Source organism: Phasianus colchicus, chromosome 9, assembly GCF_987193195.1.
Source record: "Phasianus colchicus chromosome 9, bPhaCol1.hap1.1, whole genome shotgun sequence".
NCBI lineage: Eukaryota > Metazoa > Chordata > Aves > Galliformes > Phasianidae > Phasianus > Phasianus colchicus.
In genome coordinates, this window is record NC_143444.1 from 30,966,424 (window position 1) to 31,020,532 (window position 54,109).

A 54,109-nucleotide genomic window follows, 5' to 3' on the forward strand; every position below is an offset into this window, starting at 1 on the left:
GAAAGACGTAGCGCTCGGATGGACCCAGCTATCAAAATGGTGTCTTACAAGTTTCTAACTGAAGAGGGCAACGGAGAGACAAACATGAAATAGCTGAGCAGAAGCACGCAGTGGAAAAAAATATTTGTACATTTTAAAACAAACTACAAACATACATTACATAAAAAGGGGGACAGTCAACAGATTATGCAATGCTGATGTCAGATGATGAGACAGATGACTTAAACATATAGTCTAAAACGTGCAGCTTTACCATCCATTGTAATTCATTACATCATCATCTGCTGCAGGAAAAACAAGCAAAACTTTGTTAGAAAACCAACCTTATGAAATCCTGTACATACAGCCACGGCTTCTGAAAGGGAAGCAAGAAATGAACAATTTGTTCCCACTCTGAAATGTTTTTACGTTACCATTATTATCCCAGCAGTAAAAGTCTACCGATCTCAGCTGAACAGAATGAAAGTAGAAAGAGGAATCCTACATTTCAGAGGCCAAAGCGACCGGAGAAGAACTGCTGTTGATCAGCTCCAAGATTTCATCCCATGCTCCAGCAGCTGCTGTTATGCTGTGTGAAGGAAGCACGGCAGCACCCCGGCACAAAGACCATCCCACCCCAATTGCACCAACACTCACTGCTGATGCCATTTTCTCCAGAGAGGAGCTCACCCTCATTCCAACAGAAAGCCGGTCCACAGCACGCACCGATCTCCACATTGCCTCAGTCAGGCTGCACGTACACAGGCTGGAAGCAAACAGGTGTGCACAAACACACTGCTAAGCTCCCTGTCATTATCTAAAGGGCCCTCCCTTCTTTCGAAACAACAACCTGACGAGCTCGGAGCTCACAGCCCAGCACACGTCTCCATCCACGGATTTTCTTCCAGTGCTTCACGTCTCTCTACGCTTTCAAAGGCGCTCGTTCCCAGCCCCGTTTCACCTTTCCCTGCTGACAGCCCTGCAGGCCGGCCCCTCTGGCAGCCCTGGGGGTCCCGCGGCACCCCAGCACAGCCCGGTGGGCTCACACCGCCCTCCCCACACGCGGGTCGCTACCTGAGGCCGCTGCGATGCGCTGGGACGGAACCAAAGCGCTCCGCGTCCCGACTTCGCCAAAACCGCGAGGAAACCTGAGGGCAGAGAACGGCAGTTAGAAGGCAGCGACCGCACGGCCCCGACGCTGCGAGGAGCCGCGGCAACTCACAACTTTCCCTCGACGCCGCTCCCCACAGCGCGCTCCCCGAGCCCGGGGCGGGCGGCGGGACGGCAGGAGCCCCTCGGAGCCCCCCGGCCCCTCGCCGGGCCGCGCCCCGCGGCAGGCCCCGCCCGCGTAAACACCGCCGCTCGGAAAATAACAGTGCGCAACGCGGGAGCGCCGCGCCCGGCCCCGCCGCACGGGCGTCCCCCCCTCCCCCGCGCTGCCCCCTCGGGGCCGGGCGGCGGGGCCGGGCCGGACCCACCTGCGGGCGCGCGGCGGGGCCGGGGGCGGCGTGACGCAGCACGGGCGGGCGGGCGGCGTGAGGGCCGCCATCTTGGCGTGTTGATGGCAGCGCCGCGCGGCCATGTGACGGCCGCTTCCGGAGCGGCGCGGGGGCGGGCGGCGGGGCGGGGACACACGGACACACAGACACACGGACGCGCACGTACACAGACGTACGCACGCGTGGGTGCCCCGTGTATGTGCGGGTGGGGGGGCACTGTGCCCGGCGGGCCGTACCACCGGCGCGGGGTCCCGCTCGTTCCGCCCCCCCCCGCGCCGCCCATCGGTGCGGGACCCGTCGGGCGGCCGGACTACGAATCCCAGGGTGCCGCGGCCCGAGGGGGCGGGCGGGCAGGCGGAGAAGCCCCCCCTCCTGCTCCTTTCATCCCTCCCGCCCTCCCCCCGTGCTGATGTGTACCGTGTGCGGGGAGGGGGGAGCGGCACGCTGCGGCCGGCAGCCCCTCCGCGCCCCGCTGTGAGGGGGATGCGGGTGCCGTCGGGGCGCTGCCCCCCGTCGCGGCGGCTTCTCCTCATCCTCCTCCCCCCACAGCTGCGGGCTCTCCCCGCTCCGGGGTTCCGCGCCGCCGCCGCGTAACGCGCCGTGCCGCCCCGCAGGGACCCCCCGCCCGGCTCCGGTAGGCGGCCATGGCCTCCAAAGTGCTGCGGGCGGTGGTGTTGGGCCCCCCCGGCTCGGGGAAGGGGACGGTGTGCGAGAGGATCGCCCGCAGCTTCGGGCTCCAGCACCTCTCCAGCGGCCAATTCCTGCGGGAGAGCCTCCGCGGCGGCGGCGGTGAGTGCCGGGGGTCGGTGCGCACCGACGGGGCGGGAGGGGGTCGGGGGAACCGTCCGGGTTTTGTCCGTCCCGCTGAGCTGCGGTGTCCCCGCGCCCCGCCGCCGAGCCGGGGCCGCCTCTGGATTGCGGGCGGTGGCGTCGCCGGGTTTCGTTTATCGTCTCCCTTCTGCATCTTGAGTTTATGGGGTGGCTGATACGATGGGGTGGCTGTCCCAGCCCTGGGCGCAGCTGCGAAGGCAGCGGTGCAAATAAAATCCTAACGTATCTCGAGTTGAAAGAAGGGACCCGTGAGGATCATCGAGTCCAACCCCTGGAATAACCCACGCAAAAGTATTGAGTTTGTTGGATTTGGCAAGAGCAAAATTTGGTATTGGAACTGTATGATCATAGAATCACAGAATGGCCTGGGTTGCAAAGGAGCACAACGCTCATCCAGTTCCAACCCCCTGCTGTGTGCAGGTCACCAACCAGCAGCCCAGGCTGCCCAGAGCCACATGCAGCCTGGCCTTGAATGCCTGCAGGGATGGGGCATCCACAGCCTCCTTGGGCAACCTGTTCCAGTGCCTCACCACCCTCTGGCTGAAAACACAGCCTGTGTGATCTTTAAGGTGCCTTCCAACCAAGCCATGGTATGGGAGCATTGCAGTATGACTGAAGGCAGATGCTTGAAGTTGTGCAAGGGATGCATGTGTTCATGAGGATCCCACTGGGAAGCGGGGTGCTGCAGCTGTGCCATCCACTGCAGGGGGGCTGGGGAAATGCTGCAGGGTGCCCATGTGTGCTCTTGCTCATTAAGCTACTTCCACAATCAGGGAGTGTGGGGGGACAGCAAGCCTCAGCCCATCCTGTATTTCGCATTCTAAGCCTTTTGGAGAGCTGATGGCATTTGCTGTGCCTGCACTGTCAGATCCCACAAACTTCAGGGGCCAGCAGCCAGTGGGGTGGCTGAGTTGGGCAATACCAGCTCGCAGCAGCTCCTGTGCCCTGCTGCTGTGCGTGGGACCTGCCCAGGAGGAAGCTGACTCAGAAGAGCCATGGAGTGGCATCCATGCAAAACAGGAGGGGGGGAAATAGGCGCACTTTCCCTTTTTAGAGGTGTGACAAGAAGGGAGGGTGAATGAATGCTGGGAGCTGTGTGCGCCGCGGGGCGTTGCTCACCACCCTGCCTCTGGTCACGCAGTTAAAAAGACCCAGATTTCCTTCTATAAATAAAAAGCACAAAAATATTTCCTTTGGAAAGAGACTGAAAATTCTGAAAGTCCGGCTAACTTTTGGCTGGGCTGCAAAACACCTGAGGGCAAAGCAGGCGGATTTGCAAGGTGTGGAAGTATGGCCGTGGGTGGAGAATGCTCCTGTGGGCATCAGGTGTGCAGTGCTGAGCCGTGTGCACCCACAGGCTTCCCTGGGTTTTGCCTGCAGCTCTCTGTGTAGGAGAGCTCTGGGGATGCTGCAGGAGGAGGCAGCTGTGAGCTGAGTTAGACAAAGTCTTCCAAAGTAAACGTGGGTTCCCAAAGGAGACAACACTGAGAAACGTGGATAAAACTGCTCAGAAGTGAACCAGCCTCGACTTGGCAGAGCTGATTGTCCTTTCAGGTGCCACCTCTGACATAGCCTCTGGTCACAGCTCTCAGTAAGGTGCAGCTATTTGCTTTTTTTCCGCTGTTTGCTTTGGACAAGCTGTTACATGAGCATGTTGCCGTGTGCCAGCTCTGGAGGAAGCTAAATGGAAGTAAATTCCCTCCCTGGGTTTATCATCTGTGTCACTGACATTGCACTTCAGGGCAGAGGAGCCGCATTACAGCACCTAAAGGACTGTTGGGGGGGTTCAGAGCAAGGATCATAGGTGGTTTTTGTGCTTGCTGCTGCAGGACATGGTTCATAGGAAGCCAGTTAATCAGTGTCTTGCTTAGCGGCTGCCCTGTTGTACAGAAGTGCTTTTTGTGGATATTGGTGAAGAAACAGAGCTTTTGGTGCTAGGCAAGGCGTGACGGGGGATGGTGACTGTTTTATTCATCTGGTTCAAGCCTCAGTGCTCAGGGCTTTATTTCTGGTCTGTGCAGCATCCTGGAGTCCCAGCAGGACTCAGTTAATTTGCAGTAAAACTCTGTGCTCCAGGCAATGCCTGGGTCCGTCCCCTCGCCTGCTCACTGTGCTGCTCGGGATGCAGCCGTCGTTTCAGGGGCCATCTGCTTGTGGATGTCCTCATATGTGTGGCTGTGCCAGGCTCCAGCTCCCCAAAGCTGGGTCCTGCCTTCAGGGATGGGGTGAGAGCCCTGGGCTGGGGAGAAGCACTGGAGCTCTGAAAATTAGAGGAAATATCTGGCCTTGGCCAGCCAGGGTTGTTATAGCTTGGTGCACAGATAACTGTGATCAGTGCTGCATTAACCACTTGGAGCTTCCCCTTCCGTTAGCTCCAGATTGCTCTGCTGGAGCCTCTGTAAGAAATCATGCAAAAGGTGGCTCCAAGGGACCAAAAGTCCAAGGTTATTTTGTAGTGTCCGGCCAGGGGCTGCTGGCCAGCAAAGCTTTTGTGCTCCATGCCAAATTCCTGTACCCTGTGCTTGAGAACAGCCTCTCCTTGAGCCCCTGCAGCCTCTCCAGCTCCCAGCTGGTGCTGCTGCCTTTGCAGGAGGTGTCACAAGGCCATGTCACTCTGATACAGAGTTGGAAGGCACAGATGAACTAGGGTTACAGCAGGGGCTGAAGTCCTGCGTTAAACCTGCGGTCATTAGCTTAACAGGATTAAGTGATAGTAGTGTGGATTTTGGCCCTTGTTTGGGAAGGATGAACCCCAGATCATCACACAGCGGGATCGGGATCTGCAGGGATATCCATGCGTGGGCATGCCCAAACCCTGCTGCCTCTTGGCTCAGGGCTGGGGCAGTTTCACCACTGAAATGCATAGGATAGATTGAGAAAATTGGAGATAAAAGCAACTCAGCAGGGTTGTGCTGCGGGGGTGATGTGATGCAGCACATCCCAGGTGCTGGGGGCCAAAGACTGAGTAGCTCCATGCATCCTTTGTAGGAACTATCTGCCCATTCTGCAGTATGAGCGATGCCTTGAGAGCTTGGGAGGAGGCTGAGCAGGGATGGAGAGGCTGAGGGGCTCCAGTAGCAGTCTGAAAGCATTGCTACCCTATGCTGATGTGTTGACCCCGTGTCAGTGCATGCACTCCCATGGTGGTGCATTGCCCCCTTGCTGATGTGTCCCCTATGCATGCTGGAGCATTCCCTGTACCAGGATCAGCAGAGAGCTGTCTGCTTGTATTGTAGTCATGGAAAAACTACAGCATTTTGGTGCAGAGCTATGGCCTTGGGTGGACGTGCGAGATGCATTTCCAGACTTCCCAGCTGTGGGTTGGAGTGTTTGTTGTCAGCAGCTGGTCCTGAGGGTCCTTGGGACAGGAGTAGGACATGCAGCTACAGCCTGAGCTCTGCTCCCTCAACCAGCCACAGCTCTTCAAGTCTTCTGGCAATGTGCAGGCCACATGAATAAATATTAAAAAATGTAGGTGGATGCAATAATATTTATGCCCTAGCAGGTCTCTGTGCTGGTTGCGTAAGGCGTAATTTATTCTTTTCATCTTCATGTGCTTTCCCGAGCAGGAGGGTGACATATGGGCAGTGACAAAGAGCTTGTCATTGAACAAGGTATTTTCTGCAGCCCTGGGGATGCACGGAGGCTACGAGCTGCTCAGCAGCATTGGTTGCAGAACGTTTGTGGAGCGGAGGGAGGGGACCACCATCATGCCCCTGCTGACTCATTCCTGCAGCTTGGTGACTCAGCGTTTTGTGGGCAGGTTGCCAAAAGGGCAGCCTCTGCGTGCCCTGCTTCATCCACACACGTTTGTTTCGGGGAGGTTCCCTGCAGCCTCGCACACCCGGAGCTGTGCTGCACAGGCTGCTCCAGGCTCTGTCCTCTAGATGAGATGGGCTCTCTCCGGGAGCTGTGCTTCTTGCATCAAACCTTTCTGCGTGCCAGAAATTCAGCCTGTGCTCTGGTGCGGGTGCTTGACCAGCTTCTACATCTTGCTGTAGTCTGGCAAACCAGAGCCTGGAGAGCCCCTTTTCCTTCAGGCAGCTTGCATCTTTCAGCTGCTTTGTTCCAAAAGCCACCAGTGAGGGATATTGAGACTGTATGTTGTCAGGTTCAGACAGAAGGGGGTGGTGGGTCCTTCCTGGAGGGGGAGATCAGCTAAGGACAGTCCCACTGACGGAAGGATTCTGCAGGGAACTTTGTCCTGCTGCACCTCCATCCACGCTCAGCCACCTGTGCAAAGCCCCAGAAGCCTTCTCTGATGGTGCAGCATGGCTCTTAGTAGTTCAGATAGAGGACTCATGCACTGAGAGGGATAAAATGTGCTGTCCAAGTAGAAAACTTGCAAAAATGGACTGCAAGTCCCATTTTGGTGACAGATGCTGTTAGGTGCTCTGGGAGGAGGATGCACTCAGGTTTTCGTACCTGAATGCATCCTGAGTTGAGGCTCGGAAGTCTTAAAAGCCTGTGGATGGAAAGCTGTGTTCTCCTTTCAGCAGTGATAACAGATGCTCAGAGGCGTGGGTTGTCAGACGAGCTTTCTGATGATGCCTGTTTACTGTCACATTTTACATGTGACACTGGGAATGTGCATCCCTTCAGATAATTTATAAAAGATGGTGCAGTGTCTCACGACGTGCGTGAAAGCAGGAGGAGGCAAACTCGGTTTGTCTCAGTCATGTTACAAGCATTACCCAAAAGCATCATTTGTCCCCATAACTTTATGGAAAGCTCCTCTGAGGCACAGTAGACTGCAGCTGTAACATTGGGCACGTAGCAAGGTGTGTTGTTATACGCAATGTGCAGAGCAGGAGGTGAGCCTGGCAGCTGGCTGCTGAGCAGAGCTGCAGCCATGCAGTGTCTCGGTGACATCTGATGCAGGTGGCCCTGCTCACGTTACCCCTCACCACGCATTCCCCAGCTCCAAAGGAGCTCTGTGTTCCCCAGTGTGCTGCCGAAAGGGTGAGCGATCTCTGAGGGCAAGCAGAATTTGAGGGGGAGCAATATTGTTTCATGCAGAAATGTCATGCAGTTTTAATTTCTTTCTTTCTTTTTTTTTTTTTTAACTTGAACAGAAGTTGGCGTCTTGGCAAAGCAGTACCTTGAGAGAGGCCTTCTGGTGCCTGACCACGTCATCACACGTGTGATGATGACGGAGCTGGAGAAGCGAAGAGCAGAGCATTGGCTGCTTGATGGTGAGTGCATCTGTGTGGGCAAAACCCAGCCACCTTTAAAGCATTGCTTTGCACCTAATGGGTTTGAGAAGACCGAAGGTTCCTGTCCTGGTGCTGCTGGCAGTAGATGGGAGGGCAGATGGCACCAAACTGCTTGCAGAAGCAGTGCTCTCAGGTATTTTTTGTAGTAAATCAAGAGCTTGAGGAGGGACTCCATCAGTTTGAAGCTGCAGAGCTAAAAATAAGAAAAGGTCCTCACTGTGTGTGGGTGCTATCAATTGGGGTCAATGGTCCTCGCTGGTTCTGGCAGCAAAGCAAGGAGAGAAATTGGTTTGTGGCTGTTGCTTCCCTGAGCCCTAAGAAACAGCACATGTGCATGGAGTTGAGATCATTGTGTGGGGAAGGGAAAGGAGAGAGGTGTTTCATAAAGGAGCCCCTGGGGCCAGCGTGCAGAGTGGGGCTGGCCAAGAAAAACTTCTTCCCAGCTCCATCTGCATCTGAACGAGCTGTGATCCCAAGCCATACATCCACCTGGGATAGAGAAATGCTCCAAGCAAAGTGTGTGGGAGGTGTGCAGCAGGCAGCTCTGATGGCAGTGCTGTGAAGAGCTCTGGGGTTTGGGCAGGGGAAAGGATGGTGGGATTTGGTGGGATGCAGCTGCCTGGGTTTTTGGGCAGAGGCCCATGCGACATAGGGAGGGGCAGCCAATCTGGTGAAGCACTTTCAAAAAGCTTGTTATACTAATACTCTCCTTTCCTTACTTTGAAATGTTCCTTCAGTTGTTTCCTAGTTAATAAGTTGCAAAATGAGGAAAGTGGGTGGGCAAAGCACCCCAAACTCAATCTCCACTATTACATTTCATTACTATTATACTAGCACTACTCAGTTCACTGGAAACACAGTGATTAGCAAATATGACAGCAAGTAGCACTGTACAAGCAAGCATTTTGTATTACAAGTCTACTGTTTCTGCATTCACGAGCGTTTGCATCCCAGTATTCACTCAGACCCAGGTTTGCCTCCAGGGCAAAGCATGGCCATGGGTGGTGGGCATGGATGTGGGGAGCCTCCTGTTTTGCATGGTGACCCCTGACAAGAAGCATGCTTATTTCATGCAGTTCATTCAGTGACACAAAGAACAGTCCAACTTGACTTGGTAAAGCAGATTGCATGTATTCTTTCTCATGCTGACTAATTCATTAGCTCTGATGACATCCTGGCAGGTCTACAACTAATAATGCTCAACTGGGGAAAGGCCTGGGATGTCTCCTGGGGGCTCTGCAGGTGTTTGCTGAGCTTAGTGGTGGCCTGGAGAGGTGGGGAAAGTCCTCATGCTGGGCACTGCTTCCCAGGAGAACGCGAGCCTGAAGAGATCTGTGTGTTGTATTTTGGGAGCTGGTGCTGGAGGAGCTATTTTCTGCAGCAGCCATCTGGTGGATGGCTCTTTCGCACCATGTGCACTGCAGCGAGGAGCTGTGCTATCTTTGCAGCACCTTTGCAGCAAGCAGCCGTGCGCTTTTCTTCCACTCACCCTACTGTGCTGTGGTACGTGCCCACAGGTTTCCCACGGACACTGGGACAAGCTGAGGCACTGGACAAGATCTGTGAGCTGGACCTGGTGATCAGCCTGCACATCCCCTTCGAGACGCTGAAGGACCGCCTGAGCGCCCGATGGATCCACCCGGCGAGCGGACGGGTCTACAACATGGAGTTCAACCCTCCTCATGTGCATGTAAGAGCTTGGAGCACCCTTCTGCTGCGTGAGTGGGCTGGCACAAGCTTCAAATACCACTGTGGAAAAATCCTATGTAGTAAGACCACATCAAAAGCAGCATAGCCAGCAGATTGGGGTAGCTGATCCTGTTTCTCTGTGCTGGTGAGACTTCACCCGGAGCACTGTGTCCAGATGTGAAGTCCTCAGTACAGACATTGACCTCTGGAAGGGCCACGAAAATACTTCCAGGGATGGAACACCTTCCTATGAGGACAGGCTGACTGCTGGGGCTGTGCAGCTGGAGAAGAGAAGGCTCTGGGGGAGAGCTGAGAGCAGTCATTCACTATCTAAACAAGGGATGTAAGAAGGCAGGGGACACACTCTTGAGTGGGATCTGTGGTGATAGGACAAGGGGAAACGGTTTCATACTAAAGAGGGGAGGTATAGATTGGATAGAAGGAAATAGGTTGTTTTGTTTTGTTTTTTCTTGTTTTCTTTTATGATAAGAGCAGTAGAGCATTGGCACAGGATGCCTATAGAGACAGTGGTGTCCCATCCCTGCAGACACCCAAGGTCAGAGGACGGGACTCTGAGCACCTGGTGGAGCTGTGGGTGTCACTATTCATTGCAGGGGAGTGGGAACAGATGGCCTTCAAAGGTCTCTTCCAACTCAAACAATTCTACAATGCTATGAAGACCCAGGGATATTGGGGCACCAGATGGCTTTGGCCTTGAAAGCTGTCCTGCAGAGTTCTGCACAGTGCCTTTTGGAAAATGAGGTTTGTGCTAAGTGCTCAATGAAAATGCTTTTGACAGCATTTGCCTTTCTGCAGGGCATTGATGACGTGACGGGCGAGCCGCTGGTCCAGCGTGAGGATGATAAACCTGAGGCCGTCACTGCCCGGCTCAGAAAGTACAAAGATGCTGCAAAGCCAGTAATAGAGTTATACAAGTGAGTTCAACCGTGTGAATAAGGCACAGCCCTGCTGCATTCTGGGGGCAGATTGCTGTGCAGCACACCTGGGACCATGGAGGTGGTGCCCTGCAAAGGGTGGTTCACTTCACTCACCAAACCAGTAGCAGCTTTCTGTGCTGCTTCAAATAGCATCAATGAATGGGTTTGTTAAGTAATCCCCTGTGCTGTGCAGGTCTGGAGTGGTATGTTTGCCTTGCAAAAAAACAGTCCAAGGCCCCTGGGCTTGGCTTTTAAATGAAGTACTGGGCAATTGGCAACAGGGCAGAGGAAAGGGTAGAGGTGGTAGAGAGCACATAGATCATGAGTGTATACACCTGAGGGGAGATGAGAGGTGTCTTCTAGACCCCTGCATACAGACACATGTGGAAAAGCTTTGTTGTAAGCATCTCAGTAGCTGCATATCTCTAAAGCTCAGAGCTGTTGCCCCTTTGAGCTGTGCACTGCTGCACTGATGCCCCAGGGTAAGCTGGGGTGGGTGTGCTATAAGTAGATGATCACACTTCAGGATCTGACCCTGCAGTCCACACTGTTATTTTGGAGCTGAGAAATGTCTTGTCCTCACCTTCTTGGCACTAACTGCTTGACTCTCTTCAGGAGCAGGGGTATCCTGCACTCATTTTCGGGGACAGAGACCAACAAGATCTGGCCATACGTGTATGCTCTGCTGTCCAACAAGATCCCACCCCTGCGCTCAGAAGAGGAGCACTAAGCAGCTTGGGCTGGAGACCAGGAGTTGGTGTGATAACTGCTTGGTTACTCTGCACGGTGCTGGAGCTGTGCTCAAATTAGGCAATCATGCAGTACCATCCCCAGGTGTGCTGGATAACAGCGGTGGAAACACAGCTATAACCAGTATCCTGGTGAAAAGATCTATGCTTATAAGGTCAAGTCTGCTAGAATAAGTGTTATTTCTTCTGAGGCTAGAAAATATTCCTGCCTGTGATCCAACCACACAGATCAGTGATGCAAACCTAGGTCATGATTCTTTCAGGTTTACACAACCTGCCGTGATCTCCCTGCCACTTCCCGTATGAAACACCAGCCTCTAAGCCTATAATGTGCCATTCCATTGCCCTACAGTACTGGTTAGCACAGGTCTCTCTGTTGTTGTCTTTTTAAAAAAAAATTATTTTCTATTAAATTTATTTCTTAGAGAAATAAAGCTCTAAAGTGCAAGATTTCAGCCCGGTGGGAATTGGTGAGGAACACAGAAAATATTCACACTAGAGCTCAGAAATGTCAGGATCACATTTCCAGTAACAGTAGACGTAGAAGAGGGGAAACACAGGAGGTAGAATACATACTTGTGCTTTTCCCATAAGGAGAGATGAAGAAAACAGTAGAAAAAGCTGCTACACGTTTTACTTGTCATGAGCTGGTGTGATGTGGAGCAGGAAGGTGAGCAGGCTCTGGTTTGTGCTTACTTTGTCCGTAGCTTTCCATGCCATGAGATAACAGCCCTGTTTCAATAGCTTCTCCCAAAGATTTTAAATGTGTTTTGGTGAGAAACAGAGTCATTCCTTGTTCTCTGCTGCCTTTGTCCCACTGGAAAGGTGCTGTCCCAAGGATGATCCTCCTGCGAGGGGTTCACCTGCAGTGGTTGCAGGCTCTGGCAGTGCCGTCCTGCTGTCTGTCCCTTATGTCCATGAGGGCTGTCAAAGTGACCACACTCCTTTCAGCAGTGTTGTGTGTGAGCGTGCATCTGTCTGAAACAGCATTAGCATGCTCCTGCTGCCCAGCAATTGGTTTGCAAACAAGATAAGGGCCATGCTGGTGCTGTTCCCACCTCTGCATGCAGGAGCTCTGGGCACAGCCACCAGGTCTATGGGGACGCTCCCCTGGTCTCCTCCAGTTGCCTTATTTTATAGACTCTATATTTAAGAAAAAAAAAAGAAAAAAGAAAGCAAGGTGTGTATTTTTTAAAGTTTAAAAAATAAAGCTGAATTTTAGCATCTGCTTTGGAGAACGCTTTGCTGAGCTGCTTGCTGCAGTCTGCCAGACCACAGGCAGGGTTGCAGGGAAGCTGTCACTGCCCTCCACCTGTGCAATCAATTAGAGCAGCCTGGGCAAGTTGCTGTTGCTGAAATGTCACTGTGTTATTGCTTGGAGAGCAGCTCCGCAGTAGGGCAGGGTGGACCAACTTTTTAGGGAAATATTCTTTTAGGATTTTTTTCTTTCTTTTGCCCTGGGAGCACTTCTCTGAGCCGCCTCAATGCCATCAGCAGCTCTGCTTGTCACTGGCTCAGTTGGGAACAGCTTTGCCCTCGCTTTCTCTTGATAACAGCCAGAATCCATCACAATCCCCTGCAGTAGCATTTCTGGCACGTAAGCGCTTGTTTCGGAGGCTCTGAGCTCTCCCATAGATGCAGAACCTCGTGGCCACGCATCCCTCCAGCCCTCAGGACAGGTTTTTCCATAAGAGTTGTACTTTGCACTTTGGCGGACCAAACCCCGGGTTGTCCCACCAGGCAGTGCAGCCCTCGCTCTCCTCTGCCCCTGTGCTGTGAATCTCACGCTTCCCGCAGCCTCAGCCGCACTGTAGGGACCAAAGGGCAGCGGGTGCCCACATCCCAGTATGTGACACTGAGTTTTGCTCCTTGAGTTTTCTCCTGGGGAATCTCCATTGCTGTTCTGCCGCTTGGAAGATGTAAATAAATTTTTTCTCCTGCTTATCCCCAGCTTGGTGGTGTCTGTTTGTGAGCCTTCCCCCACACCAAGGCAGTAACAGGTCCTGTGTTTGCCCGTGGGTTTGTCTGTGGGAGACTGGCACCAGTGGGCACAAGGAGGGTGGGAGGGAAGGAGAAGATCTACAGTACCCACACTCAGACTGGAGGAAATCTCCCCCGTAAGGCTTTTGGTTTGAATGTGAAGCTGCTGTTTGAGCCAACTCCTTTCAGAACCATTCAGGCTGGAAAAGCAATCTGTGCTCCCCAGCCCACCCCCCCATGCCCACTGCTCACATCCCTCAGTGCCACATCCCCATGGCTCTGAACATCCCCAGGGACCCCTCACCCCTGGGCAGCTGTGCAGTGCTGAGCGCTCTTTGGAGAGGAGATATCCCCTAATATCCAATCTTCATTTGATAAAATCCAAAATGAACAGAGCAAACCCAGGCAGCTCTGAGATGCTGTGGGTGAAGCCGGATGTTCCCCTCCTGTCCTCACTGTGCATGGAGAGGTTCTGGTTTTCCTGTTTAACTTCCCCCAGCAGAAGCAAGGCAGAGCATGAGGCACTGCAACACACACAGCTCGCTCCGGTGCCCCCAGTAATCCATCACGTGGGTTTGGGCAGAGGGAATTAAAAGCTGGAGGTGCCCCCGCTCATCACTGCAGATCTGATGGTTGGTTCTTTTGAATTACCAGCCAGCAGCCCTGGTTTCCCCTGGACTCCAGGGTCCAGTAGGTGACACTGTCCCATAAAGCGACGCTACCCCATGATGTGACACTGCCCCATAATGTATTGCTCTGTTTTCTCAACCGTGGGTCCATGGAGGGAAAAGCAGCCTGGGCATCCCCATAGATCTGCAAGCAGAGAGCTGTTAGGTGTTTCTTTGAGCCTCAGAACACTACAATCATTACAATTCCCACCTTTCTCTACGTTGGCGTGTGTTGGCAGCCCAGGCTGGGGGCAGGCAGCAGCTGTGTGTGCGGCATCACCTGCTGCCCACCTCCCCGGCGGCCCCAATCCCTGCGCATTGCTCCTACAACCTCACTGGGATCGCACCGGTGACCGACGCAGCCGCTCCGCAGGGTTTGGCGTGCGGCTCGGTGCCGAGCCAGGAACATAACAAAGTCAGGGGGAAAAAAACAACCACCAAAAAAAAAAAAAAAAGAGGGAAAAGGAAAACGCACGAAGTTCCCACTCGCTCCCGCCCGCCACTGACTCCGGATCCCGCTCCGTGCCGCATTTTGGGAGCCGAGTTCCGCCCGCCCGCACCCTCTGCCTGCACCCTCCCAGATCGCTGCCGCCGCCCCGTCTGTCCGTCCGTCCGTGCGGGGGCCCCACCGGGCGGGGGGATGATGGAGCCGGCCGGGGGCCCAGGTGAGCAGAACGTGGGGGGCGGGGGCGGCGCCCGGGGGGTCTGCGGGAATCCCCCCCACCCGGCGCGGGGCTGAGCGGGTCTCGGGGCTGTGCGGAGCCGCGGGGTCGGCAGCATCCCGCATCCCGCATCCCGCATCCCGCGCGGGCATCTCCCCGGGCACCCCGACCCCAGCTCGGCGCTGCGGGAGCCGTCAGCGCGCGGTGTCGTCCCCCCAAGGGAAAGGGAACGATTTTTAGGGTTACAGATCAGAACTGGAGCCGAGCTGGGAGAGCGGCTCCGCTGCCCGTTCCCCGCAGCGGGGTGCGCGGGGGTGCGTGGGGCCCGGCCCCGCCGCCGGGCTGACCTTCAGCACCAAGTCACGCAGCGCTGCTTTCCCCTTAGCGAAGCCCGGGGAGAAAATAAAAGGGTGATTTGCTTGGGTTCCACTTGTTTCCGCGCTCCGGGGGCAGGCAGCCTGCTGCGGGAGCAGAGCCCCGCTTTCCTAGTGCTCTGGTGGCCGGCATTGCTGCAGCCTTCGTTTGGGTATCGGTGAGGGGAGAACAGCAGCAGCAGGAGAAGGAGGAGGAGGGTTGTTTTGGTCAGGTCTCCGGGTCTGCGAGCTCCAGGCTTCTATCAGCTCCTGCTCTGCCGAGGGCCTCCATCTTCTGCCAACCCTTCCCCAGCAGATTCCTTAGTCATAGCCTTCCCAGAGCGAGAGCAAACCAACCCCGGATCCCCGTGCCCGGCGATCCCATGGCACAGGCAGCGCGGAGACGACCCGGCTGCTCTATATTTAGACAGCAGTGACACAGCTGACGGCCCCGGGAGCGCTGGCAGCCCATGGATGCAGCATTTCGGGGCATTACGCAGACCCACGCGTCGCCCTTGAAGCGCTGCGTCGCTCTCAGCTCCAGCCCGGGCGTTTTGCTGCTGACCCCACTAATCTGCCCCGCTGAGCTTAACCTGAGGCCGTGCTGTGCACAGAGCGGGGCACGCTGTGGGGTGGCCAGCAGGCTGGGTTTGGGGCTGAGGGGGGGGGGATTTGCTGCAATCCGGCCCCGTGCGTGCCGCTCCGCGCAGCAGATTGGGAGAATAAAGCCCCAAGGCTGCGATCCCAGCTGGCACCGTGACGCTGCGGCTCCCGAACGCCGCAAATGGGATTATGGGCGCTTCCCAACGGCGGGTGGAGCGGCCCTGGGGAGAGCTATAAATATCTCCTTGGATTTCTTATAATAAAATACGAATACTGATTTAGGCAGTTCACCTTACGATAGGGGATGGAACCCTGTGTTGATAGGTAGGCAATGTATAGATTTCTGCCTAAATAAGTTTTTTTCAGGAAACTAAAATAGGAACGATGCAAAACGGTGCCCGTTTGGGTCTGCATCCCAGCTGGGAAACTGACCCAAGGCAATAGGATGTGCTAACAGACCCTCAGAGGGGCACGGGGAGGCAGGGCCTGCGGTGGGGATGTGCGTCCCCTGCCCACCCCAGCAGCTTTGGGAGAAGCAGCCAGGCGCTGTCAGCCCGCTCTCTTCCAGCAGGGCTGAAGCTTTTCATCTTAATCTCTATTTCTGCAGCGTTTTTATTTCCTGATGAAAGCAAAACCCGGCCTGAGCCGTGGTGGGGGCGGACGCAGCAGCTCCTGCAGCACGGCTGTGTCTCTGAGGAGCCCTCATTTCCCACTTGGGGATGTCTTTTCCAACCTTAACGATTTTCGCTTCTACCAATTTCTCCCCTTGATTTATCACTGGCCTTTTTCAAATGCAAACAGTTCCCTCCCGAACAGAAATGCAGAATGGTGCTGTTGCAAGCGCTGGGTCTTGCAACAGGCAAGGATTTTTCTAGGGCTGTTGGGTGATGGATGCAGTACCCCTGCTATGGAGGTGCCAGTGTGCTTCTGAACTCATCCCTCTCCTTCACCTTGAGATCACACATAACACATTCTGAAGGCTTGCAGACAAGCTTTTAAGGCCCAGGTTTTCGTGGCATTGGGCTATTTGCAATGTGCATGAGGATGGGAATAAGCAGTTAAAGGGGAGCTATGAATGGACAGCAGTTAGGCACAAAAATACCTGATTTTTACCCAAATCCCTGCTTGTTGCCTCCATGCAAACAGTCCCTGAGCATGGGATGAGTGGGCTGTGCACTGTATCAGGATGGAGGGGCACTATACAAAATCCCACAGACTGCAATCCCTGCTGTGTACCATCACAGAGGGCAGAAGTGGACAGGGTGATAACGACAGATCCATTGCAAGGCACTAGAACACAAAGTAATGATAAGCTGTGTAGATGAAGGGGAGGAAGGCAGGGAGGGAACAGGAAGGGCTGATCTGTGTGCACTGGATGTAGCCCATGGCCAAGTGTCTGCCCCGGAGCAACGACCAGCAGGAGAATGCAAAACCCACAGGCTGCTGTCTTTCCATCTTCTACATTTTTGAACCTCCTGGTGAGGTTCAGCTTTTCCTTTGTAACAACTCCCAAGCTGCTCTTTTTTCTTCCTCCCTGTGCCCCAATTGCTTTGGTTGGCCCAGCTGCCATGGAAGCTGCTCACTGAGGTTCTGGAGATGCTTCCAGTGAGGCCATCCAACCCAAACTCCCCACATACTTGGGATGATAGTAATTCACTTTTGCTGCTATGATGAGAACTCACGTCTTTGTGTGAGCACTTCTATTGCTATCAGCGTTCAGGGCAACCGGTGTTTCCTTTCCAGGTGCTCCAATAGAGACCACAAACACCTCTGAAATGAGCTTATGACTGATTGACAGATGCTTTTGTATTCCATCCAGGATCTGTGCGTTTTGGCCAGCCTGACTGCTGCAGAGGCTCATGGTGCCCTCAGCTGCAGGAAAGCAAAGGTCCCGGTGATAAAGCCATGTCTAACACAAACAAGTCTGAGGCTTTCTCAGGGCCACGTGTGCTTTTCATCAGAGACAAACAAGGCAGGAATCACCAGGTCAGAAGTTTCAAAATAGCAGATGGGGCTCACAAAGGGTTGAATCCTCTCACCACCCTCTCTAGCCAGCTCCCTAAAGATCCCAGTCCTGTGGCAAAGCACATAGCACAGCAGTGACCTGCTGCACTACTGAGCAGTCTGTATTTCTCCAGCACATCTAGGCATAGACAGGAGATGGAACCACATGGCTGTCCTTGACTCCAGTCCAAATGTTGCTTATTTATCCTCAGCACAATCCTGACACTGCTCTGAAGTCCTCTTTCTGGCTCTGGAACAAATGCTTTCACCCATTTTGCTGCCACATGCCTATTCCTGGAGCAGTGCAGGGGAAGCGGTGCTCCTGGCCAGCCCATGCCACTGCCCAAGTGATGAAGGAAGGCCCAGAGGTGAGGGTGAGGGGTGTCCTTCTCCCTGCACCGGTCATTTACATCCTGATGTCATTTGGGCTGGAACCCAAAGACTGAGCCTGATGCTGCAGATAAGGCATATGGTCACAGGAGAGCCCAGCTGACCCATGCAGGTCAGCCCCGCTGGGGACAGGATGCTTTCAGGGAAAATGGGTGCTTAAAAGAACTGTTGCTTCTGTTAGTCTTAGGGAAGATGAGCAGCAAGATAAACCCTTTGGCTGTAAGCAAGAACATTCACTTGCTGCCTCTTGCAGAGGTTAAAAATGATCTGATAATTGCCACATCAGTGGGGAGGTAGGATGAGGCATTGTGGTTCTTAGGCCAAGAAGCAACAAAACCTCAATCATACAGCCTCATAATGACCTACAACTCTTCTCTGAGGTGTAATTATTTCTCCTAGTTCATCAGTGCTGCTTGCTCATGCGAAGGGAGGCAGAGCTAACCCAGACAGGGGCTTGCTGGCTTTAATCAGTTCAATCAAATGTGCTTAACTAGAGTTAAACAAGATGCTCTTATTTAAGATGCTGGCAGCTGGAGAGGACTTGAGTTCATTGGAGCCCTCCCAGGGGGCAGGGCTGGTGAGGCAGCTCTTTCCCTAAGTATGGTGACTTAGAGTAAGTTTCTTTCTGTATCCAGAAGAAAAGGTTGGACAGAAAGATGCAGTGATGCTCTTCTGCTGAAGGAGTACTGTAGGAGCTCAGGTCAAAGCTAATGCTCATGGAGCAGGTTCTTAGCTGCCTGCTGGGGCTGAGCTGATGTGAGCAGGCAGCACAGAGGCTGGGGGAGGGTTGTTTTGGGGTTTGGTTCAGAATGTGGGGCTTCTGTGGGTCAATGTGATGCTGCCATAGGTAGTTCTGGCAGATCCGTAGCAAACCAATTGTTTTTGCTCCAGCTCTCCATAGGGCTCAGGATTTGGTGCTGAAGGGTTCTCCAGAGCGTGGCTGCAAGTGCTTCTTATGAAGGGAAGGTAAAGAAAATTAAAGGAGTGCTGTTGTGTTTTCTTTTTCCTTTTTTTTTTTTTCTTTTCTCTCTCATTCTCCAGAAAGCACATTTTCTGGAATACACATTAAAGAGTTGTTGAAGGGAACCTAAATCAGGGGTTCTGTGAATTGAGGTGGTTTGACTGGGATTTGAGTGCTTTGAAGATGTGGAAAGACAAAATATTAATTGTCTGGAGCACGTAGTGATGGGCCAGGGTCCCATTGCAAGGAGTGAGGTGAGAGTGAAGGGGAAGAGGGAAGTCCCATCCCTGGGGCTAAGGGGCTTTTTGGAAGTAGAAGTACAAAATCCGAGCTCTGTATGTTTATTTTCAGTCAATGATAGCGTGGTCTTTCTTGGGGGTAAGATTAAAGGAAACTTCCAGACTTGAATTTAAGAAACAAGCAAAAAAGTTCTGCTAGGTTTTTCTTTCTGGAGTAGAGTGACTGTTGCTCCCAGGTCCAACCACGTGAGGAATGAGGAGTTAAGCTGCTTGAGCAAGCCTTGCTTTCCTTAACAATACGTGCATTTTTCAGCCCACAAGAGCAGCCCCAGCACAGCCCTGCTGGTACTGCGTGCCCTCATCTGTGCGGTCACACCTGGCTCTGGGCCTCCTGCAGAAACACTCTGTGCTGAGAGGGTTCATGGTTCACAGTGAAATGCCTTAGAACAAATGTTCAGCTCATTGAGTTTTGGAGGTATCGCCCCGGATGGTAAATTAATTTTCAAGCTTTAGTTGTAGTTCTTACAACACTGCGATGTTTTCATGGGGAATTAAGAGTTTAATATTTCACCTTAACTGCTCATCTCGTTAGGGGAGAGCTGGAAGAAAACGAAGTTGCACCTCCAGATATTTGGTGCTGGATTACGGCTGCTAACACTGACTTTTGCCCAGGAGAGCTGCAGCACAGGGTTGGGGGCTGGGCTACCAAGTGACCTTGGGAGGTCAGCAGTGAGCTCTTCCCTCCCCAGCCTTTAGCCAGGTGCAGCCCTCCCTAGCACTGCATGCTCCTACAGCACCTGCCAGAAGCCTCACCATGCACACATGACACCTGGATTATCTGGTGGCATCAGTAAACCTTTGGGGATGTTGATGAATTATTCTAAGCAGCTGTTTCCCCATGTCTTTTTGTTTTTCTTTTCCTTTCTTTGCTCACACTTTTGGAAGTCACTTTATTTTTTCTTGATTAAGGTGCTGCAAATGGGCACCTGAGGGAAGGGAGCACATTCCTGTGGGTGAGCATCACTACCTACACGCAGACAGCAATGTATTAACAGCCCAGTAAGGAGAGGGCAGCGAACTTAAACTCAAGCTGCTACCGTGAACCACTTATGTCAGGTTAACTCATTTTAGTTTGTTTGCTTGTAAATCTGCTTGTTTTTTTTTTTTTTTTTTTTTTTCTGAGGAAAATTCTGGGTCACAGATGTACCTTGTTTGCAGTGCAATGTAAAATTGCTGGAGTTACATAAACAAAAACATGCAATGAAGTACGGCTGTGCCAGATACCCACTGCCCTGCGGTGGGGGAGAGGAGAATTTAAGCCAAGTGTCAGCAATATTTCAAGTTTTGGTTATTGCTTTCATAGCAAGCCTGTGATTATTTATTTATTTATTTTAAGCAGAGCACTTTGTGCCTTCTTTGTAAGAGACTGGAGGCACAGCTGTTGTGTCTGGATGCATCAACTTCTTTTCCCTCTTTATTTTCTTTTAATTAAAAAAAAATCAATTTGGAAGAGCTGATAATGGTTGCTTCTTTGGATCATCTCTTAGTTCCTCTGTCTTGTGTGAAAGGGAAGGATGCTACCAGGTGCACAGAGCTAGGCATGGCTCATCACATGCTGGGGGATGTGCTTTGTGTTGGTCTGAAGTCTGTGCACGTGTGAACAGCTACAAGTAAATTGGAGTGCTAACAAGGTAACTGGTACAGCACCCAGCTGCACTGGCAGGGTTTTGGGGTGTCTGAGAGTGGTAGGATGAAGAGGAATGTTACAGACTAGGGGCTAGTCTGCTAGGAAGGAATTATGCAGAGAAGGATCTGGTTGACTTCCCATACCAGTGGTTGGCTGTGAGGCAGTGGCGTGCCCTGGTGGCCAAGAAGGCCAATGGGATCCAGAGTGCACTGCCCAGAGTGTGGCCAGCAGATCAAGGGAGGTGATCCTCCCCCTCTACTCTGCCCAGGAAGGACACAGCTGGAGCACTGAGCTCAGAGCAGGGCTGCCCAGTTCAGGGCAGTCATGGAACTGCTGGGTGAGCCCAGTGGAGAGTGCAGAGATGGTGGGAGCCTGGAGCATCTCCTGATGGGGACAGGCTGAGAGCCCTGGGGCTGTGCGCATGGGGAGGAGAAGCTGAGGGGGATCTGATCAGTGCTGATCAATAGCTAATGCTGGGAGTTGAGTGGGTGGGGCTGGGCTCTGTTCAGTGGTGTCCAGCAACAGGATGAGGGGCACAAACTAAAACGTAGGAGGTTCCATCTGAACACTGGGGAAAAACTTATTTACTCCAAGGTGGCAGAGCCTGGTACAGCTGCCCAGGGAGAATTGGACTGGGAAATCTCCAGAAGTCCCTTCCAACCCTTCTGTTTCTCTGACTGGCTTTGAACTGTAAGAGGAGAGATTTAGGTTTTCTGTTAGGAGGAAATGCTTTGCCATGAGGGTGGTGAGGCCCTGAAACCACTGCCCAGAGAGCTGGGTTCCCCGTCACTGGAGGTGCCCAAGACCACGGATGGGGGAGCTGCCTACGGCAGGAGCTGGGACTGGATGGGTTTGAGGTCCCTTCTAACCCATTCGGTGATCCTATCTCAAGAACCTCCCGCCAGCTGTACAACCTCCTCCTCTGAGCTCAGGGGTCGCGCTGGGAGCGGGCAGTGCTGCGGGCGCAGGATGTACGGATGCACCATTTTCCTTAAAGATCTTTCTTTCCACGGGATCGCGGATCGCGGCCGCGGCCCTCCGATTGCTTCCGGGCCCGCGGGGGCGGGCAGAGCTCAGCGGCCGCCCCGTCCCGCCCCGTTCCTCCCCTCGGGGCGGCCGGAGCGCTCATCTTCCGTCCTGCCCGCGGCGGCACGGCAGGCTGCCCGCCCGTCCGCCTCGCCCCTATGAGCCTGCTCGGCGGCTACCGCAAGAAACCCGGAGGTGACGGCTATGAATCTTTGCAGCTGGTGGAGAGCGGCGCTGAGGGAGGCGGCGGTGGGCCCGGCGCGGTGGGGGCGGGCGGCCGGAGCCCCGCGCGGCAGCAGCAGCAGCAGCACCGCGCCGACGGCAGCACCATGGACAGCTCCGGTAAGGGCCGCGCGTGGGGACAATGGCAGCGCGGACAATGGCAGCGCTTTGTGCCGGGCTGCGGGGTGCTGGAGGTGGGTGGAAGGCGAGGCGGGTGCTGCAAAGCCCTTCCAGCTCGGGGTGCTCTGTGAAATCGGCTCGTGGTGTCCTCTTGGTTTCACCTTCGTTGAAGGAAATGGTTATTTGGAAGGTAAAACGGATCAAGGGTGTTGGGGTCTTTTCCGCGGGTGCGACCGACTGACCTATTTCCCAGAATTTTTGGTTTTCTTTCCCTCGCCCAAAAAGCATCATCCAACCAAGGTGCGTTAATTGTGCTGGAGGATGTGGTGCATGCAGCGTTTTTATTTAATCAGGGAGTGGGGGACCAGATGGTCTTCGGGACTGGTAATGGGATAGAGAGCTCTTCAGCTCTGTATCACAGGTCCAAATTTGCCTGGGTCACCAGCCTTTGGGAATACTCATCCAATAGCTTCTCAGTGAGCCGCTGGAAGGAGCCGCTCTGTGTCTGGTTGCTTAGTGGTGCCCATCCCCACCAACACCTACAGCTCATGCAGGGGGCTTCCAAAGGCCAAACCTGGGCAGGTTATGCCTTGTCCAGTCATGGGGGATCAGCCCTGTGTCTATCCATCATGAGGGAGCGATGTCGCAGTGATACCTGCACTGCTCCATGAAAGAAAGGCGTGGGCCTGGAGCACTCAGAAGCATTCCATTCATTGCCTTTGTTTTAACATAGTAACCTTCTCCAGAGGGAAATAAATCCTCCTGACCCATGTCTGGATGTGAGTGAGGAGAGCCATACCTTGTATTCTTTTCACATTTTCTCTAGTATAACGAGAGTAATGTTTTCCTCTTCCTCACTGCCACTTAAATGTGCTTTCTAGAGTTCTTCTTGAGGCTTTGTTTTTTTTGTTTCTTTTTTTGTTTGTTTTACTTCTTTTTTTTCCCTCACTCCTGGACTTTAGAACTGCATTTTAATTTGCTGCTATGATATCTTTGCTATAGTAGCTTGCAATATTAGTGTATGTCAGTAGATTCTTACTCACAGCAGGCTGCCTGTTACAGTTGTTTGGATCCATACACTGGCATATCCGCTGCATTGGTTAGATACTGCGGTCTGTTTAACCTCTATCATTAAGGCAATCATCTGAATGAGTTTCCTAGAACTTTCAGAACCACTTACCCCCAGCCAGGCGTGGGCTCACGTCAAGTCACAGCTTTTGTCTGGTGTCAGCTCGCGGTGTTATTTCAGTGTTGCTGCTGCAGTTGCTCTGTTCTGTTTCTTCAAGCCGTGCCGCTCCCTGCTGAGCCAAAAAGAGGTGTTTGTGGATAGCCAGACAATATCTTTATTTACGGCTTCCGTGCAATATTCACCCATTCCAACAATTTAGCTGAAAATACAGACATCCCAGAGTGCTAACTGTACTAACTCCCTCAGCCTGTTTCTGGGGTGCTCTGCCCTTAAATACGTGGCGTTGGGAAGGCCGTGGTTAAGGGCTCTGCTTTGTGCACTTGGTGCTCTTGACACCCACGGCAGTGCCTCTCCATCTGCCCAAACCTTACAGCCACGCTCTGGGCAGCAGGGAGCTTCAGGCCTGGTTGCGTGGCCTTTGAGTTGAATTTAGAGAGGGTTTTTTGGTAATTGTAGTAAATTTGTATGTTACGCATACAAATACATTTTTTGGAGGGTGTCTAAATCTTCACGTAAAGTTCAAGAACCTGATGTGATGCTCTGTTTGAAATGTGAATTCCCAGCTTGTATCCGCCTGGTTCATTTAAACACTGGCTGCTGATAAGTGACAAATTATCAGCCCATTGCAAAGATGTTTTTCTTTGCCAGGGATGAAACTGTAAAAGCTTCAAGAGCTGTATCCACCCCTCAGGTGTGCTTTTGGCTTCTGGTCATTTGGTAATTGAACTGTGGGGCAATTTATCTCTAATGCTTTGTGAAGACGTGTCATTCTGGGGGAAGATCAGGTAGCAGTATAAGGGAAAGACAGGGCAATAAGGTGGCTGTGGTTTTGGCTTGCTAGAGCATGGGAAAAAAAACCCACAACATTTTTCTTAAAAAATTAGAGAATATATTCAAAGGAAATATTTGAGAGTCTTCCACTGGCAGTGACAAGGTCTAACTTCACCTGATAGGCAGCAGCAGAGAGTTTTCCAGCCAGGGGCAGAGATGTGGGACCCTGGGGGGAGGAGAGCTTGGCGAGGTGTGATGGAGGTGGCAGTGATGTGTGATGGGTGGCAGGGCACTGGAGCCTCTGCACCCAACAGTGAAGTCTTTGGGGCATCCTGGCCCAACCAGAGCTCTTTCTGTGCATCCCTCCCACCCCACCTCCTGCTGTGTTCTGTTGTGTTATTTTTCCCTCTGGTTGTAGATGATGGTTTTGTGTGTGGCAGAGCAGCTGCTACCTCTGTTACCACAATGACTGAGAGATGCCTTGGAGGCTATGGAAGTCTGACTGGTGAGGAATGGTGCTGAAGGAAAAGTGCTGATGGCTGTCAGGCAAATTATGGGTTGCTTTAATTTGTGTGGCTACTCCTGCTGGGGCTGCAATGACACAAACTCATGTGAGCTGAGAAAATGGCCCCATGTTTTTTGTTTTTTGTTTTTTTTTTAGGGCACTGGTGTGCTCGGGCAGTGTAAGTGGAAATTCCTGCCCACATTTGTGCCTCACTGTCAGGGTTGGGTTCAGCTCAATGGAATCAGGAGCTGCCCCCCACCAGACAGGGTGCCCAGGGCCCCAGCCAGAATCAAAGAAGGGATTGGTAGGGACCTTGAGATCACTGAGTCCAAGCCTTTGCTAGAGCAGTTCCTTACAGCAGATTGCACAGGTGGGTGTCCAGAAAGGTCTTGAATATCTCCACAGTAGGAGACTCCACCACCTCTCTAGGCAACCTGATCCAGTGCAGTCACTCTTACTGTAAAGATGATCTTCCACATGTTAGCATAGAAAATCCTATGTTCAGGTTTTAGGCCATTACTCCTTGTCTTATCACTATGCACCACCGAGAAGAGCCTGGCCTCATCCATTTGCCTCCCATCTCCCTTTAGAAATTTATAAACATTTATCAGATCCCTTCTCAGTCTTTTCCTCCCCAGGCTGGACAGGCCCATGTTACTCAGCCTTTCCTCGTGTGGGAGATGCTCCAGGCATCTTACATTTAAGTTCTGTGAGGCACGAACACTGTGTGCAAGTTCAGCGTGTTGCTGTAGCTGCTGAGCTTTCAGCACCTGATGCAATGCTTCTCAGAGCCCTGCCACATGTGCTGGACGCCTTGTAGTAGCAGGGTCATGGTGCCTGCACTGATGGGCCCATGCACTGCAGCTCACTCTTCCCAAAAGCTGCAGAGTTGGAGGATGGTGGAGATGGAGGAGAGGTGAAGGGAGAGTTGTGTTGGAACTGGCAGGACACGGAATGTTGCAAGCCCAAAACCAGAATCCCAAGAAGAGCATCTGTGTGGTTCTCCCTTTGTCATTTTAACTTGTTAATTTCTGAAAGTGCTCAGAAGAATCCAGCAGTGGAGATTCAATCGATTTTGGCTTTTGCTGTGGCATTCAATCATGCTTGCTTCGCAGCTTGCATGCTGGAAAAGGAGGAGGGAGCTCTAGGAAACACAGGGAGATGAAACATGTTACAAAAGGAGCCAAGCCTTTCTTGTCCCTCTGGGATGTTTACAAACTCCCTGATCTACGAAATGGTTTTGGGACACTCAGAGGATAACCCGACTCACACTGCAAACTACCTCGGGCAGTGTAACTGCGAAAGAAAATGGTTTACATCAATTGCAAGTGTACCAGTCGAGGTTTCTTCCGCTGCTTCACACTGCAGACCTGACCTCTTGCACATTGGTGATTGCTTTTCACTGAGTCAGGAGAGAGATATCTCCATGTCACTGGCATGGGGACAAAGGCCCGGGCTGACAATGTTGTCTTGTCTTCTTTTCTCCCCGCGTTTTCCAACAAGGAAGCTCAGCTTAATGGCGCCTTTGTTTGGTTGTGTGTTTGGGACACTTGAATGGTTTGGTGTTGGCAGTAGCTTTTTTTATTTTTTATCTTTTTTTCTTTTTTCTTTCTTTCTTTTTTTTTTTTTTTGGCAGAGGGAGAATGTCAGTTGGCTTTGAGGAGCAATTTCACAGTTGTGCTGAAATTTCAGCATTCCAGCCTCAAATGCATTTGGTCACTTTAGTATAACTTTCATAAATAAGGGAAACCATATAACAAATGGGGAAAAAAAATCCTGAGAAGGGGATATTTTTTCCCCTCCCAATATTACTTCTCTTTTAACTGACAAAACAAAGCGCCCTCTCTTCATCTTATGTATTGATTTGTTAACAGTATGAGCAGTATTTGTTAGTTAATTTCTCAAGCAACAGCAGAAATAACTTAATTCTCAAAATCTTTGTGGAGCTTACATTTAGGCCAACTCCAATGAACCTTAAATGAGCAAGCTTTGTGCTCCTGTTCCATTACCTCCAGAACTGTATCCAGAAGGACTCAGAAGGGGCTCCTGGGCTCCCTCCCTGCTCCAGGCAGCCCAGGGCTCTGAGAGCTTTACCACTATGGCTCATGGCCCTGCCCTGGCCCACGCACAGCAAACTGAGCACAGAGAGGGATGTAGTGCTTGTGGGAGGAGGAATGCAGCTTTTCTTTGCAACCCTGAGAGGGAGGCACCAGTGGATGTTTTTCCCAACATCAGCAGAAATGCACTGCAATGTCCCCTGCCAGTGATCCCTTGTAACGAAGCCCAAACCTGGAACTGTACAAAGCATCTCCTTTAGGAGCCTCATGGTTCACAGACTGACAGCATGGTTGGGTTGGAAAGGCCCTTGGAGTCCACCCAGTCCCATCCCTGCTGTGGGGACACCTCCCATCACCCCCTCCCTGGCCACGGGCACTCTGGGCTGAAGGTCCACGTGGGTGCAGTGCCAGAGGACTGCAGGAAAGCTGCAGTAAGTGAAGAAACAAACAACAAAAACAGCCACCACAAACAACTCTTCCCTCACTCCAATCAATTATTGAGATGCCTCAGTCCCACAGCCCATCCTCTCCCAGCTTTGGCAGCTGTGCTCGTGCACTCGTAGTGGGGGTGTTGCTGTTGGTTTTGCAGACAAACACTTGAGTTTTGAGATACCTGTGCTCACTGTGGGAGGGAATCTAACGCAAGCAGGAATCTGGGGCAGCTGTGAGGAGGGGGTGGAAGAGGCTGGTAGCCAAATATTAGCAGAAGCGTCAGTCTGTGCGGCCTCTGAGACTCTGAGGAGCTTTTCAGTGGGTTGTGCAGGCAGCAGTGCCCTCTTTCCTGGTGCTGTTGGGTGCCTGTGCCCTGCTGCTCTCTCCCAGCCCTTTCTAGCCCTCTGGCTAGAACACAGTTCCTTTGGTAAATGTGGGGCAGCCCTGGCTCTCTGTGATTGGGGTGTGTGTGAGAGTAGGGATGCTTTGGAGTCTGTTCTTCAGTGCTTACGTGCTGGGAGGAGTGTGGAGAGTGGCACAGGGCTCTGGGGCTGTGCTCTTCAAAAACGCAGCTGGCAAGTGAAGCACTCAGTCCTGAATGCTATTGATTGCCACTAGATGCAGAGGAGCCACCTGCCTCGATATCATCCTCAGGTAGAGACTTGATGCTTCTCCTTTAAATGGGAGTGTGAACTCTTCCAGTAATGTAGGTGCATTGATTGCAGTCCCCATATGTGCAGACGGGGCAGAGTCATGCTGTAGTGGAGCTCCTAAACCTGAGAGAGCCTGGGATGGTGTCCCCTAATGCTGATGTAAAACACGTCCTGCCTTGGGCAGGCTTTGCTGAGGGATGAACGTGAGCAAAACAGCATCGTGTTTTGCTGGCTGCTCCTTTTAAAAAAAAAAAAAAAAAAAAAAAAGCCACAACAATTTAAGCATTGTTGCTAAAGCCACAACAACAGCATCTCAGCCTCTCTCAGATGGGAGCCTTTACAAGGGCCCTTTCTGCCCAGCTCAGGGTGCCTGTGCTGCATCTCTGGCTCCCCACTGTGCCCCACTCCATCTGGGGAGAGCAACAGGCAGCCCCAACCCGGGGGGAGGGCTCAGTGCTTCCAGAACACTGGGAGGGGGATGTGTATGAGGCAGCTACAAGCCTCATCTCAGTGTAGGGTCAGGCTCCTTTGGCACTGTGGAAGCAGAACACAGAAGAGCATCTGATGTTCCCAAAGCTACCCCCATTGCTTTGGCTTAAAGGAGAGATGAAATAATAGAATTATGGAATGGTATGAAGTACCTTGGTCCCTGGTTTGGATCGTGCCAAGGGAGGGTCAGGTTGGATGCTGGGAGACATATCTTCTCTCAAAGTGTGGTCAGCACCAGCACAGGCTGCCCAGGGCTGGGGACTCACTGTCCTAGGGCTGTGGGGATGTGGCACTGAGGGACATGGGCAATGGGCATGGGGGGCTGGGCTGGGACAGGCTTGTGGATCCTGGAGAGCTTTTCCAACCTGAATGGTTCTGTGGTTTTAAAGGAAGCACAGACAGTAGCTCCCTGAGCAAAAGGAGTGTGACCTTGGAGATTGTGTTGCATAGCATGGACAGGCTGAGGTGAACTTGCTTTCTTTCCTGTGGTTTCATGTCTGCATTTTGTCTGCCCTTGGCATGAAAAAAGGGTTTGTTTACTCTTGCTAAGTAACCTACGACATATAGCACTTAGCTGCCTGATCCTCCATTTGCAGACATCTTGCTTTCACCTCCCGCTCCCAAGCCCAGTATTGCTTCATCAGCACCGACTGACAGAGTCTTAAATGCCTCTTAAATGTCGGCTTGATTCCCAGCGGGGCTGGAAGCCACAGCCTGTGGCTCTTAGCAGTGTGGGTTGCTGGGGGGGTCTGGTGCTTGGAAACCCACCAAACATTTCTGATATGCAGGAAAAGCTTCCATAACAGGCAAGTGAGCAAAGCAGTGCCATCCGTCTGCTGTCTGTCTGCATGCAGGTTAGTTCTGTAGCATGGCTAATAGGCTCCTGTTGCTGGTTTTGTTGTGCTGAAGGCAAGCAGATTGCAGAGGGTCTCTTGGTGGGATTCGGTCTCTTCTGATGCATCAGCTGCTGTGGTGTTTTGGCTGTTTGTGCTTGGAGTTCTCCTGCGCTGCACATCCTTTTCCTGATGCTCTGAAATTAGCTGGAGAATGAGGAGAGATCTGAAGGGCTTTAATAAAATATTGGTGCTCTCCAACTCCCATCCATACTGCATGAGGCTGGTGCTGTGCAGCAGCTTCTTCACCTGCAGTCTGTCCAGATGTGTGGAATTCCACCCAGTGGCTGCTGATGAGAGGGGACTATGGCAGAACACTCCTGTACAATACACTTGAGCTCTGCAGGAAGGTGCAGCAGGATGGTGTTTTGGTGGTGGCTGCTGGAGGTTTATCCTGAACTCCAAACAATCCATTCCTGGGGCAGGCATTAGCTCAGAGCAAGGAGCTTCAGCTGTAACAAAGCCAAACTCCAGCTTATCAGCCAAATGGGAGAAGCCAGATGGACAAGGAGGGAATGGTTTAAAATTAAAAAGGGGAGAAGGGGAGATTCAGGTCAGATATTAGGAGGAAATTCTTCCCCATGAGGGTGATAAAGCCTTGGCGCTGCTGCCTGGAGCAGTGTGGGTGCCCCATCCCTGGAGGTGCTGGAGGCCATGGATGGGGCTTTGGGATTGTGGATGGTGTCCCTACCTGTGGCTGGGATTGGGATTAAGAGGACCCTTCCAGCCCAACTCATTCTGTGGTTCTGAGGTTCTATGGAAGTTGTCTTGCTTCCATAATGCTCCATTGGCCCAAAGTGCATCATGCAGAGATGATCCCTACCATCCCCAACCAGCCAACAAGAGCCAACCTACGCACTGCAGCTCGGGTGTGCTGTGCTGCAGTGAAAGCCCAGTGTGAACCATTCCTTCACTGGGAAATGAAAAGGCTGCAGTTAGCAAGTAATCCATGTGAAACCTGTGCCATGAATACAGGTCAGAGGCGTGTCTCTGGAGCCTGCCGGGGAATGTCCTGTAACTGGGTTAATAGAGAATTCTTGCTGCATAACGAGCAAGATGCATCTCATGCATCAAAAGTAATTCTCCATAACAAGGCTTCTAGACAGCAACTAGCACACTGCTGGAGTTAACTGAGCTGCTGTGTGCTAACAAGCTGAAAGGCAGAAAAAGCTGCCACTAAGTCATGTCCTGCCCAAATGGTGCTGATCTCCAGGTCTGTATGGGCTACAAGGGATGGCCAGCTCTTCCCTTTGGGCCCAACAAGTGTCCCTGTGGCCTGGCTTGGGGCTGGGGGCAGACAAGGATGACTGCTGCCTCATTTGCAGCACTGAAATCCAGGGCTTTGCCTGTCCAGGTGCCCCTGTCCCACAACTCCTGCCTGTGAAACTCCTGGTGTCCTTCAGAAGGGTCTACAGGAGCTCTGAAGGTCCCCATTCTCAAGAGGGACTTAGCACAGAAATGTTCTATTCAGCAAAATCTGCAGGACCACGCTGTTGTTTTTTTTTTTCTTTCTTTCTCCTTTTTAATCAGATTTTTTGGCTGTTCTTGTGGGTTTCTGCATATGCTGTCAGATCTGTGTGCTAATGCTTTAACGCTTTCTGCTCTGCTGCTGGGACCCATCATTCCTTTGCACATCTTTGTGCTTTGCAGGAAATGCTGCCTACTGGAAGGAACCTTGGACATATTTGTTTTGTTCCTCTGTGTAACAAAGACCGTGTCACAGCTGCTAACAAAAAGACAGCACTGAGGGTGCTGCTCTGACCCGGTGACTGAAAGATGCCCAAGCAAATCACTGCATGGGGTGCTGTGCTGAGTGCTGCTGTGCTGCAATTCTCATTTCCTGAAGATTCTATATTTTCCATGTTCTCAGAGGCTTTCTGTTACTCTCTTAGAGAGTTTCCAAGAATACAGTGTGTCCAGCACCCACTGGTCCTCAGATCTCTTTGCCCCTGTTTTCCTCATTCCAAGTTCCCATCTTTCTTGCTTTCTTTCTTTTAAAAGTGGACCTGCAGAACTGAGAGCACCTTCTGAACATCACTATTGCCTCCTCCCTTGAGTCTCCTAACACAGTAATGTGAAAGCAGTGTTTGAAGAGAGATCAAACACTGATTCCCCACTTGGAAGCCAATGAGCTAATTGTTTGTTTTTATTTTTATTCTTTAATTGCACTCAAAGTAGATACTTAGAACTGGTTTGGAAAAGAAATGTTCCTGTGTCGTGAGAGGGCATCCTCTGCTCCGAATTGGGCATGGTGCTCTCAATCTTTTTATGAGTGCAATAAAGAGGAGAAGATATTGCCTTCAACATTCCCAGTTTGCACGTGCATCATGTGGATCACAGCCACATCGCTGTGCATTAAGCACCCTTTGCACACAGCAGAATAAGTAACATCACTTTACCCATGGAGTCTCCTGTTTACCAATATATTCCATATTTATTGATATCTCCCACCATATTTGAAAGAATGAATGGCATTTAAATGGGTTTGGTACTCTACACAGTAAATTGATGGGGACTTTCTTAGAGATAGTATTTTTCATGTTCCTTAATAGTCTTAATGCCCCTAGAATATTTCTTCTTGTAGTGCAGTACTTCAATAGTAGGCATTCTACAGAACCAAAGGAATTAGAGCTGTAAGGTCTCTCAGCAAAACATATGGTAAGCACAGTCAGTGCCACCAACCTGCCCTAATCTTGACAAATCTCTCACTTTTCTGAGTGCTGGAGTCATTAATAATGGATAGGATGTTCTTGTTACATTTTGTCCCATGGCTCTGAAGCAGGACAAATGTTTTCAGACTTCCCGGGTGCTCTGTGAAAGGCAGCTCTTAGTAGATGCAGTCTTGCTTATTAAAACTACTTGAGACTGTGGCACACATTTCCATAGGTTGCTTGTTGCAGCAGTTAACTTTCTGACTGATCTGACATAATAATGAGGTAACAAATGTATAATTAAAGTAATGTAGTCAAAGCTTGCTAAGATCAGACAGTTGAGTACTAGTAATTTAGGTAGCCAGCAGCTTTGTTTACAGATAATAAGCAGTTAAAAATACAATTGTTTCCAACAACTCAGTTCTACAATAAAGAAACCATGTCTACTCAAGTCTACCTTCAACTTATTATTCTTTACTTTTCTAAGAATCGTATATGCTGTTAACACAGCAGTGATATAATAGGAGAAGCTGCAATGAATGGGGTCTTGGTTAAGAGATTGGAATAGTAATTCTGGTATAATTGCAAAATGCAGCCTTGTGAGGAGGAGTGCCATGTCACAGTCCATCAAAATCATGATTTAAATGGCTCTTGTTCTATATAAGTTTCCTATTGACTTTGCAACTTCATGATGTTTCAAGCTGTGAGGAAAAAACTTGAAAAGAAAAGGAGATGAGCCCTGCTCTGCTTTCTCCCCATCAATTTGCTGATTCCTGTGTTAGTGCTGCAATAGGAATATCCAAAAAGGTTCTATTCGTCAGCAAGAGAGTTTAATTCCCACACTTCCTTCTTTTCTGTCTGCCATGTTCCACTCAAACAAATCAGACTGGTCTCTTAAGTGACTTGAGATTGCTCTGATGGTTTCTGCTCTGTGCACAGTCGTGGGTGTCCTCTATGCATGTGGTTATAAGACAACATTCAGTCATCCAGCCCCAGCGAAACTGGAAGCTGAGTTACATGAAAGAGCTGTGGGATATACAAATGTCTCTTTTTTGTCCCTGGGGAAGTGGTTGTTGGTTTGGCCTTGGCTATGTGCTGAAGAACTTTGGGTTGCGTTGGGAAGTGAGGGAGCTCGACTGGTGGTTGTCCATCCTGTACCAGCACCAATTAACCTGTGCACAGTGCTGAATTGCTGATGGATTCTGTGCCTAGCCAGCAAGAATGCGCCCTCTGTAATTATACTCAATAACCCTGGTGGTTCCTTCCAGCTAGGGATATTCTGTGATTCGAATCTCTGGACAATCATGACTTCAAAAAGCAAAACTTCTTTTGCCCTGCTCAGTATGTGACAGGGCACACGAATACATTCGGTCTGAGTAGAGCAATGTTGGCTCTGTGAATTTGTCTCAAACAAGTGATGTTGGATTTGGTTCTGTTGTATTTGAAGGTGCCTCATCACCGGACATGGAGTCCAGCTATGGAGGAGGCTTGCTGGATATGGTGAAAGGAGGAGCAGGGAGGCTCTTCAGCAATCTGAAGGATAACCTAAAGGATACTCTGAAAGATACGTCTTCGAAAGTCATGCAATCTGTTGCCAGGTATGGTACAGTTGAGGCAGGCAAATGCAGGTAATATCACTGGCTGCAGGGTGCTAGTCTGAGCTGCCATTTTAGCTGGCACAACAGCTGACCTAACGAAGGTGGAGGGGAAAATCACAAATGACTTCTGTAATTCTGTCTCACAATTGGGTATTTGGCCTCAAGGAAGCAGGAAACCAAAGTAAATATCTAAGCTTCATAATGAATGAGGGTCAACATCCAGAAATCTGGAAAAGGCCTTCCCAATGGCAGTGGGGCATTTGGTCTCTGATTCCTTCATTAACACCTGTGGGTTCCTTCTGCTCAGCCACTGCTTCAGTCGTTTGTCACTGAAAGTTGGTTTGTGTTGTATGAGTCTCCTCATGCTGATGTAACTGTTCCATTTGCTAAAGCCACTTCTTGAGTTGAAGAAAGGGCTGAGGTGACTTTGCTTTGGTCAGCTCTGCTGGCAATGGTCCCTGTGCTTTGTGCTCCATCGTCCTCTGAGGAATGTGGGGCTACAGTAAATTAAAGACATGTAATGGATGCAACTCCTCAGAGACTTTGATATATGAAGTGTTTAATTGCTAGAGATTTCTTCTAAAAACTGGCACTGAAAATTAATGACAAGAGGGAAAAGGGACTTTACTGGGGGTCGACTTAAAAGGAAGGTTGGGTCACCGTCTACCGTAAGCTATCTATAGCTTCTGCTTAAAACATAAAGATGAAGTACAAGTCATCAGTTCTAAGATAATTCTCTTCCTTGCATTGAAAGTTGGAAAATACTGTTCTCCTGGTTCCTGTAAAGGACTGTCTTCTGTAAATATGTGTGTAACATCTGTCTCCTTTGTCTCCTTTTAGTTACACCAAGGGAGAGCTAGATATTTCATACATTACCTCGAGAATCATAGGTAAGTGCTGCTTACCAGATATATAAAGCTTGTAATGTCTCAAGGTTCAGAGGTTCATAAGCATGAAATGGTACACGCTCAGTTTAGCTTGTTCTTACATTTCTAGTGATGTCTTTTCCGGCTGAAGGTGTTGAGCTGGGATTCAGGAACCACATTGAAGATGTCCGGACATTTCTGGATTCCAGACACCCTGACCACTACACAGTCTTCAATTTGTCACCCAAGTACTATCGCAGTGCCAAGTTCCACAACAGGGTGAGTATCTTCCAAGGGATAAACAGGAGTGGGGGGAAACTGAAAGGTGGCAAAAGATCCTGCTCCTGTCTCTCCTGTGTGTGGCAGAATGTAATAAGATGGAAAAGGAATTATAGGTGTTTTAAAGCTGCTGTGGTCATTTTTGGGTTTTAGCTGATACCCAGGGCTGCAGGGATTAAAGAGATGGAAAGTTCAGGAATTAATGAGATGTGTTAGGAGTCTGTGAGAGTGGCATTGCACTGAGATGAACCTGCGTGCTCTTGGCTCCTACACTGGTAGATCCCCATCCCTGCAGACATCGAAGATCAGGAGAGATGGAGCTCTGAGCACCTGATGGAGTTGTGGATGTCCCTGTTCATTGTGAGGATCTTGGACCAGATGGATTTTAGAGGAACCTTCTCACACAAAACGATTTTATGATTGCTGTCAGAAGCTGCAGCAAAGAAATAACCTTTAGTTTCTCATGCACTTACTCCTTCTGAAGCTCACCTTATTTAATACACAGACTCAAGTGTACAATGTGGGGTGCAGGACTTCAGTGTGCTCTGAGCCCCAGTGGGTCACTGCTCAGACTCCTAACAAATAGCCAAGTGCTGGCAGTGCCTGGAGCAGATTATAGCCATGGGTTACCGTATGAGATCATCTGAGGAGGGATGAGGGTTTTATAGGAGTTTGAAGATGGCCTTGCAGGGTTTCTAACAAAAGTGCTGTGAAATAAGTGATCGATAAAAGAAGGCTGTTTTCGTGTTGAAAAGTCCTCCAGTTGTGTTTAGACAAGCAGGAGGACTTAGCACGCAAAACATGGGGCTGGGAACTGCATCTAAGGTGCATTTTTGGCTTTTTCTATAGCATATTACATTTGAAAAATACACCTCCACTCTCTGTCCCACTTTCCTTCTCTAAAACCAGAGTGTCATATGGGAACAGTTCAGGGCTCTGGTTCATCAGGCTTTTAGAGGCTATCTCTACAAAATAACGCTGCTGAAATGCAAGATTAGATCTCATCTTCAGAAAGCTTCCTGTTTATTCCCTCTTCCACAAGGGAGTGATGATTTCTTTTTTCTGTCTTTCATTAACTCCAACTGAAAAGGCAGCATCAGCTGCTGGACTGAACCCTCTGTTGGGGTGAGTCCCATGCCTCGTGTTAGTTTGAGGTGTAGCTGAGTCTATCCTCAGCAATTGCTCTGATCACAGATAGCCACTCCTTGAAGCAGATTTCTCAGTAGCAATCAGTAAGCAGTCATGGCTTCAAATATGAAGTCGTGAAGTAAATGAACAAGAAAGGCTAATTAAAAAGGGCTGTAAATCTTCAGTCTTGCTTGGGTTTGGTGCATCAGTGTCAGTGAGAGGAGACAAATCTACTTTTGACAGCCCAGCATTAAACAAACACCCATTGGTATATTAGCTGACCTGGTCATTACTCCTCCATCCCCTGTACTTCATCTCCTACCCTTCCTATGACTTGCCAGCTACTTCATATGTCACTTTTGAAGCCTGACTCAGAGCTTTGTATTGCCTTCACACACACAAAGGAAATGATGGATCTTTCAATAAAACATTCTACTTTCAGGTGATGTGCTAGGAAATATAGACTCCAAGTATCTCTCAGGAAGATGAAATGTGCACAACAAAATGTGTGAGATGAGATGAAACACAAAACAACTGTAAATATGAATTTGAACCTCATCTCTAGTGGGGAACAAGATACTAAGAGGCTATCAAGAAAGTGAAATCACAGTGGAGAGTATCTTCTGTTTTGGATGAGCTGAAGTTTTGAGAGAGACACTTGTTCTTTGAAGTGAATGGCTTCTTAATTGCTATCTCCCTTAGAACTCCTGTGCTCTAAGACCAAAGCAGGTCACGATGTGCCATGGCACAGGAGGGAGATGACAGTAAATGCCCTGTGGGGCCATTGTCTGCCTCGAGGTAGGGCACAAAGCTCTGAGTGCCCAGCCCAGTGCAGAGGAGAGGGAATGCAAGCAGTCAGAGCTCTAATCTGGTTGTGCTCTGCTCTGCTCGCTGCCCAGCAGGAAAGCTCACATCTGCTGGAGAAAACGTGAGCAGTTTGAGAACATGTAACTCAAATCTAGCATTAAACAAAGCCACGCTTCGGAGTCCCTGCAGGGTCACGTTCCTGGCTGTTCCAGCCCCACTGCTGGAATAAAACAAGCACTAGCTGCATATTTCCAGAGCTCCAGTTGAGCTCCTTTTACTTCCTGCATGGTTGCCTTTCACAAGAATTGCTGAGGTTGTATTTGAAATAAATGAAATGCTGCATAACGTGCCTTTAATTTCCTAATTGCCAACCAGCAGATAGAGGTGTAATTATAGACAAAGGAAATAAATAATTGTAGACTGTTTGGAAATGCATATTATTTACTTGATAAGCGATAATGGCTTTTCCAGATGCCTGACAGTGTTGTCATGAAGCCTATTCAGAAAACTGTCAGTGAAAGGTCACCGGTCATATTAATTCCAGCAGCCACTTGCAGTGCGTATTTGGTGTTTTGGTGCTCTGACTGCAAGCGGACCTCGTGCTGCCAGAAGTGGTGCAGAAGTTCTTGAGGTCAGGAGGAGAATTTGGTCACTAATTGTTGGGCACCTATATCTCCATTATGGTTTTGGTATTTTGGGTCTGTTGAAGAATGGAATAATGTTTGTGATCACCTCGTAATTCTTGCAGACAATCTGCTTTCTGCCCCTGCTTCTCTTCTAGCAGAATCCAAATGTCAGCTGAGAGAGAAAAGCAATCCTTTGTCTTAAATGCGTTTTTCTCCTTTAAATTTCTTCTAGCCAGAAATGATGTTCAATAAAGACATTTCAATTAAAACCAGATGAAGCAGGGATGTCTGCAGAAGGCTATTTGATGTTCTGTTTGAGACTGCAGAGACTGTTCTTGAGATGTGTCATGACTCAGAGCTGGTACATTGATGAATAGTAACCAGACATGCTTCAGAGTTTGTGGGTTTTCAGCTCTAAGAAGTCATTCATTTTTCTGCTCATATCATTAACTGTGCTTACACAGATACCATATTTATTTATTTATTTGTTTGTTTGTATAAGACAGAAGTTTCCTTTTGATCAATCTAATTTCTTACAACAAATTCAAACAAAATTCTATTGCGCTGAGAGCAACAGATGCTCAGTATCCTTCACAGATCGGGGCTGTAGTTTCTGGGAATGACTTGTTTTAAGGCTTTTTACTGGGCTCAGTGTGCAGCTCAGTGCCATGGAAGGCCACTCAAGATAATCTGGCTTGGAATGTAATTGTTAACAAAGTATTGCCAATGGCAATCCATCAGTACCAGGCTTTTTAACTGAGAATTCCTTTTTGTTTGTCCCTTTGTAGTTCATGAAAGTCAGGGATCAGAATTACGCATGAGAAGTGATGGAGTAGGTTTCAAGTCCATAACTCTAGGTGAACTGAATTAAGTGCGTTTATTGGCAGGAAGCATTTGAAAAAGCATGCACTGCTTAATACTCTCATGAAGCTGGCTGTGCTCATGGTGCAATTCCTGTAGGTATCTGAATGTAGCTGGCCGGTACGACAGGCGCCCAGTCTGCACAATCTCTTTGCTGTCTGCAAGAACATGCACAACTGGCTACAGCAGAACCCCAAAAACGTGTGTGTCATCCACTGTATGGTAAGTACAGCAGAAAGGAACCACATTTTCAGACCTGTGAGTCATAAGCATGTTGCAAATGTTGTGTCTGTGGGCAAGGATGGCATCAATTTCTAAAAAAAGTGTGATAAAACCAACTCCTATAGAAAGGGAAGCAAATGCATAGAGGGGAGTTCTGTTTAACTCTAAACCTGAGGTCGTTAGAGTCTCCTGCAGTGACTGCTTGTCAGACATGGCTGAAGATGTCCAGTTGCTTTCTGCCTTGCACTGTTCACCATAGCCCATGGACTGCTGACTCCCCAGTAAAGATGGTTCAAGATGGGAACACAGGCCTGATGTGTGATGGTGGCGTCATTCTGTGTGACTAGCTTGTAGTTTATCCCTGAACAACCTTTGATGTTGACTGTAATGCTCAAGAGGACAGTTCTGTTCTGTTCCTAGAGCCTAAATTAAATCCAGGAGGCTGTCAGCCCTCATCAGGGTAAACTTAGAAGGAACTGAGTGCTCCCAAACTGTGCAAACCTTATGTCCGGGTCTGGCAGTTCCTGCCTCACGTAGTGCAGCCTGTGGCTGCAGGACACGAGTTGGGTTCAGACAGAGACTGAGATGCACTCGATGGCTCCAGTCTTGGAAATTTAGCTCTAGAGTCAAACGCCTTTACTGTCCTTTGGGTAATGAATGTCAGGATAACACCATGAAGGGCAGTGAGTTCTTTTGAACATTTTCTGAGGAGTCTGTAGAAACTCACTCAGTTTATATGAACCCGAGAGGTCCTTTCAGAGGCAGTTGGCTAAACTTGCGAAGGCAAGCAGCCTGTTAACCTCAGGTAGATGCTGGGCCTGGGTCACCTCTCCATGGCAAATCCTGTGGGACAGCTAGAGGCAAAACATACATCCCTGGATGTGTTTAAAAACCACTTGGATTTGGTGTTCAGGGACGTGATTTAGCAGAGGGTTGTTAGGGTAGTGTGGTTAGGTTGTGGTTGGACTTGATGATCATTAAGGTCTTTTCCAACCTGAGCAATTCTATGATTCTATGATTCTATACTGGGCATGGAAGCAAGTCTGAGCCATCCTCAGCTTTGGCTGCTTGTGAATGTCATCTTTGATCCAGGCCACTGCAGCTCACTGAAGCCTCAGGCTGGAAATTCACTGTGGTGTGGTCTCATTACCAGACTTTATAGAGAATTTATTTTGTGTGACTTAAGGGAGAGTGGAGAGTGTTTGGGTGGAATTAGAAGGCTGTCTCTTGATACTTATACATTTCTTCCCCCACCCTGCTCTCCCTACCAGGATGGCCGTGCAGCCTCAGCAGTTCTGGTCAGCGCGATGTTCTGTTTCTGTCACCTCTTCTCTAACCCAGGCCCTGCTATGCAGCTGCTGAACACAAAGAGACCTGGAATTGTACTGTGGCCATCTCACAGGAGGTAGAGTACATTGGCTAAATGCTACATGTGTGTTTTGGCAATGCGTTCCCAGTTCCTAGACTGAGACATGCATTCCATTTTCACTTTATTCTCCAGAAATAGGGGATAAGGTAGCAATCAGGCACTGTAGCAGGTTGTCCAGAACAGTTGTGGGATCTTTGACTTCTGAGATCCTTGGCTGGGAATCACCGTGAGCAGCATAATCCAGCTCTGAGGCTGGATGCAATGCTGAAGTTGGTCCTGTGCTGAGCAGAGGGCTGGACAAGATGACCTTCAGAAGTTTCCTCCAAGCTGAGTTACTGTATTATTTTGCAGAATAATGCAAGTGAGCTAAAGGATGCATATGCTGCATGCCCCATCCTGTCCACCCCATCCCGAAGGTGTCAGCGGGAGGAAACAGAGTTAAAATGCAGGACTCCTATTGCAGCATCAGCAGTGCTCATGCATTAGCCATGCTACTTAGCTTTGGCAGGTCGTAACTGATGTTTATGGCCACTTCCATTTCACCCACGTTGTAATACTAATGGAGGAATAAAAACAAATCTTACAATAGCTTTGTGCTCTGGCTCAGGAAAACTGACAAGTCTGTAGTTAATAGGGCTTTGGTGAATCCTCCTCCCAATACCAGCTTCATCCTTAAAGTGTTTACACTGTAAAAATACCTTGTTTATAGTTTTCATGAAGCAGAGGCAACACTGCCTGTCAGAGCAAACAGAAGATGTAGTGTTATGTGTGGAGAAATAATGATCCATGACTAAGTACTTCATATGGCATGTGCACATAAAATAGAATGAAAACTGATCACCTGGGATGAAGGTTTCAGTGATGGCTTTCTCTATCTGCAGATACATAGGATACATTTGCGATCTAATAGCAGACAAGCCTGTCATTCCTCATTGCAAGCCACTTACTATCAAGTCAGTCACCCTCAGCCCAGTCCCATGTTTCAACAAGCAAAGAAATGGGTGCCGGCCCTTCTGTGACATCCTCAGTGGAGAAACCAGAATCCTGACCACATCCCAAGAGTATGAGAGAATGAAGTGAGTTGCTGTGCTCTCCTACCATCCTTAGGATGCTTTGCTGTAAGGTGTCTAGTATCTGTGCTGTGGTCATTGCCAGACTGTCTGATAAATCATGGGGTGTGGATATTAACTGAAGGTTGGTGCCTGGTATTGAATTAAACTGCCAAGGTCAGTTTGAAGGTATCTCAGTTGGGTACCTTCACTGAGATGGTTCGGTGCTACGCTAGTTTCTCCTGTGAAGTGTTTCTGTTTCAACTCAACCTCACACTGAGCAGAATGATTCTGTTGGCTCAACCTGAGCGAGATGGTAATTTTGATGTTGATGTTGGGGTTGGGTGATAATGGCGTTGTAGAAGGGAGCTTAACTGTGGATTTCCTTCTTGTCTCCTCGAAGAGAATACCGTGTGCAAGAAGGGAAAGTCCTAATTCCACTGGGAGCCACTGTCCATGGAGATGTTGTTGTTTCCGTCTACCATATGAGGTCAACCATTGGGGGACGCCTTCAAGCAAAAGTAGGAGTTTGTTTAACTTCTCTTGCATGAGAGAGGCAATATAGCTAACTAAGAGGGGCCCGAATGTTGGGTCTAAGTATGCAGATGGCACTCATGATATAGAAGGCTTCCTTACCTGAGTATAGACTTAGCATAAATTTGAGCGGTGCCAAGTGAAAACAAAGAGCATTTGAGGAAGTCCTTGATGCCCCCTGTGTCTCTTTACAGTGTATATTGATAGGGTGTAGGATCCTTCCAGGTGATGCAGAAGATGGAAACCAACCTATCAGTAACTGATTCAGGCAAAACATCACTAAAACCTCTTTCTATGTCTTCTAAGAAAATGGGAGAATATTTTTTCTTTAGCTTCAGTAAGTATGACTGACTGAGCCATCCCTCCTGGATGGTGTCAGAGATGCTTGTTCTAGAACAGCCTTCACCTTTTTGAATGTTATGGATAACAGGCAAAAATTGCAGAGCAACTGATGAATATTTCTCTTCTTAGCTCATTACTGGTGTTGTTTGCTGTATAGGTGGTGCTTTACCGAAGTTCCTACTGTGAATGAAATGGTCTTGTATGTTCCTGGGCTACAAACCTGTTGCTCCACTGTATTCAGTGGAAATAGATATCAGTTTCATTTAAGTGCAAGAATAGGCCAAGTAGGTCCTGGCAATGAGGGCATGTTCCCAAATGCTGTGAAGGCACTCCTCTGTTGGGGCAGCAGCAAAATTAAAGGCAGATGGAAATACTGGAGTTTGAGAAGGGAAAGTTCTACTTTTTATAGAACAAACAGAATGAATTAGCTTATACAGCAGTTATTAATCTATATAGTAACTGGTAGTAGGGTAGACTTAACCATCTGCGTATTTGAATTTCGTGAGTTTAAGCACTTGTTCATTAAGGTGCTCTGTTTTTCAGATGACCAACACACAAATATTCCAAATTCAATTTCATACTGGATTTATAGCCCTGGGGACAACCACATTAAAATTCACCAAGTGAGTATTTTAAGCTGAACATTAATCAAACCTGGAGCATAAAAGCCTTAAAAAGGCTAAAGGAGAATATTCACAGATGACAGTCTGTGTGCGTGCATATATATTGAAAGGTGATATAGATTTGTAGAAACATCTGTTCCTTTTGAATTGATCAGCTTCTCCCCATTTAGACCTGAACTGGATGCCTGCGATTCTCCAGACAAATATCCCCAGCTTTTCCATGTTATACTGGAGATAGAAATACAATCTACTGATAGACAAACAGAGTTAACTCCTCCATGGGAGAACTTCACAACAAAAGACATCAATCCAACCATTCTCTTCTCCTCTCATCAGGAGCATCAGGACACTCTTGCTTTGGCAGGTGGGAGCTGCACAGGTTTACTCACTTGATTTGCACACTTACATGTGTGTGGGGCTCCTTTTTACTTTTTTTATTTGTTTGTTTATTTTGGTGCTCTGTGCTGCAGGTAAGGGTCCCACTGATTCACCCCAGGATAACATCAGGAATGTTGGACAGAGTGCATTCTTCTCATCTCTCAGCTGGCAAGGTACGCAGCGTAGCCTTTAAGTCAGATTGCTTAGAATGAGATAACTTGTTTCTCTCTTCCCCCTCCCTGGAGCATGGAGGCTTGCTGAGGGATCTGATTGTAGCATGCCTTGTGCATTAGATCACTGTGTTGCTGGTCACACCCTTATGTTGCAATCAAGTGGAAATTAATTTCCTACAACATTCTCTTCAGAAATTGCCTTCTCGCGCTGTACGTGACCGATTATTGACATAGCTCCACTATAAACCTTCACCCTAGGCATCCTTGGCATTGAAACAGCATAAAGCTGCTTTTTGCTGATGTTGTACTTGGGAGAACGCAGCACTGAGAGTGAGCTGGGTGCCTGTCCATAGCATGGGGACATCACACTGGGGATGTGCAGGCAGGAACTGGGCACAGGAGGTCCCGGTGGGCAATGCCAGGAAGGTGATTTGTGTCATACTATTTGTAATGAGCCCAGGCCATGGGGCATGGCTGGAGATAGGCTGAGTGCTTGGTCCTGACACAGAAACCTGTGCAGTTCTGCTCTGTGTGGGTGGCACTCACTGCTCTTTGGGCTTGCAGAGAGCCAATTAGCCTCCCCCTGTGTTCCTGATCAATAACGCAGACTGCTTAGCACGCAGCCCAGAAAAGACTTCAATTTAAATCTTTACCACGGTAGCGTTCTGAAAGGTTTTGTTCTTGATAGCTTCTTGTTCTGCATTTAAACTGACTTCTATGGAAGCCTTGCAATGAAACTAATGGCTACCTAATTTTATTTTAGATCAGAAATCTGACAAAAGTAGCTCTCACCCCACCTCAGAGGACCGAGCAGCATTGGTGCATGAGGAAAGCGAACAGTCAGATGATGAACTCTTGTCCCTTTCCAGTCAACACAGCAATGCCAGCGGTGACAAACCCCACGGGACGCCAAAACACGGCAAAAAGCAGCAAGAGCTGCCGGCACCGCCTCCGCCTGAGGACGTGGACCTGCTGGGGCTGGATGGCAGCCCCATGAGCAAAACCTTTCCCTCGCAGCCGGCGGCTGCCCCCTCTAACTCGGACTTGCTGAGCGATCTGTTTGGGGTTGGCGGGCCGGGATCCCAGGGGCAGAGCACACAGCCTGCTGCTGATGAGGTCTTTCACATGGCGGGGCCCGGATCGGTGCAGTCCACTCCTCGGCATTCCGCAGCCTCAGCATCCCCGTCCCCATCCCCGAGGGTGGGAGAAGGTAACGCTGGCTCTGCAGGGGGTGTTGCTTTCCTCTCTGGGTATGCTTTTCATGGAAACAGTGAGGGACTGAGGGACCCCCAGAGGCCATCCTGTTCCTCTGCTCTGAGGCTGGAGTCACCAACACAAGCAGATTGGCCAATCTGTTTCTTTAAGTCTCTGGGGAGCTCGCCCAGATGCTTGGCTGGCTTCTTACATTACAGGCACTGGATGCACTTCTTCCAGTGCATCCAATAATGTATGTGAGGAGAATACATGCTAATTAACAATTAAGAAAATCTAGCCACTTGGGTCTTGGTTAGACCTGCAGCAGGTTAGATTGGATTTCTTTTTTTAACAGTAGGGGTTTGGAGCTAGGATGGTGGTCTTGAGCTGTGAAATACAGTGACACTCTTTGTGTTTCTGATCATTCAGCAGACATGATAAGCACTGTAAGAAGATTTTTTAAATTATTACTATTTTTCATTGCTCCAAAGATTGAAATCAGGTTGGTAGAAGGAATGGTTGAATAGATTATAAGGGAGAGAGATCTTTTGGAGGACTAAGTAAATGGAGAAGGGCAAGTAGATACCATGTGTAATTGAACAGGTGAGGGTCTCTGAAATAGGTGACTGGTTTTGCCAAAGGCAAAGTAAGAACACTGAGCTCGATCTAATGTCTGTGTGGTCTCCCTCATTTTGGTTTGGCCTAATCCTTTAAGTTACAGTTTAAGAGCTGACATGTCAACATGTACGTGATTCAAAGAGCACAGTATGCTCACTTAACTTTTTCTTAGCAACTAATTATTTAAAGTGTTTGCAATGTACAAAGTGTTTGTCCTTGTGAAGAAATGTTGGGTTTGTTTTCCATTTTGTTAAGGAGGGCACTGGCTTGAGCAGTGCCGTGGCTGAGATTGGTGGCACCTACCGCAGGATGGCCTTGTGGCACAGTCAGTGTACAAGTTGGTGATTTAGAGTTCTCAAAAATGTCTTCCAGCATCTGCCTTTGATCCATTTGGAAGCAGTCCTAAGCAAGCTGGTCCAGACCTCCTGGGTTCCTTTCTCAGTTCAACAAATGTCCCCGGTGATCCTTTCCTTCAGGCAACAAGAAGTCCTTCACCAACTGTGCACAGCGATCCCTTCCACATGGGTAAGAAACTGAGGCTCTTCCAGTGAATTTGAGCAAACACAAAATGCTGCTTTTACATCTGACGGAGCTGTTAAGTGCAAACTGGCGCTTACCATGAAATGACTCTAAACCACACAAACCCCACTGAACAGGAAAGCTTTTTGTCTCTAGACTTAAAGTATGTTCATCAGTTGAAGTGTGGTACGATGAGACTTGTTTTGCTCAAATCGTATACTTAATTAATAAGTTATTTGTATACATGAGGAAAGAGACCATGAATAATGTCTGCCTGCATATTCCTGTGGTTATGAGGTCTACTTTGAACAAACTGCCATTAATTGGGCTAAATAGAACACAGCATATTATGCCTGCTAAAGAAAACGCCCATCCTTAGGTGATTTTGGTTAGAGGTATCTGATTTCTTTAGATCTGATATGAATCCTGGCCACATTCAGTTAAATCTGACTCTCTTAGTCTCTCCCTTTGTTTAAAAAAAATGTCCCTTACTTGTCCCTTTCTCTCCCTGTGCCAAAATGCAATATCATAACCTTCTATAAAACACATTCAGATACTAATTCCTTTGTTTCTCACTGTCCAACATGCATCCCTTGGGTGGCACGGTCTCCCTGGAAAGTCAGGGTGACATAGGAGGGAACTAGTCTGCTGCTGGCACTGCTTACATCCTTGCTTTGCCAGACTCAGGCACTGGGTATTGCCTCTGTGAATAAGACCTTTGGGTCACACTTGGAGCTGGCTGCAGTAATGAAAAGAATTTAAATGATACCCCAGCATGATGAGGTATTAAGTGACACTGCTAATGCTGTGTATAATGAAAAGCTGGCAGGGTGAACTGGATAGATGTACAGGCTTTGTTTGATACGGGCTAATGCAAAGACTTCTTTATTGCCTCTATATGTGGAGGCTGTTTTGCTGTGTCTGTGTTTTCCACCCTTGCCCTTTGCATATAGAACATTTCCTTGGGTTGAGATGCATTCAGAAACACAAAACCCCACGTTATTCTGGTGATAAGGTTTTATAAATACATATATAAAGCCTCTGACCAAAGCTGCCATAAAACAAAGACTGTAAATCTATGTCCTTCCCTATTAACATCTGTACAGTATGAGATCAGAAATAAAAGGAAAAAGTCGTAATGCCCTTTGTGGGGCAGAAATTCACTTCTAATTAGAAAATGATAGATGGACACAGCCCTGTGCTATCAGTCCTGCTCCTTGCCCCCTATCCTTTCTGGATGCTGGATTAGCGGGGAGGTTTGGGTTGGCTATTAGGAGAAATGGCTTCTCTAGAGATCACAGGCTGCCCAGGGGTGGGAGGGTCACCATCCCTGGGGTTGTTCCAGAGCTGTGGAGATGTGGCACTGAGGGATGTGGGCAGTGGGCATGGAGGAGGTGGGCTGGGGTTGGGACTGGGGAGTTTGGAGGGCTTTTCCAACCTGAATGATTCTCTGATTATGTTGTTTTTGCTGTATTACTCTGAAATATTTATACATAGCCATTCTGCTTAGCTTCTAGCACACCAACAGTTTCCATACAGCCAGATGTTTCAGGTGGCTGGGACTGGCCCAACAAACCAGGTATGTATTGTAAAAGCTCAGAACACTTAATGAAAAAGCCTCAGTGAGCCCTGAGATCTGTTTCCTTCCTCAAAAGATCAGGGTCTGAGGTGGGACAGGTGCTAGGGGTGGGTCTATGTGCTTGTGCTTCATTCCATTGAGGAGCCAAGAGAAGGACCTGAGAAATGCTGTATGTTCCTACGATGCTGCTAAATTATAGTATGATTCCTTCTACTCTTGGGAGGGTATGTGTGTCCTACCAAAACTTGCTTCCCGAAGGCTTCCAGTTCTTAAAATATATCCATTTATCATAATTACTCTGTCACTGCAGACAGTCTGGGGAACGTTCTTGTTGCTGAGCCTAATTGTGAGTGGGAGTACAAGTAGTCTGGGCCAACGCTGAATTGAGACTGCTTAGGAGCCTGACAATAATACATTTAATTTTAACATCAGTCTTGTAACATTATGTAACTAAAGCTTGGGTAACAGCTGCACTCAACTAAAATAAGAATAAAAATGTAGCTATTTTTTCTTTTTTTTCCCCTTCTTATCTTTAAGGTGGCCTAGGTATGGGAAGTAAGTCTGCTGCCACCAGTCCTACAGGATCCCTCCATAGCACTCCCACTCATCAGCCTAAACCCCAAACACTGGATCCATTTGCTGACCTGGGGACTCTTGGAGCAAGTTTAGCAGGTTTGCATCCCCTACAAAAAAAAAGAAGTAACCAGCTGCCCCTGGTTTAGAGAGAGAGGATGAACAACCTGATATGTGACAGAGCTCTATGGGCTCTTTCAGCCTAGATGCATGCCAGTGCCACTTTCAAGCATTCCCTCCTGCTCGATTCTCTGTAAATTTTCACAGACCTGTGCTTTTACTGATCTTCCATAAAAAACAAAACAAAACAAAAAAACAACATCTGTGAATGCCAGCAACAGTTTGGACCTTGTAGGCTGTGTGGATTGCAAAGTGAAACCTCTGCCTCATCCGCGTCAACTGTTTCTGGCTAAAGATGCTGCTGTGTTTAAGTCCAACTGCAGAACGGTTGCTGCAGATCTTGGAGCTGTGCCTGGGAACAGGCTCTGGCTCTTGATAGCTGAGGGGGTCCTTAAGGAATTGTTTCATCCTTCTAGATTTGGCCCACTTTCCTCCTTTGTGAGGAAACCTGTGGTTCCTCACTAATCTGCCTCCAATTTGCTGTAGTGTTGGAAGGTGGGATCTGAACCCACTTTCATTTGCACCTGGCTATGAAGGACTGTTTGCTTGGCTCTCAGACATGCATTTTCTCCTTGTTCTATCTCAAAACTGTCAGCAAACCCTCAGCCCCAAAGCAGTCCTGACAAATGGCTTAAGTTTTCCTTAAAAGCCAGCATGTCAGCTTCTCTGACTGGTAAATAGATTTTTCTTTCCTTTGTCACTGCCCTCAGCTCTTTGCAAGCTGTTGTGGTTTTATCTGATGTTTGTTTTCTCCTTTGCGTCAGTACCAGCATGGTTCTGGAGTTAGGTTTCCCAGTTCCCTCTGCTGGATCACTGGCTGCTCTGCAGGAGCAAAATAAAAGGAATGCCAAGACTCATGTCAGAGCCATCAATGTGCTTTTAAAGCATGGATTCTGCAGCACAGCTATGGAGTTCAAAAACAAACGATTTGGCATCCACAGGATATTTAACCACACTGTTGTTGTTCATAACTAAATCAATAGCACTTGACCCACTTTCCATGATATGTTTCAGAGCTCGAAGTTGAGTGTGGTTATTAATCTCAAGTAATAAAACACTAATGCTGAATACCACCCACCACAAACTACATCTGAGGACCATCCTCTGGAGTAAGAAGGTGCTGAAACACGTGACTCTGTGGGATAATACCACTTCAGCACAGCATAATGAAGAACTATTTCAACATGTGCCGACTTGATAGTGCCACTATAACACAGAAGCTCTGATTAACAGAGTGGCAGAAGTTAGAAGTGTCCTCTGGATATTTTCCAATCCAGCCCCACCTAAAGCAGGTTCCCTGGAGCAGGTTATAGCACATAGCTGTGGTTCCCAGCCAGCTGCACGTTGCTTTTCCTGTTTTATCCCAACAAACTGCTACTCCAGAGGCAGGTGCTTGCTTTTATGCAGCTTGCAGAGCAGAGACAGGAAAGTTGAGGGGCTTTGCTTGATGTTGCAAAAGTAAGTTTGTGGCAAAGCTGAAAGTAGAAGCCGGCTCCTTGGAAGTTTTTGTTGAGATTCCCCAGCCAGAAGGTGAGTCATTGCTCTGTTTGCTAACGCACACCATCACTCCTTTCCCCTTGCTGTGCAGGTGGCCCATCATTTGCCAGTAAACCAACCACGCCGACGGGTATGGGTGGAGGATTCCCCCCCTCACCACAGAAGCCCTCTCCACAGCCCATGGGCAGCAGCTGGCAGCAGGGAGCTGGCTATGGCTGGCAGCAGGCACAGCCCAAGGCGCAGCCAAGCATGCCCCATGCCTCACCCCAGAACAAGCCCAACTACAACGTGAGTTTCTCAGCAATGCCAGGAGCGCAAAACGAACGTGGAAAAGGACCAGCTAATGCTGGTAAGCATTTCAGAATTCAGCGTCTTAAAGGTCGGCTCTTTGTGATATTGCTTTAATGCGCCGAAGCAGGTTGGAGTCTGGTGAGCAAGTCATGCTGATGGTGTTCAAAGTTCAACACTGGTTTCCTGTTCTAGACTCTGAAGCATGCTAATATCTAGGAAATCCTGGATTACAAATGGGATTTGATAATAATAATTCAAATGTAGCATTAACTTATACCTCTTCTGTGAGAGCTGCATACTCATAATCAGTGGGAGATTGTTATAAGTGATGAGGGGAGTTGCTTGGGTAGGAAAGCAGTGTTAAATAAGTTTGTATTGTGAAAACAACTTATTCTTGTTTTTTAAGATTCAAAACCAAAAGTGTCTGCAGATTTCGAAGATCTATTATCTGGTCAAGGTTTTAATGCTCATAAGGACAAGAAGGGACCCAAAACAATAGCTGAGATGAGAAAAGAAGAAATGGCTAAGGAGATGGACCCTGAAAAACTGAAAGTAAGCAACAATCTTGTTTGTGCTCTTAGTGTCATTCAGCATATCTTTCATTCTCATCATGCTGGATGCTCTTGAACACTCCCTGAAAGGCAGAGGTGGGCAGTAAGTCACTGGCCTTCCTGTGTGTGAGAGGCATCTGAGCAAATGGAAAGGCCATCTAGTGCCAGAAAGCTGTGCTCCTGTTCTAGTACACATCCTCCACAGCACTGCTGGATCCTCTGCACCACATGGTATCTCTCATGCTTGTTTTCCATAGAGTAGGTGTCTAAACTTGATGGCATCATGCACTGCTGTGCTCCCCATTTGCATCCCAGTTAGGAATGAGTTAGTGTGACCTGAAAAACAAAGTCAGAGACTGCAGGTGTTGAAGAACACCTGGAAAAAATTCCACTAGGTCATCAAAATGTGGGATACCACTTGGGAAAAGAACAGTTTGTTTTCTAAAAATATATTAAAAAACTACAACATAACACCCTGTGTTCCAAAGTAGCTTCATACAAAGAAGCCAAATAAGAGAGCAGCAAACATCTCTTCCTGTCCTTCAACCAAAGCCAGGCTTTGACCAAATGAGGGACTTAGCCCCCAAGATGAGATTGTCTTGGGGCAGAAAGTGGGAGCTTCCTGCTGTTTGTTCATGTAATGCATTTTCACACGTTTCCTGAAGATGTGAACGTCCTTTGGAATGCAATTAAAACTCCAAGGAGACATTTCTGTCCTAAACTAGAAAACAACAGTGGCTTGCTTAGTGTTACTGTTTTGGCTGCTGGGACACCATGTTACTCCAGCTCTGGTGAGCAGGCACAGCTAATTGAACTAAACCTCTGTCTCATTAATCTTACCTACTTTGGGATTCTCACATCTCTCCTGAATAAATTGCTGAACTACAGATACATCATAAAGGGAAGAAAATGCATTCTGTCCCGCTCTACGTGAGGAATATTAAGCCACAAATTATAACTGCAGCTGTGGGCTAAGATGACTACCACTAAGGGGGATATCATCTAGGGAAGTAGGGTGCCTACTGCTTTGTTTGGCTGCTAACTTACAAATAGAAAAAAGGCTCATGGAGAGAACTGAGGCTTCTGATTTAAAGGTTAAAAGGATTTATATTGAAGCTAAGCTTCTGCATGAGTCTTTTGTGCATGTCTAGAGCTAAGGCTTCTAAAGATATGCCTCCACAGCAGTTTCAGTCAGGATTATTTTTAGGTATGCAATTAAGCCTGCTGAAGAGCCACACAGTTAATCATTTCATTTATCTTTTGACTATTCCATGTAATGGCTGTTCAAAGTGTTCTTAGCAGTGGCCCAACTCAGTATTTTTGGCAGTATTTTCGGCTCTGTCTGTCTTGGCTTTCAAGTGGTGATATAAAAATTAAAGACAAAGTACAGACTGACAAATATCTTTTAAGAATATCTCCCAAAGGCTTTCTGAAGCATAGAAAGAAATATGAGATGTTCCTTGGAGTCATTGCTATTCAAATACAGAAACCTTTTCCTCCTGGAATATCTAATGTAAGGCATAAATGGAGGTTCACGCTTTTCTCCTCAGATCCTGGAGTGGATTGAAGGAAAGGAGAGAAATATAAGAGCCCTGCTGTCCACAATGCATGCTGTCCTATGGGCAGGGGAGACCAAGTGGAAACCTGTTAGCATGGCAGATCTTGTAACTCCAGAACAAGTGAAGAAGGTCTACCGACGGGCAGTGCTTGTCGTTCATCCTGACAAGGTAAGGGCTTCCTAGTTCACACCGATCAGAAATTGTCACTGTTCTCAAAAAATAAGGTTAATTATGAAGTGTTAAATGTGATTGCTCAATGTATTGGTACAAACAAATGTGTAGAAGCATTCCAGCCTTGGTTAAAGCTTTTAGTCCTCTTGGGACTGCATCTCTTTGCTCTGTCACTGTCAGCTCTAGGGAGCAGAAAGGCTGAAGAGCCAGAAAACTGTTAAGCTGTTTACAAGGTCAGCAACCCTCAACAGTATTTTTTTCTTATCAAAGAATAAGTGAAAATCATTTGTGGAAAGTGAGCAATATGTGTTTGAGTATCTAGCTGCACAGAGGTCTTCTGCTGGTAGTCTCCTTGATAGATGTGATACCCCTGTTTCTGTTTTTGTTCCAGGCTACTGGGCAGCCATACGAACAATATGCAAAGATGATATTTATGGAGCTAAATGATGCCTGGTCAGAATTTGAAAACCAAGGACAGAAACCCTTGTATTAGGTACTTTCTCAGTCTCCACTACAGACCTGTGCTAGTGCTTGTATAGTCTCTTGTCACAAATGTCACAGATCAACCAAACTCTGGCTGGAAATTCAGAAGTTTCAGAAAACAAAGAGCCTAATACTTATCATGAAGAACAAGAGAAAGGTTTCCCTATGCTTGTTTCAAGAATCCTGAGCTCAAAAGGAACTCTAGCCATCTGGCTTGTCATCTGAGAGCCACACGGCTACAGTTCCTTGTACCTTTTTTTTTCCCCTTTGGATTCCAGTGGTGAGAGAGAAGACATTCTGGGAAAAGGTGGGATTGTTCTGTCTCTGACGCAGTGTAGCCGGTGAATTTCCTACTTTTTTTTGTGTGTGTGAAATGTGATATGGCAACACTTCACTTGAGTTCTGTAACTGGTGGTGAAGCCCAGACTTTGATGTATTTTCTTCCTAGGTTTGGATCAAACTTCATCAAATTTAAGTGCTCAACTGTGGCTTAGGCACACTTCTAACAGTCACCATTTGCTGCTTAGTTGCTCATAAAGCATAGTATGCCTGAGTAGAGATAAAGCTGAAGCCTGGGTAGATCAGTGTGGCAGCTTACTGCTGCTTCATGCATTAATACTGTACTTCACCTCACAGTCCAGCAGTGAAATGTGTGGAAAAAATTCCTCAGCATCATGGAGTAAGTGTCTTTAAAGCAAACAGCAAGTAATTGATGTTAAACAGCACCTTGATGGCTTGTTAAACAGCAGTTCTGGGGGAATAGTGAGCTGGGGGAGGAGAGTGGTTCTACCTTAGTACAAGGGAAGAATGAGCATGTGCTACATTTCCCATGAAGTTCTCATCAGTAGTTTGAATCCATCAAACAACAGACAATACCAGTAAGCTAAAACTCTACTGCAAATTTTTAGAGACTTCCTAGCCTATAGGTAACAGCTCTCCTCCTGAGGATTCAGAAGACTTTTTCCAGCCCACCTTGCATCACCTCTATGCCTTTATCAGCTCCAGAGCACTTGGCAAAGGCTCCTGGCAAAATGCAACCCATTGCAACTTCACTTTTCAGACCATGGTGTACAAGCTGTCATGCAGACATCTGTGGGCCAGGTCTGATTTTTGAGGTAAATTACGCAGATTAATTATCTTAGAAGTTTATTATGGACCAAAGCAATAATATCGTAATGAAATATCTTTGATGCTGAAGCATCTTTCCTAATTCAAAACAAGTATGCTCTTCACCCCAAATCTGACTTTCTCCTTTTGTAGAATCACTGAAGCTAGCAGTTTGTTTACCAACAATTGTATTTGAGCTTTGGAAGGCAGATGTATTGAGAGGATAAGCAGCAAATCATTTGTATTTGCTGCTTGAGGAACAGGTTGCCATCTGATGCGAGTCTTTAAAGCTGGTGGTTTTTAAAGACAATCCACTTGTTGTTGCACTTAAATTTTCAAGTGGCAAAACTTTTACTGCAAAGACAGAGTGTCAAAGAACATTGCTTTCTGTATAAAAGCCATCCTTTTGTTGTATTGGTCCATTATTTACTACCATTACTTGAAAATGTGAAACCAACACATAGGTCTCCTTTTATATAAAAGACCTTAAGATAATAGTAACAAACTGGATGTTATTTATTAATGTTTTGATCCAGTATGTGCTTGTCTTATTTAAAGAGATAACTGGAATGTGAATCATGTTCCTGTGATTTGTTGGTTTATTGTTTCTCATTCACATTTGTAGATATTGTGACCTATGCCTATATAATAAAAAGGATCTCATTACTCTAATGTACTTTTTTTTTTTTTTTAATAATGAAAACCATGTTAGCTTTGTATCAGATTTGTCATGGCAAACAACTCTGGATACTCATACGTTCACAAAATGCAAATCCATCATTAAACTTTATCTACCCAAAGAAACCCTATCCCACTTCAACTTTGATTACTTCATCCCTAATGTTTTTATGGGTGCATGAAAGTATTAGGACGTATGTATATCAAAAATAGTTAACTAAAAAAAAAAAAAAAATTCTTGTCATATCTGGTAGTGACAGAGGTTATCAATGTTCAGGTTTACTGTTTGACTAAATTATTGTAATTTTTGTAAATACAGTATATACTCAATGAAATTGTGACCGGTCTAAAACATTTGTATATACATTAAAAAGCTGAAATGAACACTCACGTACGTTTTGTGCTTGTGAGGGGTGGGGGAACTCTGCCTTCTTGCTTTCAGCACAGGTCAGGGTGGTTTCTCCGTAAATGCTGGATAAACAACAACGCTTCCCTTAGCATTGGGTAGAGACTCCTTTTCTCCTGCATTGCCTGCTGTGTGTGACCCACACCGCTCTGTTCCTTGGCTCAGGGCTGGGTGGGAGTGGGTACAGCCATACAGGTGACCTGGAACCACTTGCTTGAGACACATTTCTTTTTTTCTAGAGCCTTGATTTTCCTCAGCAGCAAACAAGCTAAATGGAGAACCCAACTCCTCTTCCTGCAGGAGATGGGAAGAACAGTTTGGGGTTTAACTCCGAGAAAAGCTCCAATGGGAAAAGATGCAGCCTTTATGGCTTAAGGTAAATACCCTTAACCCAAGCGAAACACATAAAGTTACTCTTCTCTTTCTGCATTTTGGTTTTTTTTTTTTTTTTT

At 48.4% G+C, this 54,109-nt stretch overlaps 2 protein-coding genes across 4 annotated transcripts; both read left to right on the plus strand.

The window, feature by feature from the left end:
• The first annotated feature begins 1,695 nt into the window (after window positions 1-1,695).
• Window positions 1,696-12,846, plus strand: AK4 (adenylate kinase 4). The gene is made up of 5 exons (XM_031603866.2): window positions 1,696-2,267; window positions 7,385-7,504; window positions 9,043-9,215; window positions 10,031-10,149; window positions 10,768-12,846. The coding sequence occupies exons 1-5, from the start codon at window positions 2,123-2,125 to the stop codon at window positions 10,880-10,882; spliced, it is 672 nt and encodes a 223-aa protein (XP_031459726.1). The 5' UTR covers window positions 1,696-2,122; the 3' UTR covers window positions 10,883-12,846.
• Window positions 12,847-14,043: 1,197 nt separating this feature from the next.
• DNAJC6 (DnaJ heat shock protein family (Hsp40) member C6) lies at window positions 14,044-53,653 on the plus strand. 3 transcript variants are annotated; one of them, XM_090146818.1, is made up of 20 exons: window positions 14,049-14,214; window positions 21,693-21,816; window positions 32,904-33,054; window positions 33,895-33,944; window positions 34,051-34,199; window positions 37,721-37,843; window positions 39,115-39,248; window positions 40,094-40,288; window positions 40,665-40,782; window positions 41,681-41,760; window positions 41,931-42,124; window positions 42,231-42,311; window positions 43,075-43,521; window positions 44,496-44,648; window positions 46,153-46,221; window positions 46,759-46,893; window positions 48,503-48,760; window positions 49,109-49,254; window positions 50,804-50,980; window positions 51,375-53,653. In XM_090146818.1, the coding sequence occupies exons 2-20, from the start codon at window positions 21,804-21,806 to the stop codon at window positions 51,474-51,476; spliced, it is 2,775 nt and encodes a 924-aa protein (XP_090002944.1). In that variant the 5' UTR covers window positions 14,049-14,214; window positions 21,693-21,803; the 3' UTR covers window positions 51,477-53,653. The 3 variants fall into 3 exon arrangements, with proteins under 3 accessions (XP_031459752.2, XP_090002944.1, XP_031459744.2); XM_031603892.2 differs by lacking the exon at window positions 21,693-21,816 and having other exon boundaries at window positions 14,044-14,214; XM_031603884.2 differs by lacking the exon at window positions 14,049-14,214 and having other exon boundaries at window positions 21,618-21,816.
• Window positions 53,654-54,109: the final 456 nt, after the last annotated feature.

Coding starts and splice junctions, on each gene's coding strand:
- AK4 (XM_031603866.2), top strand. CDS start 2,123: ATGGCCTCCAAAGTGCTGCGGGCGGTGGTGTTGGGCCCCCCCGGCTCG. Junction 7,505..9,042: donor AGAGCATTGGCTGCTTGATG/GTGAGTGCATCT, acceptor ACGTGCCCACAG/GTTTCCCACGGACACTGGGA. Junction 9,216..10,030: donor TCAACCCTCCTCATGTGCAT/GTAAGAGCTTGG, acceptor GCCTTTCTGCAG/GGCATTGATGACGTGACGGG.
- DNAJC6 (XM_031603884.2), top strand. CDS start 21,633: ATGAGCCTGCTCGGCGGCTACCGCAAGAAACCCGGAGGTGACGGCTAT. Junction 39,249..40,093: donor CTGTGGCCATCTCACAGGAG/GTAGAGTACATT, acceptor CTCTATCTGCAG/ATACATAGGATACATTTGCG. Junction 46,222..46,758: donor GGACTGGCCCAACAAACCAG/GTATGTATTGTA, acceptor CTTATCTTTAAG/GTGGCCTAGGTATGGGAAGT.